Source organism: Meriones unguiculatus, chromosome 1, assembly GCF_030254825.1.
Source record: "Meriones unguiculatus strain TT.TT164.6M chromosome 1, Bangor_MerUng_6.1, whole genome shotgun sequence".
Classification (NCBI taxonomy): domain Eukaryota; kingdom Metazoa; phylum Chordata; class Mammalia; order Rodentia; family Muridae; genus Meriones; species Meriones unguiculatus.
The window spans coordinates 43,740,874-43,798,062 of NC_083349.1; the positions used below are offsets into that span (position 1 = coordinate 43,740,874).

Consider the following 57,189-nt stretch of genomic DNA (forward strand, 5'->3'; position numbering starts at 1 on the left):
AATGACTTGTTTTAGTTGCTGTTTTATTCTTGTAAGGAGATGCTATGATCAAGGCAACTTACAAAAGGAAGCATTTAATTGGGGCTTGGTTACATCTTAAAGGTTTAGCCCATAACCATCATGGCAGGAAGAAGATAGACATGGTGCTGAAGCAGAAGCTAGGAGCTTTTCATCCTGATCGTCAGGTAGCAATAAGAGAGAGAGAAACACTGGCCTGACATGGACTTCTAAAACCTCAAAGCCCACCCCGAATGACATACATCCTCTAACAAGGCCACACCTCCTAATCCTTTTAATCCTTCTTAAATAGTTTCACCCACTGGTGACTAAACATCCATCTATATGAGCCTATGGGGGCCATTCTCATTCAAACCATCACATTCCACTCCCAGGCTCCCATAGGTTTGTAGCCATATCATAACACAAAAATTAATTTAGTCCAACTTCAAGTCTCCATAGTCTTTTACAGTCTCAACACTGTTTAAAATTCCAAAATCCAAAGTCTCCTCTGAGACTCCAAGCAATCTCTTAACTGTAACCTCCCGTAAAATCAAAATCAATAAGCAGATCACATACTTCTAATACAAAATGGCACAGAATATATATTACCATTCCAAAAAAAAAAAAAAAGGAAAGTAAGCATAAGGAGTAAATGCTGGACCAAGGCAAGACCAAAACTCAGTAGGGTAGACTTCAAATACTATACCTTCATGTCTGATGTCAAAGCACTTAAGTAATATGACTCTTCCCTTCCAGATTTGCTGACTTCAACACACCTTTTCCTCTTGGGATGGTTCTACTTCTTGTTCTCAGCTCTCTTTGCCAGGTATCCCATGACTCTGGCATTCCCAACAAGTTGGGGTCTCCAGTGCAACCCAGGCTTCACTTTCACAGCTTCACACAATGGCCTCTTTAGAACTCTATGCAGGAAATCAATCCCCTGATACATGCCTGACCTCTGAGGCTTTCTTTAACAATGGGGGAAGATTTCACAAACCCTTTACACCTGTATAATTCTTGACTCTAAGGCCAGAACCACCTAGCCAAAGCTGCCAAGTTCTTCTGCTTGCTGGGACTGGAACCTTCCCTCCTTCTTGAATGACATTTCTATAAGCTTCCCATTATTGATGGTTTCTTTTTTACTTACACTTTCCTTTAATTCTTTCTCCAAGTTGGAAGCTCAGCTGGATGGGATAATGCCATTAGGGCACCACTTCCATTATTCCTTTCAACATCAGGCTTCTCTTTAAACTTTTCATCTCCTTGGGCACAAGACTTGGCTATAACATTACATTCTCTGATGCTCTTTTTCTTTTCTTTTCTTTTCTTTTTTTTGCAAATAAGAACATTTACTTATGATAAAATATACATAGTTTAAATTATGTATATATCCATATTAAATGCATTTCATGAGAGTTACATGATAGAACAATTTAAATAAATTTTGAAAATTAAGTATCTATTTCAACCTGTATCATGCTGGTTTAATATGAGCCCCTATATATATATATATATATATATATATATATATATATATATATATTTGCATTTCTCTTTTAATTTTATATTAGTTTATTTACTTTAATCCCATGGCTGTCCCCTACTCCCAGTCCTCCTACTTTCTCTCCTCCCCCTTTCCCTTCTCCCTTTCCCCTAGAAAAGGAGAGTTCCCCTCTCCCCCATATTAATCTTCCCCAGCACATCAAGTCACTTCAGGACTGCATATAACTTCATCCTATGAGGCCAGGCAAGGCAGCCCTGCCAGGGGGAAGTGATCCAAAAGCAGGCAATAAAGTTCATGTTTGAAACAGCAACCCCCTCCACTCACCAGGTGCCCCAAATGAAGATCAAGCTGCCTGTCAGCTTGTGTGCAGGGGGCCTAGGTCCAGACCATGCGTGCTCCTTGGTTGATTTCCCAGTCTCTGAAAGCCCCCATGGAACTGGATTAGCTGTCTCTGTTGGTCTTCTTATGAGGTTCCTGTCCCCTGCAGGTCTTTCCATCACTTTTTTTCTTTTCAAACTATATATTTTGCATTTTTCTTTACCCCACTTGCTCCTTTTCATTGTAGATCTGCAAGAATGATCACTGATAACATAACACAGTCAATACTAGATAGTCTTGAAATCTTCTTTGCCAGTGAAATTAGTCCCAAATTCTTTAATTTAGCCTAGGCTGGCAAGGCCATAGACCAGTGACATTCTTTGCCAAGTTAGCACAAGAATGGTCTCTAATATTTTTCCCCTCTGAAACCTGTCAATACGGCCCCCACAGTTACACAATGCTCTCAGTACTACTGTTTTCCATGTTCCTACTAGAATGGCCCCTTAAGCCCCACTTAAAACATTCCACCTCTTTTCTAGCTCCAAATTTCAAAGTCTTCCATATTCCTCCAAACAGCAGCATGATTAGTCCTGTCAGCAATACCCCACTTCTGGTACCAACTTCTGTCTTAGTTACTGTTTTATTCCTATGAGATGCCACCATGACAAAGGCAATTTATACAAGAAAGCATTTAATTGGGAGCTTATTTATGCTTTTAAAGGGTTAGTCCACGACTACCCTGGTGGGAAGCAGACAGGCATGGTGTTGGAGCAGTAGCTGTGAGCTTTATATTCTGATTTGCAGGCAGCAGGGAGAGAGACAGAGACAGAGAGAGATACAGAGGGCCTGGCATGGAGTTTTGAAACCCCAAAGCCCAACCCCAGCAACATACTTCTTGCCATAAGGCCACACCTACTCCAACAAGGCTGTACCTCCTTATCCTTCTTAAATAGTTCCACTCCCTGGTGACTAAACATTCAAATATATGAGCCTATCTGGGTCATTCTCATGCAAACCACCACATGACTGTTTAGTAAAGTTTCTGCTTGGGATCATGAAAAATAAAAATATAATATAAAAATATATATTTGGAAATATGTAATCATAGTATACATTATGAATATGGATGTCATTGAATTATATGCCTGAAATAGTTCAAATATTATATCTTATGTTACCCATATTTTAACACAAAGGGAAAAAACAACAACAACAAAAAAAACATCAAACTGCTACAAAATAAATAGTAATTACTACAGGTTCAGTATTCATAATTAGAAAAGTAGGAAATATGAGATTGTAAAATTTATAGTTTTTACATGCTGACACGATGTTACAAATAGAAAGTCCTGCACCATAAAACCTTGTTTCACGCATAAAATTAGTTTTTAAGTTATATAAATTTTCTTCAGACTATACGTGTCAAGCATAGGTGAAATATAAATGAATTTCATATCCGCCTTTAAATGTTAATGTTTACACATAGCTTCCACTCCTAAGCCCTCTCACTATGGATACGTAGTACTCTAAAATCTGATTCCAACCATTACATATAAGGATGAACATCCTGTAACTTGTTTTGAAATTCCTTTAACTTTTCCAAGTCTTGGTAATCCTACCTAAAATAAAATTAATGGCAGCAACCCTGGGCCACTGTGATAACTAAACTCTAACAGAGAGAAAAGAACCAGTTCAGTGTGAGGTCTACTGTGGTGCTCTGCTTGTGTTCATCTCTGTTTTTTAACCAACACTAATAGTCCCATTGGTTTACCCTTCAATACTTGGTGTTGATAAGGCAGGTATATGCATGGTCTGCTTGATTTTATTTCACATTTAGCCCATTTGTTTTCAAAGATGCCACTTTAAGGGCGGTTTTACCATCTCTAACAATTGGAGTTAATGGGAAATTGGTGTTTGGGGAACTGTCTTTAATAGGTACAAGAGGCAGATTCACTTGGCACAAGTTACTTAACTCTCAGTGAGTGGATACACACTGAAGAACCCAAAGCAGACATTAATTGGAGTCACCTATCATTTTTAAGGTTTCATGGAGTCAAAAGAAGAATGATCATTATGGGATGGCTTACCCTCTGGCAAGATGGCTCAGAGGTTTAGTGTGCTGTCATGGGTAATCAGTTCTTGTTGTATGTGTCAATTTGACACAAACTGGAGTCATTTGGGAAAAGGGAACCGTAACTGAGAAAACACCTTCTTTAAGACTGGCCTGTAGGCAAGCCTGAGGGACATCTCCTAATAAGTGGTCGATGTGGGGGGGGGCTGCCCTCTGTGAGTGGTACCACCTATGGGCAGGTGGTCTTGAAGTGTATACAGAAGCAGGCAGAGTAAGCGATGAGGAACAAGACTTCCCTAGATGAATGGACTACATTTGTAAGATGAAATAAACCCAGTTTTTCCCTAACTTGCCTTTGCTCACGGTGTTTAATGCAGTAATAGAAATCCAAGACAGGAACTTACCTGAAGACCTCAGTGTGGTCCCCATACCCACATACTGGAAGGAGAGAACAGAGTCTGTTTTCTGACCTCTCAGAATGTGTCATGGTGTGCGTGTATTTATGTGTGTGTGTGTGTGTGTGTGTGTGTGTGTGTGTGTGTGTGTGTGTGTGTGTAAAGCAATAATTAAAAAATAAGAGGCCATAAATTCATAGGTAGTAGGGGTTGGACAACATAGAAGGAGTCTCAGGAAGAGACAGAGAGATGGGAATGACATGTAAATACAGTATTCATGTATTAAATTCTCAAAAAATGTAATTTAAATTTTAAACCAAAACAAAAGGTCATTTTATTTTGTTAAAGAATGCTTATTAGAATTACACCATTAGAATCACTAGAATCCTATTAAAAACTAGACTGCTTTCAAATTCAGAGCTAGGAATATAAAGGTTAACGCCACAAATACACAGCTTCTAAAAGGGTACAGCAATTTCATTTCACATTTTGGCAAGTTAAATGTAGAGATGACGTTGGGGGGAGAAAGTAAACAATAATGAAATACGAGTGAGAGAAAGAAAAAGAGCAAAACAGTGCAGACCAGATACTATCAAGGAAAATATGACCAGTACAGATAGACATATGACACTGAGTAAATGAGGACCACATAATGATTGCCTGGGCCTGAGGAAATTCCAAGAGTCCATTGATTTCATCACATTCTGTGACCTTTTCTCCTGGGTTTTTGCATTGATGGCTGAGCAGTCCTGTTGTTGTCCTTGTTTTCCATCCTCCAGAGACAGGACAATCCATTCACACAGAGAAAGGTAAAGACACCCAAGCCCTTTCTGTCCCTGCTCACCACTGGCAGATTCTACTGAGGTTGTGTAACCCTGCCTACTTATTCCTGGCTCTCCGGTTTCACATCAAGCTCTTCTCACACCTACATACAAGAACTAGTGCCTTCTCTCAGGAAACAATAGCAAGAATTGACAAATGGGACTGAAAGAAACTTAAAGGCTCTGCACGGCAGAAGAAATGACGGAGTAAAGAGACTGCAGAGCATAATCTTTGCTAGCTATGCATTTGACCGGGGCTTAGTATCTAGAATATACATAAACAAACTAAAAAGATTAAACAGGATGCTCCAAATCATCTAATCAATCAACTAATTGGCAGATAAAGGAACAAACAGTTCTAATAAGAAGCACAAATGGATAACCGATGCATGAAAAAAAAAAATGCTCAGCAGGCTTATCCATCAGGAAAAATGCATACCAGACAATACTGAGACTCCATCTTGCCCGAGTTAAGAATGGCTACAGTCAAGCAAACAGTAACCACTGGTAAGCATGCAGGGGTGAGGAACGCTTACATGCTGGATATGTAAAGTAAATTAGTGAATCCACTATGAAAATCATTCTAGAAGTTTCATTTTTAAAAAAAGAAGGAGAACTATCAGACCAACCTATGGTATTTCTGCATGCATACACCTGAAGGGATCCAAGTCAGGATGCAACAGATACACAAATCCATGCCCACTTCTGTGTTAGTCACAGTGGCCAAGCAGTGGAATTGGTGGAGATGGCTATCAACAGATGAAGGGATAAAAAAATTGTACACGCCATTAATAGAATTTTAACTAGTCACAAAGAGGAATTAAATTATGTCCTTTGTTGGAAATACAGTAAATGGATGAGACTGGAGATCATCAACTTAGTCCAAGAACACTGAAAAGACACATATTTTGTCTCACCTTCAAAATGTGTATTTAAGGGGTGTGTGTGTAAAACATATAAGGAATTTATTTGGTGAGAAGAAAAAAATCAACAGAAGGAATTAAGAGAGAGCAATGGAGGTTGAATGAGAAAAATAAATGGTAGACATATAAAATTACAATGAAACCCACCAGTCTATGAATAAATAACAACATGATATGCTGCCTTCTAAATCACAACATCTCTGTTTCATTTCTCTTAGTGGGGTGGTGAGTTTTAACTGTGCAGTTGACATAACCTATAATTCCTTGGGAAGGGAGACTATATGAAGGATTTTCTAGATTAGGTTGGTCTTCATGTCTCTGTGGGATTTTCTTGATTATGTTAAATTAAGTGAGAAAACCTGCCCACTATGGTTGGCACCATTCCCTAGCCAGTGGCTTCTGGACTGTCTAAGAAAGGAGAGAGTATGCTGAGCAGTAACACGCACTCATTGATTCACTGCCCTTTGGTGTCGACTGTGGATGTGATGTGACCAGTTGCTTTGAGTTCTTGCCACCTTGAGTTCCCTGTGATGACATACCGGAACCTGGAATTGTAGGTAAAATAAACCGTTTCTTCTTTAAGTTCCTTTTGTTGGGGAATTTTGCCATAGCAGCAGGAAAGAGAAAAGGACATCCACTGACAGTAATTTCCAAGTGGCAATCCTCCTTGTCCTAAACCTCTGATTTTTTTTTAATAATTATTATCACGTGACAATGTTAGTTACTGTGCAAGTGCAGAGGTCAGAGGTCTACTTTGTATAGTCAGTTCCTTCCTTCCACATATTCTGGGATATGAGCTTAGGTCACCAGGCTCACACTGTTATTGCCTTTACCAGTTCTAACCTTCTTGTGTGTCAGTTAATAAAACACCATTCAAGCAGCATAAACCCCAATGTGGACTACCTCTCAGTAGACACAGTGTAAGTTGAAAATACCATAAAACGACAGTATTTTACACATCTTACATCATAACTTAATGACAGAGTACACCTTGACGTACTGGTGGTTCCACCTCAAGGTCATGTGGTTGACACAGAGCTGGGGCTGGCTCTCTGTTCCCAAGAGAGTAGCAGCCCATACTTTTGATGGAGACACTTGAAATACAAAATCCAGAGTAGAGTTCCAATGGAACACATGCTGCTTTTGCATGGTTGTATTCAGGGCATCGGAAGTTGAGCCTCTATCTCGGGACCATCTGTGATACAACAGTGTTTTTATTGTGAAAGAACTCAGATTCAATGAACCCTTACTAGGGAAGGAAGCAAAGCAATTTCCAGCACTGGGTCAGAGAAAGCAAAGATCACAAAGGACAGCGGTGAACACCAGAGCCAGGCTGGCGGCGGCTGGTGGGCTCTGGGGATTGTGCGAAGTGGAAGAGCTTCTGCGAAGCAGAGGAAACAGCCAACTGAAGAAACAGGCTACAGGGCACAAGGAAAATCTGCCATCTGCACATCTGACCAGAGGGTTGGTATTGAAAAAAATAAAGAACTCCAAACAGTCAAGTCTGAAAATCCCGCTCGACCCATAAAGCCAGAAAACTGACACATGAACTAAAGGACAGTTCACAAAAAAAGTCATTCTAACCGTCAAAGAGAATCCGGAAAAAGTTTCAACAGCCTTAACCCTCGGGGAAAATGGAAATCAGACTTCGCTAAGGTTCTCTCTCACCCCTGTCTGGACAGCTGTGATCAAAGAAACGACGAACACCCGTGAGGACGGAGCAGCCAGGAGTCCTTGTACATTGTTGGGAAGATAGCAGCAGCCTATGTGAGCGGTTCTAGGGGAATCACCGCTCCCCGAGTCTGGTCCAGATAGAAGACCTCCCCCATCTCAAAGAGCTATTGTGCCCCTTGGATGTGAGCCACTCAAATGGGGATTTCTAACACTCGCCTCACCAGATGTTGTAAGATGCTGTGAGAAAACGGGGACTGTGCCAGTGTTCCCTCCCAGCCACATCATTAAGAACAAACCCGGCCATGGTGAGGGAGGGGTCTGCTAGGCAGGAAAGAATGGCTATCCGCGGTGCAGCATGCTCAGTGCGCGCAAGAACCTTCAGGTTTCTTGGTTAACTTCCTGTAGGTGACCAGCAGTGACATTTGATGGTGCTGGTGGGGAACTCAAATAAAGATTAAATAACAGTGTTGCCTGGTGTTGTCTCTGTTAGGTGGCACAGTACTGATGGATCTACCTCACTAGAATCAAAGCATTTCCAAATTGCAGGGCCCCTGGGCTCACCACTCTCCTAAGACCATCAAAGCCCCACCTTCACTGCTTGCGTGGGCCATTTTCCTTGGGGAAGAGGCTGGGCCCAAGGTTCACTCATGACCCTGCCATTTAATTTAATAAAAAAATAGCTCTGCTTGTTCTTTACTCCCTAGTCAAAGGAGATCTCAAACACTGACCTCAGAGGGCTCTTGGAAGACACAAATGAGAACACAGCTTTGAGAAGCACTTTGAGAAGTTTGAGACCCCCCGGTACCTTTGTTGAAGTTTTGTACCCACCAAGGGCGCTGAGCCTGACTCTCTGTGTCCTATACCTACCTACTATCTGACCTCTCATTGTCAGCAAAGCATACACTGCTATTCTGATGCTCCTCCCCACAGGAATGTTGAATCTGGAACCCCCACTGGTTCTCAGCTCCTTTCAGATCATTTTCCTTCCAAAAATGACAAAAGAGTACATTTGCATATCTTCAGCCCCACACATGAAATAAGAGCAATTTGCAACTCTGTAGCTTAAACTAAACTAGCGGGGAATCCCTGACCACTAGAGTCCTATAGGGCAAGTGAGGCTCTATCAGATCAGTGGGATGCCCCCATGGGATGATACTGACATGTGGCCATTTGGACATGCACATTTCACCTTCGATTGCTGCTTTCTGTATTGTCGCATGGTACCTCATGGGGCCCTCTCCACTCACATGTAGCCTAAGCATCCCCGTCATGCAGTAACACTGACACACGTGAGCTCACCTGACTTGGCTGTCTTTGTGGACTGTCTAGTTTGCAGTAACCTCCATTTATACCCAGTACAAAGGTAACAGGTGGATCACCCCGGAAACACCTTTCAGTATGTACAGACACTCACAGCTTTAATCCTACCACAGTTTCAAAACAACCATGAAACTGAAGTGGTTAAATCCTTTTATCAGAAGAGCAAACTAAAGACAGAGAGCTAAGCAACCAGTACTTGGTCATGCAGCGTCAGGAAACAGAGCTCAAACTGACAGGTTTGGTAACACCCAAATAATTGCTAGAATAGAGTACACAAACAGTCTTTGTGTTTAGCCCTCAAAAAAACGTCAAAACAAAAACCCAAGTGCCAACTTTCTCCTTTGTTTTACAGGCTCCCCATTTTTATCAGATTCCAAGGGGCACCCAATATTCAACTGCAACTCTTTTCCCCTCCCACCTTCCTTGACACTGGACAAAGCACAAAGACGGCAGAGTAGATACTTGAGCATTGAGATTTTATTACAAGAAGGCATTACCCAACATTAATCACACAACTGCACCCACGGGCATGAGCTGAAGGAGGAATGCAAGACCTCACAGACCTTTCTCTGTTCTCATGAAACGGTTGCAAAGAACAGGAGAGACAACAGTGTTCCCCAGCTGCTGCTGTGACGATCAACAGTAGCTGCTGCTACTCTGCAAAGAGATTTTTCATGAAGAAGAAGAAGTAACAGATGGGGATGAACAGGACGAGGACAGAGGCATTCCACAAGCCTACTTTCCCTACCTGAAAACAGTTCACCACCAGCCTTTGAGCTGTGACAGAGCTGGGAGAGGGGACATCACAATATGTAGGTACTCAGGACCGGACCAGATCTGAGAGGGAGCATCGTCTCTGAGTACGAACAGAAGTGGGATTTGTTTGACATCCTCTTGTCATTAATTGACACAAATGCAATTTTTTTTCCCCCTCTGGGGACCAGTTGCCTTCAAAGACGTTGGCATGGGAGACAGTTTCCTACAACAGAATAGAATAGAAAGCTGCTCCAAACTTTAAATCCGCGTTCTCTGTGGGAGGTCTGGGGACAGTGTGACAGCGTGACCACCTCGGTCCACTTCAACCTCTCCATTGAGTCCCATGAGCCACGTGCTTGTTTTGACATATTTTCTGTGTAAGGAAGTGCTGGTGATTTTGTTCTGTGCTACATCATTTTGCATTCTGGAACACAAAGGATGAGGCACCCTACTGACAAGTCTATCACGTCCCTTAGGAGACATCACACAAAGGGTGATTGCAATCTCTGAGCTAGCTTCCTTCGAAGCATCTCTATTTCCAACCCTGTGTCACAGCGGAAATTCAAACCCGGACAACAAGCAAAAATCAGCCACGAAGGGGCATGAAACCATGTACTTCCTTTCCTATCCCCAGAGCTGAATGAGCACGGGGGCCTGGCTGGCTCCTCTCCGTCGAACCGGATGCAGAGGCACCTTTGCCTAGCATGTCAGCTTCCAAGCCACTTTCCCTGTCCTTATTCCTTGACCCAACCATCAGAGTAGCCCACAATAGAAGTGACTGCTTCCTCTGCGTAGCCTAAGAGGGATGAGGCTCAAACAGGTTGAACGACCTACCCAAGTCTCACAACTAAGAAAAAACAAAACAAAATCAGCAGAATTCAGAGGTAGGTTTTCTGATTTTAAGTCCTCTCAACACAACTGGCCAGCCTTCCTAAAGATCTAATAAACACTGTTGAAGGGGTAAATACAATGATAGATAGATTATCCACTTTGAAATAAACACAGTACCAAACCCATAAATTAACTTTAATATTTGATACAGCCAAGGAAGATATGAATGGATACCTAAATTAAAACTCATTAAAAATGGACTTCAAATCAGAAACACCAAATGTGAATTTGCTAGTTGCTTTTTCCTATGGTTGGCACTTGACAGGAACCACGTTCTGAGTTGTCAAAGAGGGCATGGCGATTATGACTCTGGAAATGGACTAGGGAGATGACTCAACCCGTAAAATGCTCGCCCTGCAAGCAGGAGGACCTGGGCTTGTAAGGTCCTTGCCTTGTAATCGTAACAGCCTCAGTTTGATCCCAGAAGAGACACTGAAAAGCAGCTGAGCATTGCGGCGCATGCCCACAACCCCAGCTCCCAGGAGGCGAAGAGAACCCTGGGGCTGGCTAGCCAGTCAGGCTAGACCGCTGCTGCGAGCAAAGCAGGAAGGTCCTTATACCCACAGGTCTCCGGAGAAACAAGGAATGTTAAGTACACAGGACTTTCTTTCCAATGGGAAAGATGAAAAACCCGTTCTTCCACCCAGAAAGCAGAGAAATAGACGTGATTAATAGCCCGGTGATCTGGGTTATCTGTTGGGCCAGGCCAGATCAAGCTCCCACAACCAGGACTGACATACCTGGTGATCTAAATGACTCTCAGAGCCTCCCGACAAGGGCGTCACTGCAGACTACTTGGTGAATTTCACATCAAGTGAGAGATACAAAAAAAAGAAGCAGACAATACTCACACACACACACACATCACCACCACCACCACTCTGGAAGTATATAGCCTGACTTTCAGTCCTACACTGACCACTTACTAGCTATGTCTCCAAGTGGAAAGTATTTATTTATGCCTTGGTTTCTTCGTCAACAAAAGGAATTAAAGGAATTGTGTACAACTGTTGCAGTCAGTTAAACATGTGAAATATTAACTCTATATTGTGTAATTAAAGTTGTGCCTGCGGTTGGGTATCCGACATTACTCGGTGATGTAGTAGTTCAGGAACCTGCGTGAAGCTCCGAATTCCATCACCAGCCACTGTAAGACTAAATAAAGAAAACTGAACCTGGGCGTGCTACTGCAGACTTGTGACCCCAACACTTGGGATTCTGAGCCAGCCTAGCTACAACGCAAGATGCCTCCTGAAGTGAGTAAGCAAACAAGTAAGTAAAGAAATAATGCTGCTCCTGTCTACGCTTTTCCCTTGCCTGATATCTACTTTCAGATCATTTCTTGTTCAATGTGGATGTGAATATGATCCTTACTAAATCTGAGAAATAAGTACATGTCACCCCACTGCAAATCAGACACTGTTACACGCTAGCTACTGTGGGTGGGCAAAATGGATCAACTGCTGGCAAAGCCACTAGCAAACCAATGTTTTCATTTAGCAACAATTGTGCATTAGTGCCACAGCATGCAAAGGAACAGCAATGACCTTTGAGAAGGTGGCTGTGGTGACTAATTGTGACTCTTGCTAGAGAGCAAACACCAAAGAGCTATTGGTTATAAAAGGATGGTGAGTCTTGTCAGTCTGCCAGGGTTTAGCATCATCTAGGAGGTGCACCTCTGAGCACATCTTGTGAGAATGTTTCCAGAGAAGATAAAGTGAGGGGAAATACCTGATTTCAAAGTGGGATGCATCGTCCAACAGCTGACACAAATACAAAAATGTCTCAAGGAGCAGCAGCATGCATATACCTGCCTTTGAGTTTTTGTTTGTTTGTTGTTGTTTTTCCTGGTTTTGGTTTGTTTGTTTTTAGTGTATCCGGCTCATTGCTATTGCCATGCTCCACCCACATTGGCTGAAGACCTCCCAGGCCTTCCAAAGTAGGCTGAGCACTAATGAATCTCCAAGGATCTAGCTTTTCAAAGACAGGTTAGGACTGCAGAGGAATCCAGCTTTGTGGATGGAGCAGTTACCGTGTTCATTGGCCCTCTGGCATGCTGATGGTCATGGTTGGACTACCTAGCCCTCACTATGCAAACAAACCTAATAAATTGCCTTTTATATACACTGTATGTGCCTTCTATCTGTTCTGTATATCTAGAAGACCCTACCACTCAGGCCAGAAGACCAGAGAGGAAACACAAACCAAGGGGAGAAATGTCCAAAAACCATCCATCTAACAGATAAACTCATAAAACAGCACCTGAACCTATAATAACCCCCAAACCCAGATGACAAGAGGCCAGCCTAAGAACACAGTCAACAACAACTAGGGTAACATGGCACCACCAGAGCCCAGATATCCTAGCACAAGCTCTTAATATGCCAACACAGCTGAAGCACAGGAGGATAGGTTTAAGTCTAATCTTACAAAGATGATAGAGGCCTTTAAAGAGGAAATAAATCCCTTAAAGAAATATAGGAAAGCCAGGCATGCTGGCACATGCCTGTAATCCTAGTACTTGGAGAGGCAGGGGTAGGCAGATCTCTGTAAATTCAAGGCCAGCCTGGTTTTCATTAAGAGTATAGGACAACCAGGGCTACACAGAGAAATCCTGTCTCAAAACAACAACAACAACAAAAAAAAAAAAAACGAACAAAATGAATAAAAATTTTTAAGATCTAAAAATAAAAATAGAAGCAATTAAGGAAGTACAAACTGAGGCAATCCTGGAGATGAAAAAACTATGTAAGTGAATAGGAACTACAGAAGCAAGCATCACCAACAGAAAACAAAAGATGGAAGGGAGAATCATAGGCATAGAAGACACAATAGAAGAAATTGATATATTGGGCAAAGAAAATATTAAATCTAAAAAGTTTCTAAAACAAAACATCCAGTAGATCTTGGACAGTATAAAAAGACAAAATCTAAGAATAATAGGAATAGAAGAAGAAGAAGATTCCCAGCTCAAAGGCCCAGAAAATATTTCCAGCAAAATTAAGAAGAAAATTTCCTTAGCCTAAAAAAAGAAATTCCTACAAATGTACAAGACACTTACAGAACACCAAATAGATTGAACCAAAAAAGAAAAAAAGAAAATCCTCTCTTCCCATAATAATCAAAACACTAAATGTAAAGAACAAAGAAAGAATATTACAAGCTACAAGGGGAAAAGGCCAAATAACATATGAAGGGAAACTTCTTAAACACCCAGCTTCTCAACAGAGACTCTAAAAGCCAGAAGGGTCTGGGAAGACATTTTACAGACTCTAAGAGACCACAGATGTTAGCCCAGACTAATATACCCTGCAAAACTTTCAACTACCATAAATAAAGAAAACAAGATATTCCTTGACAAAACCAAATTTAAACAATATCTATCCTCAAATCCAGCCATACAGAAGATACTAGAAGGAAAACTCCAACCCAGGGAGATTAACTACACCCAAGAAAACACAGAAAATAAATAATTTCACACCAGCAAAACCACAAGAAGGGAAGTGTGTAGACACCACATGCATGCACGCACACTCATGCAAAAACAGCTACCACCAACATCAAAAGAACAGGAATTAATAATCATTAGTCATTGATGTTTCTCAACATCAATGGACTCAGTTCCCCAATAAAAGACACAGGCTAACAGAATATATTCAAAAACAGAATTCATCATTCTGCTGCTTACAAGAAACACATCTCAACACCAAAGATAGATAGACATTGCCGCAGAATAAAAGGCTGGAAAAAGATTTTTCCAAGAAAATGGATCCAAGAAGCAAACCAGTGTAGCCATTTTAATATTTACCAAAATAGACTTTCAACAAAAATTAATTAAAAGAGATGGGGAAGGACATTTCATACTCATCAGAGGAAAAAGCCACAGTGATGACACCTCATTTCTGAATATCTGTGCCCCAAATGCAAGGGCATCACTTTTGTAAAAGAAACATTACTTAAGTTTAAATCACAGATCAAACCCTACTTCAGCATCCCATTCTCATCAATGGACAGATAATCCATACTGAAATTAAACAGAGAAATTGTGAAATTAATAAATGTTATGACCCCAATGGACTTAACACGTATCTACAGAGCATTTCACCCAAACACAAAAGAAGATACATTATCCTTTGCACATCATGGAACCTTCTCCAAAATTGATCATCTACTTGTTCACAAGTATATGACCAAAGCAAGTCTCAACAGATACAAGAAAATTGAAATGACCTCCTGTGTCTTATCAGACCACAATAGATTAAAGCTGGACTTCAATAACAACAAAAAGCCTACAAACTCATGGAGACTGAATAACTCTCCTCTCAATGACCACTGGGTCAGGGAAGAAAGAAATTAAAGACTTTGTAGAATTCAATGAAAATGAAGGCCCAACATACTCAGACATACGGGACACAGTGAAAGCAGTGCTAAGAGGAAAGTTCAAAGCTCTGAGTGCCTTCATAAAGAAGTAAGCGAGATTTCATGTGAGTGACTTGACAGCAAACTGGAAAGCTCTAGAAAAAAGAAAAAGAATCAAACACACCTAAGAGGAGTACATGGCAGGAAATAAACAAATTCAGGGATGAAATCAATAAGCTAGAAACAAAGAAAACAAACCAAAGAATCAACAACAACAATGACAAAAACAAGTTTGTTCTTTGTGGCAAACAACAAGATGGACAAACCCTTAGCCAAACTAACTAAATGGTAGAGAGAAACTATCCAAATTTACAAAATCAAAAATGAAAAGGGGGACATTAACTGTTGACACTGCAAAAATCCAAAGAATCATTAGGCCTTACTTCAAAACCCTGTACTCCACAAATTGGAAAATCTAAAAGTGATGGACACTATTCTCAATAGATACTATTTACCAAAGTTAAATCAAGATCAGATGAACAAGCTAAGTAGACTTATATCCCCTAAGAAAATAGAAGCAGTCATTAAAAATCCACCCCACCCAAAAGCCCAGGGCCAGATGGTTTTAGTACAGATTTCTAAAAGACTTTCAGAGTCAAAGAAGACCTAATATCAGTACTCTTCAACTATTCTACAAAATAGAAACATAAGGAGCATTGCCAGGTCTTGACAACCAAACCACACAAAGACAACAAAGGTGAATTACAGACCAGTCTCCGTTATGAACATTGATACAAAAATACTCAATAAAATACTTGTAAACCAAATCTAAGAAAACATCAAAAACATCATCCACCATGGTCAAATAGGCTTCATCCCAGAGGTTCAGAGATCGTTCAACACATGAAGCTCTATCAATGTAATCCATCATAAAAACAAAATGGGGGGAAAAAACATATGATCATCTTATTAGATGCTGGAAAGGTCTTTGACAAAATCTAACATCCCTTCATGATAAAAGTCCTGGAAAGCTCAGGGATACAAGGCACATACTTAAACATATTAAAAACAATATACAAGCCAATAGACAACATCAAATTAAATGGAGAGAAATTAAAAATAATTCCAGTAAAATGGAGGATAAGACAAGCCTGTCCACTCTCTCCACATCTATTCAATATAGTACTTGAAGTTTTAGCTAAAGCAACTAAAGGAGATCAAGGCAATACAAACTGAAAAGGTAGAAGTCAAAGTATTGTTATTTGCAGATGATAGTACACATAAGTCACCTCAAAAATTCTACCAGGGAACTCCTACAGTTAATAAACACCTTCGGCAATATGGCTGGAAGCAAAATTAACTAAAAAAAAAAAAATCAGTAGCCTCCTATATACAAACAATAAATAGGCTGAGGAAGAATTTTGGGAAACAACACCCTTCACAAAGCCACAAATAATATAAAATATTTTGGTGTAACTCTAGTCAAACAAGAGAGAAACCTATTATGATAGAAACTTCAAGTCTTTGAAGAAAGTAATTGAAGAAGCTATCAGAAGATAGAAAGATCTCTCATGCTTATGGATTGGTAAAATTAACATGGTAAAAATCTCACCAAGAGCAATCTAGAGATTCAATTCAGTTCTCATTAAAATTCCAACACAATTCTTTACAGACCTTGAAAGAACGATACTCAACTCTATATAGAAAAGCAGAAAACACAGGATATCTAAAACAATTCTGTTCAATAAAAGAACTTCTGGAAGTATCTCCATCCCTGATTTCAAGCTGTACTACAGAGCAATAGTAATGAACACACATACACAAGGTATTGGCATAAAAACAAATAGGTCGATCGATGGAATATAATTTAAGACCCAGAAGTAAATCCACACACCTATGGACACCTGATTTTTGACAAAGAAGCTAAAATTATACAGTGGGGAAAAAAAAAGAAAGAAAGAAATTCTCCTTAACAAATGGTGCTCATCTAACTGGATGCCTGCATATATAAGAATGCAAAAAAATCTATATCTATCACCCTGCCAAAACTCAAGTCCAGTTGGGTCGAAGACCTCAATATAAAACCAGATGCACTAAACCTGATAGAAGAGAAAGTGAGGAATAGCCTTGAATGCATTGACATAGAAGACAACTTCCTGAACAGAACACCAATAGCTCAAGCACTAAGCTCAACAATTAAAAAAATGTGACCTCCTGAAACTGAAAAGGCAGAGGACACCATTAAAAAAAAAAAAAAAAAGTCAGTCTACAGAATGAGAAAAGATCCTCACCAAACCCATATCCAATAGAAGGCTGATATCCAAAATATATTAAGAACTCAAGAAACTAGACAACTAGACATCAACAATCCAAATAACATAATTTTAAAGTAGCATACAGAGCCAAACAGAGAATTCTCAATATAAGAATCTCTAATGTCCAAAGAAATTTTCAACCCCCACTGGGCTGCCTTAATAGAAGGTGTGCCTAGTCTTATTGCAACTTGATATGCCAAGGCTGGTTGATACCCTTTCCGGCTTCCCCTTTTCTAAAGAGAAAGGGCAGAGGAGTGGAATGGGGGGAGGGGAGCAAGTGGGGAAGGACTGAGAGGAGAGGAGGGAGGGGAAAGTACAGTCAGAATATAAAGTAAATAAATCAACTAATTAGAAAAAATACATGCTATGTAAATATGTAGGATAAATGTGAAATTTTAAGATACATAAACAAACATACAAAAGAAAAAAAATAAAAATATTTTCATATGTTTCTCAATTGTTAATATTTAAAGATCACTCATCTTGATATCAAATAAAGCAATGACATTTAGAAGATAAATTTCCCTGGATAACTTCGGATACCAAAAGAATGAACAAGTTGAAACAAAAGTATATCAGAACATGAATCTACAAACCACAATACAGCTTCCTTGTTAAAATTGTGTGTGTGTGTGTGTGTGTGTGTGTGTGTGTGTTGTGTGGTAGAAGCACCTGCAGAGAAAGCTCAGCAGTTGAGAGAGCTTGAGGAGCCAGCAAAGGAACCAGGATCATCCATACTGATCAGGCTTCCTCAAGCACCTGCCTGCATGTGGTACGCATAAACAGAAGGACATGTGCATATACGCATTTAATAATATATAAATCTTTGTGGGGAATGAGGGGCAGAAAGATGATTCCGTGCTCAAAGTGCTTACTGAACTGTCAACCTCAGTCCAGTTCCTAGAACCCACTGTAGAAGATGAGAACCAGTTCCAAAATGTTGTCCTGTGACCTCCACATGCATGTCCTGGCACACAAATGTCCACATTCATACACTCAGACACATGCATACATACATACATACATACATACATACATACATACATATATACATACACACACACACACATACACACACTCATAATTTTTTTTTTAAAGCATGAAGGAAAATGAATGTTTAGTGCCAAGTAATTCACCTTTCTAAATTTTAACAGCAATTTGGGTATAGTACATGCATCTATCACAGTCGTACCAGTAATTCAAAATTCATACACAGGGTGATAGACAGTCTAAGATGGAATGTCAATGCTCAGCCCCAAATATAGAGAGTGCCAATCACATCATAAAATTTGAAACTCTATTGTCTCAGTCCCAGCCCCCAAAAAAAGCAGCAAAGGGAAATGTCTGTAAGGGCTTTTGTTGTTTGCTTGTTTTTGTTCAAAATATCACTGTAAAGGGTTCCCTGTTGCTTTCACCTCTTTTCTCAGTCTCTCCCTTTTCCAGTGGCCTAGAGTATGGACTCAGTAATCTTGTGGTCATAGGCCAGAAGCCATGACCTTGGTTAGAGCAAAGTAGGACGAGCAAGGGCTCCTCGGTGGCAGCCTTAGAGGTGTCCCTCGGTTCGCGGTGTCCCTCGCCTCACACGCCAATGGGTGTGTATCCCACCGCAGGAGGAAATGACGATGGAAGCATCCTCCAGCTTCACACACCACGTGGGCCCCTCAAGAGTAAGTGTGGTGCAAGTTCTTTTTTAAATTGACCTGACTCGGTCACAGTTTGGATGTTCTTACAGAAGCAGGCAGCAAAACGAACTTTTGCCAAGTCAATTTTAAAAGAAATCGAAGGTAAAAACTGTAAGGGCAAGGAAAATTATGACCTTTCTCAAAAGAATGATTCTTATTAATCATCCACCTTTCAGGGGCACCCGGCCCAGAGTTGCACACTCGGAGTTGCTATGTCAACTGTAATCTTTTCTCTGTCGTGAACCCTTTGTTGACAATGTGCTAACCCAGGCTTTCTTTGATCTTCAGTCCCATATACTGGCTCTCCCCGTAGTTATCTGACATCAGCTGAGCCCTCTAAAAATGTAAGCCGCATCCAGCTAAGAACAATAGAACCATAAATACATTTGTTTAAGCTGTTATTTTTGCTTTTTCAATGTGTGCGTCTCCCACACAGAAATTCATCCACTCAGGACCAGCTTTTCCATTCTAATTCCATGAACAGTCCTTGAAGTTTAAAAAAAAAAAAAAAAAAAAAACATCTTTCAGAGCAGGAAAAATCAACACCACATGCTTTTGCCGTGACTGACCACTGGTGATCCGTATAAAAAAATTTCATTATAGAGTGAAATTACGTAGCAAAGTTGCATAATACAATCTAGTCATTAATCTTTTGTCCTCTTTTCCCTTCTCTGAATTTAGTAATCCTTGAAAGGTTTTCAGAGAACCGTTTTATTCCAATGTTCTGCACGTACCATCTGTTCCAGCACATTCCTTATATCCTTACTAGGTTTCACAGATGCCACTTTTTAACTCGGCAAATCTCCTTGGGAGCATCATCTGGCTTCCATCACCCTACTCTAGGGAGCCCCCGTCACCACGGTAATGCCTGCATCAGAGCAGATGTTCCTCATTCTCTTCCATATTTCCCTGCCTCAGTAGAATTTTGAATGCAAATTTTGAGATAGAAAAAAAAATACCCATAGGCAAAAGAATTTTCTGCAACTCCTTTCTGTTTTTCCGAAGTCTGGGTCAGAGAGCATCTTTTTGTTCTGAGTAGAGGCCACCAACTAAAGTCAACAGGGAGGGGCTATTCCTCAATAGGAAATAATCAATGCTTGGATTATGGAGAAGAAACCCCATTTTTAAATGTATATGACACCACGTTATGACTACATATGTGACAGCAAATGGAGGTCAGAACTATTCTCGGGAATTAGATCAGTGAAGGTAATTAACTTCATCAACCAGTCCTCATTGTTTTAGTGCTGGGGTCTGACATTTCAGTTGCTCTGAACCACTGCCCTTTGTCCATGTCCCATGAAGGTATAAGTTCTCAGTAAAAAAGAAACACTGAGGTAGAATCAGTCCATTAGATGGCAGGTGCACTGTCCTGGAGTGAGAGAGGATTCTAGAAAGATTTAAGTGCTAACTGACTAATCTGTGGGACCTTGAGCAAGTCTTCACACCTATGTGACACCTAGCCTCCTTAGCTATAGAGTAAGCAGTGGGACTCCATGGCCTCAGCATCACTCCCAGCTAAAAGGTAGCATGGTGTCCCATATGCAGAAGGTGTCCTCCCTTTGTGCTGAAGTGGCTTGCAGCCACTCTGTCAATGGCAGAATGGATAGTGAGACCTGCTTCTCTTGGGGATAAAACACTGTCTCTGTTAGGGTCTTATTGGTGTGAAGAGAGACCACAACCACAGTAACTCTTACAAAAGAAAACTTTTAACTGGGGCTGGCTTACAGTTCAGAGGCTTGGCCCATTGTTGTTATAAAGGGAAGCATGGCAGCATGCAGGCAGACACTGCATGCTGGAGAAAGAGCTGAGAGTTCCACTACTAGATCTTCAGGCAGCAGGAAGAGACTGAGGCACACTTCCTCCAACAAGGCCACACCCACTCCAACAAGGCCACACCTCCTAATAGTACCACTCCCTAGGGCCTACAGGGACCATTGTTATTCAAACTATCACATTCCACTCCCTGGCCACCAACAGCTTATAGCTATACCAGAATGCAACATAAGTTCCCATAGTCTCAACCCTGTGAAAGTCCAAAGTCTCCTCTGAGACCCATGCAATCTCTTAACTGTAATCCCCTGTAAAATTAAAATCAAAAAAGCAGCTCACATACTTCCAACATACAATGGCACAGGATATACATTACCATTCCAAAAGGGAGCATAATGAGGAAATACTGGACCAAAGCAACACTGAAAACCAGCTGGGCAAACTCCAAATTCTGCATCTCTGTCTGACCTCAAAGTGCTCTTCCTACTCCTTTCAGCTGTGTTGACTGTAACAGGCTTTTCTCTCTTGGGCTGGTTCCACTCCCTGTTAGTAGCTCTTCTCCACAGGTATCCCATGACTCTGGCATCTCCAGCATCTTGTGCTCTCCAAGGCAACCCAGGCTTCAGCTTCACAGCTTTACACTGGTCTCTCTAGGCCTCCACACAGGGACACCCCTGACACATCCCCTACTTCAGCTTCTGTCCTAAGTCATGGAGGGAGATTCCATAACCCCTCTCTTTTATCCTTGACTCTAACGTTAAAATCACATGGCCAAAGCTGCTGCTTCCTGGGACTGGAACATGGATTCTTCATTCATAAAATGAAATATTTATATGGAAAAAATTCACCAAAGGATAAATTTAGAAACAATGTTTGCAGTCCAGAATGCAGGTTAACAATCTACGTTCATGATACATTTAACTCTTCTTAAATTAATCACAAAATTATCAACAATTCAATGGGGGGGGGAGCAAAATGCAGGAACAGATAATTCTCCAGAAAAGAAGTACAATATCTCTTAATCAAAGAAATAAATGTTCAATTATGTCTGTAAACAAACAAACAAGATTTGCAATGGGCTGTGGCAAGATACCTAACTTGTCAAAAACTCTCAGTAATGGAACACATATCCAATATTGTAAGGACTTGGGTTCAGTACCTTCAACTACAAAAGCAGAATGAAATCAAAACAAATTAAAACTAGCACATATATTATCATTTGTACCTGTAAAACTTGAAGTTCCAAAAGTGATGATAAATTTTATTCACTAATAGAGGGTTATAATCTCAGAAAACTTTGATAGAGGAAAAATTTGGCAGTCAATCAAAGTTACAAGTGTGTAGTTTTTATCTTAATAATTCCACCTCCAACAGTCTGTCCCTCATCTATCCTTAATATCTAAAAAGTAATATGTATATACAAAGTTATTCATGGCTTTCCTGTTGTTTGTTTCTAAGAGCAAAGTAAGAAAACAGCCAAATGGTCTATTATCATGTCCTGTGTTCACGTTTCTGTTTTGTTGCTGTGATAAAAAAACAAAAACAAAAACAAAAAAAAAAAAACCTGATCAAAAGAATTGTGGGAAGGAAAAGGCATATTTGGCTTATACTTCCAGGTCACAGTCCATCACCGATGGAAGTCAAAGCAGACACCTGAAAGCAAGCCAACTTGCTATTTCACACAGCATTGTCTCTAATCAAGGAACTCACGTCACTGACAAATAAGTACAGCAAGAACTATGGAGGATGCTGGTAGCTACCTGGCTTCTAGGCTCATGCTTAGCTAGTTTTTTGTTTTTGTTTTTGTTTTTGTTGTTGTTTTTAATAAGGCCCAAGAAATGGTGCTACCCACAGTGGGCTGGGTCCTCCTACATCAATTAATAATCAAGATATCCCCCCCCCACATACAGACATATCCATAGGTCAATGTGATCTGAGAAATATTCCAATTGAGACTCCCATCTCAGGTAACTCTATGTTGTGTCAGGGTATTTTCAAAATGCATTAATTATGTTAATGTACTGAAACACCTCAAGATGCACAGCTACCTGGAAAAACAACAGTGTCTCATGCCCCATGATTTGCGTTAACAGTGAGCTGATCCTATGATAAAGAAAGGCTGGTTCTTTGGTTGGTTGGTTGGTTGGTTGGTTGGTTGGTTTTATTGTATGTTCAAGATATTCCTGGAAGGATGGCCAGAAAAGAGTAACAGTGGTTGCTTCTTTGCAGGTAACCTGACAGCTAGAAGATGTGGGGGGAGAATGGACTATTTCTGCTATAATGAACCTTTGTAGCTCCTGAAGTTTTAACATGACTATGTATTAGCTTCAGAACAAATTGAATTGCAAAGTCAACTCCCTGACAACGGAAGGTCAATCATTCTTTTTGGAGGATGTAGCCACTGATGCATTTCCCACGATCTCTTGGATTGTCCCTACCCATACACTACTCATAGGCAGTGTTAACTGTACTTAGTGGGTGTGATGGTTTTAATGGCAAATACCCCCGCTTAGGCTCAAACTTGAACATTTGGTCACCAGTTGGTGGCACTGTTTCGGGAGATTGAGGAGGTACAGCCTTTTTGAAAGAAGTGTGTGCAGAGGGTGCTGGCTTTGAGAGTCTGTAGCCCCCTCTAACTTTCAATTTGCTCTGTCTCTCCTTCGTGCTTAAGGGTTGAAGAAGTGATCACTCACCTTCCTCCTCTGCCCACCCATACCTTCACTCCTCCTCCCATTATCTACTCTCCCCCTGGAACCATAAGCCCAAATAAATGCTTTCTTCTGTTTAGTTGCCATGGGACAGTAAAAACTATAATAAGTAATAATATATCAGAAGACAAAAATAATAATATATCAGAAGACATAATATATCAGGGGTCATGTTGGGAGAACAAAAAGAGGTAAAATGGGGAGTAGATATGATCATGTTCCTTTGCATATTTCTATACAAGTCTCAAAAATAAGGGAAAGGGTGTAATAGTGGCACAAAGCTTGTGGGAATAACTTGTGATTCCAGTTAAGGCCACTCCATGAAATGGAGCCCACATCCAACACCGCCTGAGTGGCTAAAAACCTGAGGCTACTTCGACCAGGGGTCGAGAGGAAGACCAACTACTACTGTTCTGCTGAAGGAATGGAGCAATAGAATGACTCCTAACAACACTCAGCTGTGCTCATAGATCTGTGCCGTCCTCAGCTCTCATCAGAGAAGCTCCTCCTACTGCAAATGGGAACAAATACAGAGACCCACATGCAGCCAGTACGCAGAAAACGAGAGCCCTTGGAACATTCAGCCCTAAAAGGGCTCCTTTTCCATCAATTCCCTTCCCTCAGGGAACTCTGCAGCAGAGGAAGCAGAAAGACAGTAAGAGCCAGAGGGGACGGTGGACACCAAAGAATCAAGGTCTTCTAGACACAGGAAGACTGGAGCATATATCAACGAACAAAGACTATGGCAGAGCAGGCATGGGGTCCTAGAGCTGAAAGGGCACATGGGCACATGCCCTCCTAACATGGAAGCTCTCTCCAGTTCATAGCCACTTGCAAATGAAAAATTAGTCTCACCAAGGGAGACTCAGTGGGCAAACAACCCACTCTTGGGGTTAGGCCCCGTGCCCAGGAGATGGCTAACACAAGACTAACTCCATGATATATTTGGAGGTTCTTTGGCTCATAACGTTAAAACGGGGCATTTTTTTTTTCTACCTTACAGGTCCTTTGTGTGTGTATGTATCATGGCTTCCACTTTTGAAGTTTTTTGGAGTTTCTGTGTGTGTGAATGTGTGTGTGTGTCTGAGTCTCTACGCATTTCTTGGGCTTTTTTTCTTTGGCTCTTTTTCTTTTTGGTTGTTTTGTCACATTCTGATTTGTTTGGGTTTTATTTATTTTATTTTACTTTTTGTTATCATTCCTTAGATGCCTGTTTGTTTTCTAAGAAGAGTCAGAAAGGGTGTTCATTCGGACAGGAGGGGAAGAGGGGAGGAGCTGTGAGGGGGAGGAGAACCATAATAAGAATATATTATATGAAAAAAAATCCATTTTTCAATATAAGAAAAGAAATTCTAGAGGATGTAACTCTAAATAAAGAGTCATAAACCCACTAGTAACAAGGTCAGCTTTCTGCTGTCATTACTTCTCACGGTTGGTTTTCCGAGGGCAGAGGCTTCAGTCTCAAACTTTAGGGGTGAAGACAGGGGCATCCATAGTCCCTAGCTAATTCAGTTGATTTGATTTCACTCAACACACATACCCTAAGCACTTCCCCAGGGCAAGGCTGACTGACATTTTTATTAGCAATAATCTCTGCCTTCTTCTGATTATCTGGAGATTTAAGGCCACATAATCACCCTCCACCTCAGACAGGGGAAGTAGGGGGCGGGGACAGAACTGGCTAAGAGGCCCCAAATCCCTTCTAACACTTGCCTCTTCCCTATCAGCAAGATTAGAGCACTCAAGTCTCTCTGCCGCTGGTGTTCCGATCTGGCCCGCTAGCCTGGGCTTTTTCAGGCCAGGAGGAAGAACAGCTTTGAGGGAAATGCCCAGGGCCCCAGTATGCTGGCTTCTCTGAGACAGAGCAGGGCGCCCTATCTGTCCTCCCAGCGGCAGTGAGCAGACCAGGTGCTCCAGACAGCCAGGAGAGCCAGCCAAGTGGTCTGACTCCCTCAGCCATGTTGAAACAGAGCAACGAGAGGAGATGGTCGGTGAGCTACAAGCCCTGGAGTCCTCCAGAGACGGACGAGGGGCCCAACGCCAGGAGCAACCAGCAGCGCAGGAGCATCTGCTCCCTGGGAGGCCGCACCGGCTCTCAGGCCAGCATCCTACCACAGTGGACCGAGGGCAACTACAATTACTACATTGAGGACGACGAGGACGGCGGGGAGGAGGCGGAGGACTGGCAGGATGAGCTCGCGGAGGAGAACCAGCCGCCGGAGTGCCCCACAGCCCCTCAGGACGTGCACACGGACACTCCAGCCCAGCTGTCCACGCTGAAGGTGAATGTAGGAGGTCACAGCTATCAGCTGGAATACTGCGAGCTGGCCAGCTACCCCAAAACTCGCCTGGGCCGCCTGGCCACCTCCACCAGCCGCAGCCGCCAGCTGGGCCTGTGCGACGACTACGAGGCGCAGACAGACGAGTACTTCTTCGACCGAGACCCCGCGGTCTTCCAGCTCATCTACAACTTCTACACGTCGGGGGTGTTGCTGGTGCAAGACGAGCTGTGCCCACGCTGCTACCTGGAGGAGCTGGGCTACTGGGGGGTGAGGCTGAAGTACACACCGCGCTGCTGTCGCATCTGCTTCGAGGAGCGGAGGGACGAGCTGAGCGAGCAGCTCAAGATCCAGCGGGAGCTGCGCGCCCAGGCGCAGGCCGAGGAGGCGGAGGAGCTCTTCCAGGACATGAGCTTCTATGGACCGCAGCGCCGATGCCTCTGGAACCTCATGGAGAAGCCCTTTTCCTCGGTGGCAGCCAAGGCCATGGGGGTGGCCTCCAACCTCTTCGTGCTCATCTCCGTGGTGGCCCTGGCGCTCAACACGGTGGAGGAGATGCAGCACCAGGCGGAGGAGGACACGGGCGGTGGGGACCCGGGGCCCATCCTGGAGCACGTGGAGATGTTGTGCGTGGCTTTCTTCACCCTGGAGTTCCTGCTGCGCCTCGCCTCCACCCCCAACCTGCGGCGCTTCGCTCGCAGCGCCCTCAATCTGGTGGACCTGGTGGCCATTCTGCCCTTCTACCTGCAGCTGCTGCTCGAGTGCTTCACGAGCGAGGACCAGAGGCAGGGCAAGGGCTCCCCGCGGGAACACGACCTGGAGACCGTGGGCCGTGTGGGAAAGGTGGGCCAGGTGCTGCGCATCATGCGGCTCATGCGCATCTTTCGCATCCTCAAGCTGGCGCGCCACTCCACGGGGCTGCGAGCCTTCGGCTTCACGCTGCGCCAGTGCTACCAGCAGGTGGGCTGCCTGATGCTCTTCATCGCTATGGGCATCTTCTCCTTCTCCGCGGCTGTCTACTCGGTGGAGCATGACGTGCCTGGCACCAACTTCACCAGCATTCTCCATGCCTGGTGGTGGGCTGCGGTGAGTAGCAAGGCGCTTGGGCTGCTGCATCCTTTCTGACCCCACCCCACCCTCACCACCCCACCCCTGCGCGCCCTCCCAGTCTTTATTCATCGGTCTTGGCAGGCTCATCTCTTGATCTTACCTGATCTTGCTAAAGGATAGATGGCCTCTTCACCGCACGGTTGCCTCCAACAAAACCTAAACGGATATTATAAATCTGGAACAACATCAAGATTGCAGTTCACAAACTGAATTTTACGTGGTCCTAAACGTTTTCAAATCCCGATTTGATCTTAAAATCCTTAACACACCTAGGTGTTGAATGAATCCTGTAATCCCTGCACTGGGGAGAGAGGAGGATCAGAAATTCAAGGCCGGCTTTGGCCAGATAGGATGCATGTGAGTTAGAGGCCAGCTTGGTTACTCGAGATCCCATAAGAAAGAAAGAAAGAAAGAAAGAAAGAAAGAAAGAAAGAAAGAAAGAAAGAAAGAAAGAAAGAAAGAAAGAAAGAAAGAAAGAAAGAAAGAAAGAAAGAAAGAAAGAAAGAAAGAAAGAAAGAAAGAAAGAAAGAAAGAAAGAAAGAAAGAAAGAAAGAAAGAAAGAAAGAAAGAAAGAAAGAAAGAAAGAAAGAAAGAAAGAAAGAAAGAAAGAAAGAAAGAAAGAAAGGAAGGAAGGAAGGAAGGAAGGAAGGAAAGGAAAGACAAAGAAAGAAAGAAAAAATGAAAAGGAAAGACAGAAAGGAAGAAAGACAGAAAAGAAAGATAATTAACAACCCCAAAAAAGACATTTTTGACAGGCAGAATTTTTAAAAAGTGAAAAATGATCATGTTTTGTAGATTCAGCAAGCCTCTTCATTGTTCAAGCACCCCTTAATGCACACTTATGTCCTAAATGGTAAAAAACTGACTTCACTTAAACATCACAAAGAAACAGCTTGTTGTCACCATGTCTTTTAAAAGGACAAGAAGTAGCTTCATTTTCTGAAGGACACTGTAGATACGTTACTAGGAAGATTTGGCTGAGCAATGTTGAGCCTAACTAAAACCTTCCCGCTATTTGTTCTAGTTAAGGCTGAGTGGAGAGATACGTCTAAAACTGAAACTACTTCTAACAGCACTACAGTTCTTTCAGGATAGAGTATAATTGTCCCATTTTATAACCAGAGGCACTGGGGTCCACACAGCTAGAGGTGGTAAATCCAGGGATAAGGTACGTGTCTGCCCCACGCCAGCATCCATGCCCTTACCTCGCTCTACCACTGTGTCTTGCAAGCTTTAGGTCTTTGTCACACCCTGCCTAATGTGACTGTTAATATCCTAGTTGTTCTTGAGTACTTGAGTCTTTATAGTAATCCTCTTTATATAATTTTATAGTAATTTTAAAGCATTTCTTTAAAATCCCTATTTCTGGTATACTAGGTGAACCCTTGAAAGATGCTAACCAACTCATCTCAGGTCAGTGAGCGAACTTGCAGGTATGAGAAAGAACTAAATAGATCCTTTGTTTGTCTTCTTAAAGCAGATAGCAATGCCTTGAAAGGTATTAAGCAAAAAGCAAAAGAGCAGATACTTAAAATGGCAACATAAACTAATCACAAGGCTACTGACAGAGCAGTGTGTCATGATGGGTGACTGAGAAGGGGCTAGCCTCCAATATTCCAGCAATTAACCATGATGCTGGGTAATCAGTTGTGAGATTTCATCCCATCACTCACATCCCTATTCCCACATCTCTAAAAGAGGAAGTTCTACTCGAAGTTCCCTGTCCTTTAGTGAGTCTTCCTTCCCTTCCCAGCTTAGAGTAAGTTGAATTTTCCTCATCGACAGAGTGATAGCAGGCTCTTCTGAGCATGCTCCTCAAAGGCTGCTGCTCTGATCATTCCATCTGATATTCCAAGTGACGAAAGGTCATCTCCATAGTAGATAAACCATGTCTACAGATGGAGGATGATTTGTCCCCAGCAAATGACATTTACTTTGGAGGTGATGAAAGTGGGGAGGCAAAAAAACAAATCTATATGCTGATGATTAAATAGAAAGTTTTAAAGTCAAATTTTCATTCATCCGAAGATGAATGAAAAGGCTATCATGTATAGGCAGCAGTACTATAGGACTTTCAATTACTTTTAATCCACAATATTTATGTTACATTAACTATACTAATATAAATATTTTATTACACCTATTAATTTTTACCTTAAAATGAGTTTTTACCTTTACAAATATTTCTGATGTTAAGGTCCATTGATCACTTAATTTCCTGTACTGAAGATTTTCCTCCTTTTGTTAATGAACCCATTTTATTCAAAACCAGTGCTTTTTTAAAAATAAATTTTACAACAAAAGTTAAATGACCATTTGTTTTTTTAATCTGTGAAATCATTTACCTATTTTAGTTTTTGACCAATGTGAGGGGTTTGAGGGTTGAGGGTGGAGGGCTCTTATCTTTACCAAACACCATTTTTACAAACCAAGCCCACATTTTCTGACTTTCCCACTTACCAACCTTACTCCATACCAATGACCTCTATCTATTTTATTCCTAGATTTGTACAGTACAAATTATTATGAAGTATGCAAGTGATTGCTGTCTTGTGTTTTCTTGCTGGGCAAACCTAAGAGCACAGTAAGAACAATTTCCTTGATTTTTTTAGGACTGTGTCGTTCCTCGTAGCTGATGCTATGGACTCAGCTCTTCTTGGTACTTTGATTATCCTGCATACTGTGTCCTGAGACATTTTATTATCAGGAAGCAAGGAGGAAAGAACAGCATGAATGATAGATATACAAAGTGTCTTAGCTCTTAAATGTAGTTGTAAAGTGAGAGGATGGTAAATATTAGGATCGATATTTTGCAAAACCCACGAAGGTTTATCTTCTTCACTGATGATTTGCAGTGTGCCAGGTCATACCCTAAACACTTAGCATTGAATGATGGGGGGAGGAGACCTTTTCACTATGGTGTTTACACTTTAGTGTAGACAGAAATACAATAATTTCTGTACCGGCATCGAAAAACATATGGGATAGCGGGATGAGAGCAGTTGGGGTGGGTAGAATCTCTTTCTGACGGTATAGCAGAAATGTCATGTTGGAGATGAGATGATACTGAGCTCAGGTTTGAACTATGAGAAGAAATTCACTTAAACCCACATGACTGAACAGACACAAGAATCTGAGGAGTGGAATTTTGACAATAATTCACATGCTAATTAAAATTTAAATAAAAATAAAGAAGTAGCATCTTAAAGGTAACTGGCCCACAAGCACTTAACTGATCATATATAATTTTTAACTAAAAAACTGAACACTACTGCAAAATACATACGCATTTGTTTATTTATAAATGATGTATGTTACAAGTTATCTTCTGCCATAGCAATGGTGCCAATACCCAGTGACTTCAAACATCAAACATTCATTTAGTGCATGAGTATAAAAGTGAGCAACTTGATATAGGTGTGGCAGTACACGCTTTTAATCTTAGCCCTTAGGAGGCAAATCCAGGCTGATTTCCGTGAGATCGAAGCCAGCCTGGTCTACATGGCAAGTTCCAGGCCAGCCAGGACTGCACGGTGAGATCTTGTCTCAAAATAAATAAGTGCTTGTGATCAACTCGTGAGTTCTGTTTGAACTAGAAGTTCTTTTCATCTGGTGACACCCATCCTTACGTCTGTTGGTCTAGCTGGATGAAAGATGGTATACAATGAGGAAACTGGGCTACATGTCCCTCTTACTTCAACAGGCCTGTCTCTCTGGCTGTGGCAAAGGTCAGGGGAGAGAGCACAAACCCAGCTATGCAAGCACTGTATCATATCACTTCTGTTCATATTTGCTCAACTTGTTGGGTTGTAGATAGCAGCTCAACCCAAAGCAAGTCACATGCCCATACTCAGGCAAGGGTCAGGGCAGGTCAGCCCAGGAGAGCAAAGCTCTGTGAAATTAATAGACAGTACCTTAAAGGCAGGGAGATGCAATAAGTTAGTAATTACTGTATTATTATCACACACTCTCACATTAAAATGTTAAGAGGAAGTAAAAACAAAACACACACACACACCAAAAACAAAAGATATGATAGCTATTTTCTTTTTCTTTCTTTTTTTTTTTTTTGTCTTTGACATAGGGTCTCACAGTGTAACTCTGGCTAATCTGGAGCTCACTATGTAGACTAGGATAGCCTTGAACTCACAGAGATCCACTTGCCTCTGCCTCCTGAGTGCTAGGGTTGAAGGTATGCGCTCCCACACCTGGCCATGATTGATAGCCTCTTACGCCACTCCAGAACTGTATTCTTTGTACCACACATGAGACACAGATTCTCCAATGCATTCTCTATTTATTGTTTGTTCCTTATCACAACTTACAGAACAACTCCCAAGCTGATCTGCTTTTACTATCTTCCCTCTCGCTAACACCAAGCCTCTTTCAACCCTCTGTAATCCAACTCAGTGTTTTAAGAGGAATAAGTCACTTTTTGTTATTGAGAATAATTTTCATTCTTGTGAAGATATCTACAAGAACAAATCCCCCATGAAGCCTTACATCTGCAATTGCTCATGTAGATAGACCCTTCTCATCTGTCAAATGCTGGTTATTTGTGAGCACTCATGTAATAAGAAACACATGTAACATACTAACCTGTAGTAAGTCTATAACAAACAAAAGCTACCACGTCTAATTAGCAGATAGTCTATCACATGGAAGCAATAACCTTTGATTCCAGATCCATTTTACGGGAAATTAATATGGGAGTGATACCTTTCTGTACCAGGGGGAAAGAAATATTGTGAGACACACAGTAGGGCAAGTTTCTGATTCTGCAGATCAACAGGCCATGCTTGGAGCAGTGCCAGCCAAGTGGGGGTTTTCAGAACTGCCCAAGAGTAACAAATACATCCTATGGGCCAACAAGAGCTCTGTGATGAAGCTGTAACCATCAGCCCCCTGAGTGAATTTGTGTTCAAGTAAAAAGGCCAGTTGGATCTTCAACAAACCATTTGCTTTGGACTCTTCCAGAACAAGTTAAAGTTGTAGGAGTCAAAGAGGAAACTATGGCATAAACTCATCACTTCGAAAATGCTCTGAAAAGGAAATTTATCTTAGGCTGAGGCACCAGATAATTGTGTCCCATCAAGCTGGCTCCCATCTTCATTTTCCTAAATGATAGTATCATTTCCTGGAAAATAGTTGGTCTTTCCAAGATCACTGAAATGTATTTTAATTGATTGCTTGGGGGGAAAATGCATATGTAAAGTGAGTTAGGTTACAGTTAGGAAAACAGAAATGGAAATGGGTGCTTTGCTAGAAGGAAAGAGATGCACAGTTATAAGGAGGGAAGAAGAGAAAATATAGTAATGGAGATAATAACTGGAAGAACAAATGGGAGATGATAGTGTTACCAGACTTGGGCCTGCAGAGGTGGCCACTGAGCATTTTTATAAGGTGGCACCATGAGGCTTATGCTTAGAGTACTGAGAGTTGCAAACTGTCTGAGCCTGATGCTTATGATGATGATTGTGGTGGTGGTGGCAGGGTGGAAACCAGAGTCAACAACAGAGACCTTCATGTCTCCTTCCTCTCCCCCAGTCTCCCAAACATGCCTCTGCTCTGCAAAACAGCCATCAAGGGGAGATGTAGCCTGTAGAATCCCAGTTGCAGAATCACAGAAAAGGGTACTGGGCTTGGGACTGAACTCGAAAGCCTGTACTATCTGGCATAGAAAGTGTTGAAATTCTAGCTTCTTCAGGAACAGTTATAGGTGAAGCAACAGCTCAAAGACACTGGTTTTTTTTTTGGGGGGGTTGTTTTTTATTTTTGTCCTAAGGGCCCCTGATTTGGGAGTGCATCTCTTTTTCTGTCTCAAGTCTTTTGTGTCTTCTTGTTCAAGATGACTTCAGTGGTGCATGCCTGAGTATCAAGGGGAGGTGTTAAATAAGCTGAAGTTGCAGAGGACATCCTTATTGTCTTCCTTTTCATGGGTAGGTTGAGAGACCCCTGACTTGCATCACTGGTTTTGCTCTAGCTTGGGCCAATCTACTTCTTAATGTACCGCCTGCACTCATCGTAAAACTGTGACACGCTGTAACATCCAGACAAGAATTACCGTTCAGTGTTCGTCTCATTCTTACTTTTTTGAGGAATTGCCCCAGAGTGGTTGCATTCAGTACTTTGTGGTGGGCAACTAACAGCAAGATTAATTATCAGATAAGGCACAGCCACTTGTACCCATCTGAATTGTTTCTTTAGGTTATAATCCTAAGGAGGAATGTTTGCAAAAAAATAAAAAATAAACAAATATCTATTGCAACAGGAACATGAATAAGTAGCCTTTGAAGGACAGCATGCCCTGTTGAGTAGTCTTAGGAGGAAAAACAGTCAGCCTTTACAGCCTCTGCTTCTTTGGGAAGACAAGGAAGGGGACTAATGATTTTCTTAATTAGTTGTATTTTCTGGAATACATTTTATCTATACCCCATTCTTCAGGAAGAAAACAAACATTGCTTGTTGAAGAAGAAATTCAAGTGTGTTGTTCCTGTTGCACAGGAGATCCTGATACTTTTCTGAATGGTGTTTGTCAGGTCGGGATTTGTTGATCAGTGAGCAAGCTGTCAGGAGAAGGTCAAGCTCTGGAGTCTTGAAACTGAGAACTAGGGGAAATCTGTGAGTTTTCAGGAGAATGGTCAGCTTCCAGAATAAGACTGGCTATACTGCCAGTTTGGGTAGATTTTTAGATGAATTGCAGACCCTTTGGTCACATTTCCAAACTCATCTCCTGCTGATGTAAAAATTCACTCTCTGAGGTCATTTGGGTCAGCCTGGGGCCTTTAGTGTCAATACCATCTATGAAGATGTGATATATCCCATGTAATCTATGGAAAATTTCCTAAACCAGAAAATCCTAAGCCCTACCCCAGAAGCAAGGGACAAAAACAAGGATAGAACCGGGCATAGTGTTACACACCTTTAATCCCAGTACTCAGGAGGCAGAGGAAAGCAGATCTCTGTGAGATCAAGGCCAACCTGGTCCACTTAGTGAGTTTCAAAGCAGCCAGAGCTACATAGTGAAAACCTGTCTAAGAAAGAAAGAAAGAAAGAAAGAAAGAAAGAAAGAAAGAAAGAAAGAAAGAAAGAAAGAAAGAAGGGAGGGAGGGAGGGAAGGAAGGAAGGAAGGAAGGAAGGAAGGAAGGAAGGAAGGAAGGAGAGAAGAGAAAAGAAAAGAAAAGAAAAGAGAAAAGAAAAGAAAGAGAACAAGGTTACTATTGAATCAAATTATCTATAAAACAGACAGCAAAACAACTATATTCTGAACATACTTTTGGAGACCAGGCACCCATAGCCTCTTAGCAGGAGAGTTCCCCTCTCTAAAATTAGAGATCCAAGATACTCAAGATTTCTCAGATCTGATTATGCATATCAGCTATTCATTCTTGTTAAAGATAAAGCAACTTGCTTTTTTTTTTTTTTTCACTCAAAGTTCAGCCAAAAAATAAAAATAAAATAGGTGCAATTACACTATCATCTCAGAAAAAAAAGGAAGAAATAAAATGAAAAGGTCTTGATGATTTATGGGAAAGAAAACTTAAAAAAGGCGTAAGGTTGGGGGAGAAGGCAAGCCATTATGGACATTAATCAAAAGCTTAATAATGGCACTTTGTCTTAATCGTCTCTTTTCCTCTATGTCTTCCCAGCTCCCACCCCCATACACTGCTGGACCCTTCTGTGTCTGGCTAACTGCAAGGCCATCTCCTTTGGAGCTGAAAGCATGTTCTAAAACTACTCCTTCCTGTCACTTGTCTCAGGAACCAAACTCTCTTCAGTAGCCTCTATTGAAAATCAGTTGCCTGGTCATCCTGGGGTGTAAGTGACAGTCTTAGTGACAGATTAGAACTACGGGGCCAGCTATAAGACAAGTGTCCCTCTGGTTTCCATCAGCCATGTGCTCCCACAGCCTGTAGCTAGACACACCTTCAATCCCTATTACAACCCTGCAAGGTAGGTACTGTTATTATCTCCGGATGTCAAAAATAGGAACTGAGGCAGAGAGAATTTAGCTGCGCTGCCCGAAACTCACACAACTGTTTGTGAAGTGAACCCAGGTAGCTTAGGGTGGTCCTTATTTCTTTAACCCTATCTATGCCGTCCTGCTTCTGTCATGCTTGCTGGTGTTCTACCATGGGAAAAGTCATTCTCTTGTCAAAAGTCATTCTCTTGTCAGAGATGGAGCAGCGAGCCTTGGAGCCTGACCTTCCTTGGAGGCACACCTCTCCCTTTCTGAGGGCTAGGTGGGTCTGTGGCTCGCTCTTATCAGTGCCACTGGCTTTGCCCAGCTGGTTCATTTCTCCGTTCTGTTCTAATCAATCAACCGCATTTGAAAGTTCAAACGAACCCTTGCATCATCAGCAAGGTGCTCGCATTTCTGAGCCAAGGCCCATCTCGGTGTGGCAAGGGAGTGACTTTGTATAATCACTGCCATCTGTTGGAAGATCAGGACAACCATGGCACAAACCGATGGCGCAGCGAGAGCCCCCGGAGTTGGGCAACAGGAAGGTTTTACCACTGAGAGCAACAGCCCTGCTCCAGAGCCTGCCAGTAACTTAGTCTGGGGACCAACAGAAGCATGTGAGGCATGAAAAAAACAGTCCCCAGGGTTTTTTTCTGGCTATGCTGAGTGATAGCTAGTCCCACGGGAATCTACGTTTTAAACCGGAAGCTTGTTAACCTAAATAAATCTCTAATTAGTGGGATTTAAAACAGTGTGACAGGAATGATGAAAGGAATTTCACGAAGGGTGAACACGTCTTTGTCCGATGAGGTCTTCCGAAGGTCCCTTCACAGACTAATGAGTGTGTTTCTCTAGATGAGTACAATGAAAGCGTCTCCATTCAAAAGCCAGTGGAACTACACAACAGCTCTGAGCAGTGCCATAACTGTCTCCTTTTAAAAAGGAGGGGAACGCAATGGAGCTGTTTGATGCCCTGGGTGCCTGATACTGTGCCCACTGCTTTATATTCAGTTTTGCATTTCATCTTTGCTAGAACTCTGAGAGATGGTCCCAATGTCTGAATGTATATCCCAAGATCTGACAGCTGGCAAGGGGCAGTCTGGACTTGAACACTGATTGCTTCAAAGCTTGAGCTTTTTCTCAGAGAATCCAGAGAATCCCCTTGTCCTAACATAGGCCCCTGCTGGGAGAGTTGTGGAAAGAAAGACAATTACTGGACATGTTCTATGATGGGAATTGAACATATGTTACATTAATGCTTGTTCCTACAGCTCTTTAAAGTCCATCTTGTTTTCCTGGGCTGCGTCTGAAAACATTGATGTGCCACAGTCAGGATTTAAACCAGTCTTTCAGCTTCACAGCTTTGCATTCTTCCCAAGGCACAGTCCTGCCAGCAGTTCTGAAAGCCGCCTCCCTGGGGACAGCTTAGCGGTTTCTCTGTGCATCTACAGGGTGTCAGAGCTCTGTACTGCAGCATTTTCTCCCTTCCTCTTCCTTCTCAGGGCTGACAGTTCCATTCTGGTTTCCTTTTCAGGTAAGCATCTCCACTGTGGGCTATGGAGACATGTACCCAGAGACCCACCTGGGCAGGCTTTTTGCCTTCCTCTGCATCGCTTTCGGGATTATTCTCAATGGGATGCCCATTTCCATCCTCTACAACAAGTTCTCCGACTACTACAGCAAGCTCAAAGCCTACGAGTACACCGCCATCCGCAGGGAACGCGGAAAGGTGAACTTCATGCAGAGGGCCACGAAGAAGATGGCCGAATGCTTATCTAGAAGTCACACACAGCCCACCATAAGGCAAGAGAGTTAATGGTTCGTTAGGATGCGAGGCTGGTAGAACCCACGAAGTTCAAAGCTTCTTTTAAAATTATGGTCCCTTCTGGCAGCCAAGGGGATGGGAAGCCAGCACACACAAAGCATTCAGTTCAGAGTTCCAACTTTAGGAATGCTCGTTTGGACCCAAACTCAAGCCTCACACTGCTCTTTAACTGGATTGTGTTTAACTGGATTGTATTGTGCTAGAAATGGCTCCAAGGCAGCAACATCTTAGATATCTCTTTTAGCTTCTCATGGCATCTAGGGCAATACACATTTTTAGACTTGAATTGACTGGAGATGAATTTTCCTAGTTCAAAGCAAGAGGAGGGGCTCTTAATTTTCCAGAGAATGGAGTGTTACAGCAGGAGCTGTATATGCTTTGGAGTCAGACCAGCCTCTCAGAATCCCAGATCTACCCAGCCGGGCTGGTTGCGGGAACTTACTTCAATCCTCTAAGCCTCAATGTCTTCCACTGTGAGATGCACAAAGCCACACCTACCTTTTAAGATGAGTGTTGAGATTGGAGGTAATATTTATAAGTGCTGGACACCTGATCCTGGAGAGCTATTCAAAGTGTCTGAGTAGGTATTGCCCAGGATATTCTCAGTGGTTCACAGCCAAAGGCAGTCCTATTCCCCAGGTCATACCTGGAGATGTTCTTGGTGGTCACTATAGTGAAAGAGGACAGGACAGGTTCCCTGCATCTGGTAGATTGGAGAAGCATGGAGAGGCATCCCATGCCTCTCCAATCCACCAGATGCAGGCAACACCGCCCTGCAGATCACAGGACAGCCCCGAGCCCCTACAAATTATTCCATATCAGTGATGCCAGCATTGAGAACCTCTGTCCGTGATTACTATGGAAACCCAGACTTGGTCCAGGAAATGTGCCTGTATGTGTGAGTTCATCCCTCCCTTGAAAGGAGCCCCCACTGTCCTCACTCAGACTCCCATTCTTTCTGTTCCCCAGAAAAGGGGCGGGAGAGCAAAACTGCCTTTTCAACAATTGCTGTGTGGCAGGCACTGAAAGAAACACCTCTCTAGACTGAGAGTTGGAAACCAGTGCCCTCGGGTCATTTCTCTCCTCGAGACCTTTCTTTTTAATTCCTTTCTGGGTCCACAGGGCCACTGTAAATCGAAGTCTTAAAATTGAAGGCTCATTTGAACAGAGCACACAGAGATTTGCCCCTGTAACTGGAGCCTGTGACACTATTGAATTCCTCTTAGGGTATGATTGTCCCATCTGGATCATAAATAATCGTAATTTGTGCTGCTGACAGTGGCAAATGCTAGGGCCTATACATACAGTATGTAACTTCATTTAACCCTCAATCCATCCCTAACTTAGATGCTGTGGTTTTTCTATTTAATGGGAAAAGGAAGTTTAGCAAGGTTGAATGATCTAGCTACCTTCACCTAGCCACTGAAATGGAGGGATTGGGCTTTAAGCCTAGGTTCATCTGAAGCACGAGGCTCTGTTGGAAGTCTAAACGTGTGGTTCGCGTACATTATGACAAAGCGTCTAAAGGGTGGAGAGCAGTGTACCGTTCTAAGATCACTAAATCTAGGAGGTCAAGACATCTGTGCTGACCTCTAGAGTCACCTGGGAAGTGGGAACCTCAACTGAGAGATTGCTCTGATTAGAGTCGTGTGTGACCATGGCTGTGTCTGTGAGGTTATCTTGACTGGTGACTGCAGAGTATCTTGACTCTGTAAGTAAGCGCTGGTGCTAACAGATGATTATTGCTTGAGCGCTTAGCCCACCGTGGGCATCATCATCTGTAGCAGGGGGGCCTAGGCTGTATGAGAAAGCTAGATGAATGTGAGCCAGGGAACAAGCCAGAGAAGAAGGCAGCGAGCACCATTCCTCCATGGTTTCTGCTTCAAGCTTTTGCCCTGACTTCCCTCAATGATGAATTTCAACCCAAGCTGCTTTCTGTTGTGGTGTTTTACAGCAACAGCATGTTAGAAGAGTGTCTTACTCTGTTTTGTGGGGCTGTAACAGAACACTGTGGACTGAGCAATATATGTTTATTTCCCTCAGCTCTGGAGGGTAGAAGTTCAAGATGAAGACATGGTCAGGTTAGGTTGTGGGTTCAAGCTGCGCTCTGCAGTCAAGATGGTGCCTTATTGGTGCACTTTACATGGAAGAGTATGTCCCAACAAGGCGAAAGGCAAGCTCACGGAACACCGCTTTGAAGTATCTTTTTAAGGGCCTTGATTCCATCACTCATGAAGAAGCAGCCTCACGGCTTAATTGGCCCTGAACACCACAGCTCTTAATATGCCACACGGACAAGGCATGGGGTAAAGTGGAATCTTAGATGAGCAACAATTTTTAACAGAAACATACCCCAAATCTTGCATAGTTACATACTCCTAAAATTCAAATATAACTCCAAGTCTGGCATCTTTCTTTTGCTAAATCTGACAATTCTGTACTATTTTTCAGAGGCAAAGTTTTCCTATGTAATTACCCCAAAAGCCCTAAAGCCACACCCAGACAGCACACCCCTCAGCCTTCTCTTCCCTCTTGCCAACTAAAAAGAAGAGGAATTTTGAATGAGTCTCCTTGCCAGAAATAATCATGTGAGCTGAGTTGGCTCACATATCCACCTAACACACTTCCATCCATGCCCAGCCCTCCTGCTCTTCGACTCCAGGGATGGATTTGCTGATGAAGTGAGACTTCTGGGTTATCAAGGGGCACAGGGACCAGGGGAGACCTCCCTCTCCACTAGAAAAGAGAGACTGACCCAGAACCGAAAAGCAGAAGAAACTCCCTGAGAGACAGGAGTAGGGGTGTATTGCGCAGGGGCGGGGACACTGATAGCAAGGTTGGAACTCTCCAGGGCTCTGGGATGGGGTCTAGTCAACAGCAGCTGGCCTCCTCCCAGTCTCACTGGCCACATCTGTTCAGACAGCTGTGCACGGCTTCCCCCAGAGAGTAAGAATGGCAGGCAGAATGAAATTAACACACACACACACACACACACACACACACACGGAACATTTTGTGAGCTTCACTGTACAGTAGTCACAGGAACATTACTTAATTTAATACTTCGGTTGCTTCATGAAGGTTTCATCGGTCACTGACAACGACTTAGTCACCATGATCTTGCTCTTGATATGAAAGCTCATTCTGCAATCTACAACACCAAGTTGAAACACAGTTGACATTTTCATCAAACACGACCAAATCTTGGCAGTTTCATCTGGTCTGACCTAATAGTTATGTGCTTACAATTCTCTCAACTTGTTCCACATTGTTAACATGGAAATAATAGTGGTGTTTTCTTCAAGATTTTGATGGCTATTAAAGGACATTGTGTATATTTAAAACTGTAGCACCCTGGCACATGTTATACATTGAATAAAGGTGGATGCTTCTCTTTCTCCTCCTCTTCCTCCTCCTCCTCATCATCATCAACATCATTTCTGTTGTGTTGCTGTTCAGGAAAAGTGCACAAACTCAGACAATGGCCTCTGTTATCAAGAAGAGGTACTGCTCTGCAGGGCTCACTGATTGACCTAACTCAGATGGCAGGAAATGAAGACAGGACACAAGCAGACACACATGCACAGAAAGCTGGGGTTGGGTGGGTCAAGCACTCTGATGGAAACACAACAGCCAGAAACTCAACACGTGTCTTTTACACATCTGAATTGAGGTGACAGGTTTCTCATACACAGCTGAAGGAGGAGGCAGGTTTAGTCTTGGTAGAAGATTTATGAGAGAGGAGCCTCAAGCTCTAAACATCCAGAAGGGAGCTGCAGTTGAAACTTTCCATATGTGCTGTCAACATTCACACAAAGACCAGGGAAAGGCTTTGCCGTTCTGGTGGATCTGATATATTGGGGCTCTTGATAACTCCATGCTCGTGCTAGCATCAAACAATACAAATTCACTCAGGATCTCCTCTACCCCCCACAGAGAGGGCTCTCAGCAGTAGTTCTCAACCTTCCTAAATGCTTCGACCCTTTAACACAGTTCCCCATGTTGTGATGACTCCCAACAATATAATTCCCTCACTGCCACTTCATAACCATAATTTTCCTACTGTTACAAACCTGGCTTTCTGATATGCTGGATATCTAAAATTGACCATGACCCACAGGCTGAGAATAGCTCTAGAAGGCAGGTTTTGAATCTTCACCACCCAGGGCTGTGCACAAGATCCCTGGCCAATGTTCAAAAGAACTTTCTGTAGTAATGAAGACAATGAGCCATTTTCATACAATGACCATTAGCTAGATCATGGCTGCTGTTCCTGCTTTGCCTCAAGGAGAAAAGCAACATGTTTGCAATAAAAGTTTCTTAAAATTAAAGGAAACTTTAGTTAATCACCAAACAAACAACAAAACAGTGCTATTCCAAAAATTTCAGATCAAGGAAAATAGATTTAAATACCATTGACCTCTAAATGCTGGTGACTTGTGCAATCTGGAACAAGATAACTATGATTCCTGAGCCCATGCTCCTCCTTCTCCCTGCCCTCAGGTGATATTTCTAATAAATTTACTCTTCCCCACTTAGCTGTACAGCCACAGCAGTCTGTGGCCAGGTCTGGATAGCCAGATGCTGAGCCCTCTGCCAGGATACCAGAACAGGAAGGAGAATTCCCACAGCAATGGCTCAGCTCACCATCTCTTTTCTTTGGTGAAAGCATTCACAGGTCCCCTGAAGAACCTTTCCCTCCTGCTGTCCTTCAAGTGCAAGTGTTCCCACACTGCTGCTTGTCCCCTAGTGTCTCATTCATCTGGCTTGGTCCTATTCATCCTCTGTAAAGAGATTGTTTATTAAAATTGTTTCAATGGTCTCATTTCCCAGCTAAAATTCTGATTGATGCACCCAGTGTATTTTAAGCAAATTATAGTTTATATTCCCCAAATTGTCAGCAAAACAATAACATATGAGGGGTTGGTTTGTTGTTGTTTTGGCTTGTTTATTTGACAGTCATTCCTCCCCAGATTATCACCCCAGGTAATGAAACCCAGACCTCAACTTTGGAGACCAAGAGGCACATGTAGTTCACAGATGATCAGTAGAACAGGGATGATCAGCACCTCAGAATGATAAAATGATTTAGCCCTCCTATCAAAGGCCTCCTTTTCCCTCTGAAGAGCATTTTTTTTTCAATTAGTCAATCTGTTGGGTCTGTTTAGTCAATCCATTCCATTCATACAAATAGAGTTTCATGAATACGTGATATGCATATGACCAGCTGGAATGTTTGCCACTAGGAACAGAAGCTCTAGTCCTCTTGGGAGACATCTGGAAATCATTTTAGTCGGGCTCCTGCCTGTATTTGTATTGTTTTGCAGGTTGTGCCACTGCAGACAAAAGCCAGAAGAGTTCCACATGCTGCCTTTCCCTATGTCCAGATCAGGCACTGTTACCCAGAGGCTTTACTCTTTCAGAAAGGCTTTGTGAGCTGTCCTAGCAACCTGGGTCAGGATGTGTTTGCTGTCTGACATGGTCTCTGATTTCAAAAATTAGGAAAACAGGCTAGAAAGAAGCTTGTCGACTCTTGGTGCCCTGCTCTTTTATTTTTTTTTTCCAGAGTGTTCTTACTAATTCAGAAAAACTGAATGGATTATGTTCATGATATCTATCCTTCATTCTTGTAAGTTTTAGAAAAAAAAATGATCATTAGTTTCCATCACAATAGGGAGATTATAGCCTTCCTTTCTGGGAAGGGGGCTAATTGAAATGTGAATGACAGTACCTGGCACAATATCTTGCCTATCCTAGCTGGATATGGTGGCACACGCCTGTAATCCCAGCACTCAGGAGGTTGACAGAGAAGACTCACGAGTTTTAAGTTAGTCTGAGCTACTTAGAAAGACATGTATGTGGGGGAATGGGGCATGTGTGTACACATACATGGATACACACACACATATAATATATATCGCCCAGTTTATCATAGCCCTTGCTGTTTGTTTTTTACAAACAAAACCTCATCGAGGCCCTCTACCCAGAATGTACCTTTCTGTGGCCACCAGGATTCACAGTCTCTAGACCATTACATGATTTACCTTCAAGGACACAATATTAATACCCTTACCTATTTGCTATTTTTCCCTCTCCCTGTTACAAAGCCAGGGACCCATCCTGCTCAGCGCAGAGCTTTTCAAGGAAACAAGGGAGGGCTTTCTTTGTTTCAAGAGTCTGCTTTCAACAAGCTACAGCACATGTCAACTTACCGATATAATTTACGTTAAAGGATGAAGCCCAGGGCTTTGGGCAAACCACATCGCCAACCCCTTATCTAGGTTTTGTGAGCTCAAGAAGAGGAGTCATAATGGAACAGCTGTCAGGAGAGGGCCCGAGGAACTAGGAGCGGAACCCCAGGCTGACATCCATTAGGCATGCGGTATAAATGAGAAACCCACCAGGCTTGGAAAGCACTACAGCTCAGAAGTCATTTCTTTCTTCAGGAAGAGCCCAAGCTATATTAATGGGGCCTCTGTTCTGCATCTTGATACACCTTGAGGCTGTCTTTGCACATTCAGAGTAGCTGAAAGTTCTCTGTCTCACGATGGAGAAACAACCTGAAATGTTTGTGTGTTCCACATGTTCGTACTCTCCAATTCTTAGTGTCCTACATAGTGCTAGATGATAACACTGCTTACAAGGTTGTCCTCTAGATGTGGTGGGGATGCTGCACACACGAGATCTAAACAATATGGTTGCCTAAGCAAGATCTGCATACTGGCCACACTGATCAGCATGGCAATGGCAAGGGGAGAAATTTCACAAGGCTCCACCCTTAAACAAAGAACTCCAGGCATTCAGTGGCTTCCAAGGGAGGAAGTATCTGAATTGTCTAGAAGTGAGGCCCCTGAGAGTTTATCCAGTCTCAGCGTTTGGCTCTAACCACGTCAACATATAAGCGGCACTAAATGGTAAGGTTCCAATGCCCATCATATAACAAGCCTTTGTCCATGTTGCCCGCCAGTGAGTGCATTTAACAACACATGCAGGATACAGTAAGCATCCAGATTTATGGTCACCATCAATCTCATGCACCATTGTCATCGCCATGACACAGTTCTTAGGAAGGCTGAGTGAGAAAGATACTGTTATCTCAACTTGGCAAAAATGGAAACTAAGGCACAAAGAAGCTATGTCATATACCCAATGTCCCAGAGACAAAAATAATGCATCAAGGATGAACTTAATGTGACCTGAACCCAAGTCATGTGCTTTTCACACTGCTTTTACAGCTGCTTGACAAATGCTGCCAGAATCTGGTGGTTCAACATGAAATGGAAATGGTCCATTGTTCCACCATCTGCAGTTGTTTTAGATCAATTTGTTGAGAAGGGAGAGAAAACCGGGTTTCCGTAGCATAGGCCAACACCTCTTGAAAATTAAACTTGGCATTCAAGAAGAGAGTTATATTTTTGTACTAGCTTCATGATTCAGTATTGAGGAGTCTCTCCCCCCTTCCTCCATTGTCTCCAAGGTCTCTGAGCTCACCTGTCAATTATTTCTGTTTCCTAAGTAGCATGGGACAAGGGGCTAGTGCCAAGTTTCCCGGCGTGACTCATCCCCTAGAGATGCAGAGCCCAAACAGAGGGAGGGAGAGAACCCAGACACGATGGACCCATCACCTGACCTCCACACACCCCAGTTTCCTCCAGGCCATTTATTTCATTAAAGTGCAGATGCTCAAGGGAAACTCGGAGAGGGGACAAATTCGTTTTTCCTGTGCCTTGGAAATTAAAATTTCTCCTAAAACATAATTTGCTTTGTTCTTTGAAAGAGCTAAGGAGAGGAAGAAAAGGGGTCAGAGGAGTAGGAATAATAAAATGAGAAGCAAGGAGGCTGAGAGGGTGGGTAGAATAAAGGGAAGATTCATAGAAGTGAGAGATGAAGACGGGGGAAGGAAGAAAAGGAACAGACTAGCCCTGAAATGGACCTTGTGTCTTCATTTCATCAGTACTACTTGAAAATGTCATCTGCTTTTAAAAGTTCAATTGGTCCATATTGTGAATCAGCAATACACTGTCAAAGGTATTCTGTGTAATTTCTTCTTTGTGGCCCAATAGTACTCACTAGAAGAGCCCTGAACTCAGTGTATTCAAATGTAATTTATATCTGTGGTACATCTTGAGATGACAGAGTGGTGAGCCGTCCACCTGACGTGTGTTCAAAATGCAATCTTAGAACTTGGCTTTCACACAACCAATTCTTATTGATAACCACAACAGAGCCAAGCCTTGCTCTGGCACTGGCTTATGGTGAATAAAATTCCCTGCCTTCACAGTTTCCATTATAAAGGAATAAATAAATAAAAGAAAATCCCCTGCCTTCACAGAGTTTCCATTATAAAGGAATAAATAAATAAAGGGAAATGGAAATGTGGAGCATCTTAGTGAAAAGCACAAGAGCCAAAAAAGCAGTAACATATTAGGTGGATCACAGGTTTAAATGAGATAATCAGGGTGGACTTTTCTGAGAAGAGTGGGTGATCTGAAGAAGAGGAACTAAAGCTGCAGATGTACAAGAAACCACCAAGCATTTCCCACAAATACCCCTGTGGGAGAGCATGAGCCACGCCCAGCCAGAGAGCAGCCCCCTAGAATGGATGATTTGTAGCCAGATCTGCTTCATGAGTCATAAGCCCAGCACGTCTGTGGCTACCACAGGAGAGCCACAAGTTCCAGGCCAGTCAGTTACATAACAAAGCCCCACCCCCACCTCCCCAAAGAGATTTATCCCATCCAGGAGTGAACTCATGGCCTCAATATATGCAGGAGCAACGCAAGGGTATAGGAAAGTTAAAAAAAAAATCCTCTGAATTATTGAAGTTCAGAGGTTGAAGGGAATGAACCGAAAGAAACAAATGGACTGGTGAAAAACTAGGACAATTGAAACTAACTTGATTGGTCATTGTCCCTGAATGATAAAATCTAGAGTCATATTGAGAGTGAGTGTCGATGGTGCATGCTTGTGATCCCAGCACTCAGGGAGGCAGAGGTAGGAAGATCTCTGTGAGTTCAAGGCCAGCCAGGTCTATAAAGTGAGTGCCAAGGCTACACAGAAAAATCTGTCTCAAAGATACAAAAAACAAAACAAAACCAAAAAAAAAAAAAAAGGAAAAAAGAGAAAGAATCAATCTAAAATAGGGTAACCAACAAAACCCTCAAAGGTGAGGATAGAGATAAAGGGGATTACAACTCCATCTTGGTAGACATGCTAATCCTCAAGTATTACAGAGAAACAGTGTTTGCAAGGGTCCCAAAGAGCCAGCTCATACTCTCCAAGGAATTACAGAGATGATGTGGGGAGCAGCAAATGATTGGGATTGGGAGGAAAAATATGCTAACTTGCCTTTCAGCGTGGCTTCACCTGTTAGGAAGGAAGGGCACAGAATGATCTAGAAGCACTAATAAGGAGTTAGGAGGATATCTACCTTACTCCAGGCTGAGTAGGCAGAAGCCTCTGAACAGAATATCACCATTGCCAGAGAGGACTACAAGATACAAGAGAGGAAGGCTCAAAGGGAGAAGCCGGGAAGAGTTAGGACTATTGGCATGGCGCTAGGAAACACATCTGGTATTCACTGGACAGGTGGTCTGAAGATACTATATGTCCTATGAGGCAAAGAATCGCTCCACAAAATGAAGGTTTGTCCCATCCAATAGCGCCTTCTTTTAGAACATTAATCCAGCTGGGTGGTGGTGGTGCACACCTCTAATTCCAGCACTTGGGAGGCAGAGGCAGACGAAACTTCTGAGTCGGCTAACCTAGACTACAGAGAAAGTTTTAGGCCATCCAGGGCTACACAGAGAAACCCTGGTGTGTCTGTGTGTGTGTGTGTGTGTGTGTATGTGTGTGTGTGTGTTGTAGAACAAGTACTGAGAACATACAGCATGAACAGGCAAGGTAAGGAATGCAGGTGAACTCATAGGTGACTTACATTGTATTCCAAGGAACACAGCAGAAGCTCTATAGGAGGTGGAAAGTGTTAGGAGCTGTTGTTAAGGGTGACGCAGGAATGAGAGTCCAGGGGCTGAGCAATTGCACAGTGGTCCAGGCTATTTATGATCCTGAAGAAGAGCTGATGAGATGGTCCCGCTGGCCTCAGGTCAGATGGCGGTGACAAAGCTGTGAGTAGAAGTTCTCTGGAGTACCGAATGCCTGCTGTTCCTTCTCTGCCCTGCAGGAGGCTGGATGATGCAAAGCTCTCTCCATGGACCTTCCAAACTCCTGAATCCTGCCACATCCTGCTGATGGCCTAAGGCATAACACTTAACCTTGCTGAGCCTGCTTGTCAACTCCTACGGTGACCCAATGAGACTCATTTCTCAGGATTAGACCTTGTCTGCCTTTCATGGAAAAGTTAGTCCAGGATGCTAGCTGCTTGATGCTATGAGAGCCACAGCCTATGGCTTAGGTTCCACATAAAAGGTGAAATTCTGTCTCTGCTTCTTGCCATGGGACCTATGCTGCCTATTTAACCCTGTGGCATGTCCATGTCCTCATAAACATGATGGGAGAGCCATATCAGGTAATGGGGCTCTTGAAAGGAATCATTGGGAAGAAAATATAACAAGCTGTAAGATTTACTTTTTCCTTGTTGGAAGAGACTCAAAAAATGAGTTTTCTCTCTAGAGTGATTTCCACATCAACCATCGGGCCCTTGTGCTCTGGCCCCACATTCTTTTTGTTCTAGTGGAAATCAGGAGTTTCTTTAGGAAGGGTCACAGCTGCTCCCCAGGCCTCGAGGGACTGGAGGACTCAGCCTCAGAGTGAGATCTTGCCCAGCAGAAAGGCAGAGGATCTGAAGTTTACAGTGACGCTGGACTGTATGTAGCCCAAGTCTGAGGAAAGGGATTGAATAGCATGAAAAGAAGAGAAAGGAGGCCTGGGTCCACAAAGACACATCGACATAGTACTCTGAGGCAGAGTAGGCCAAATGCAGCACTGAGTTGGGTATGGCACACGCATGTGACTCCAGCTTTTGGGAGGTCAAGGCAGGAGGACTGCAAGTCTGGGCTACATGTCAAGAAAAGGGACAGAGGGGTGGGCAGAGGCAGATAGAGGTGGGTGTTACTGGAGAGTACGAGTCTTGATTTCTACCTCGGTCTAATCAGGTTAGTGGCTGTTACTGTAGCTGGGAGTCAATGCCACCATTTCACGTATACACAGCAAGAGTTTTTACACTTTTTCTCTCTCTTGTGTTTGGTTCAGCATAGCAGGCCACCTGTTCCCAGACATGGTGAGCTAGCTACAGAGTCAACATTGTTCTCAACCTGGGTTTCTGTGGAGGTCAGTTAATCTTTCAGTTCCGTGTGGTGACAGTTGCCAGCAGTGAAGCTGCCTTTGCCACTGTGGGGAGCTGGCTTGAGGCCATCTGTCACTTGGTGCCTTCTGCATGTCTTGCTTCTGTTTACCAGCAGCTCCCTCATTCCCTAGCTCCCAAATTTCAAGCCCTTGCTGTCCCTTCGGTGACTTGTAATTTAGGGCCAGTCATTCAGGCCTGCTCTTGGTTTCAGCCTGCTCCCCTTTCTAGTCTGTGACAACATGAACACCCACCACTACACAGAGAGAGACGTTCCATCTGCTCTCACTGCCCAGATGGACTCAAATCCCTCTGAAACTATGAACATGAAGAAGTTGCTTCTGTCTAGTATTAAGGCACAGCCAGCAATGCAAAATTAATGCAATCCATATCAAATATTGGGTGACTTTAAACAGGTCAGTTCGTCTACCTACAAAACGGAAGGAAATGACTCTCTTAGCAAAGGTCATCTGAAAAAATGCTTTACATACTGCAAAGCACGGTGCAAGCATAAAATTCTGACAATGAAAATGATGCATGGATTGATATATAAAATCCTCAGTGGAATTACAGCCTGCCTGGCCGTAGAGAGGGAATAAATGATAGAGTGTATCCCTATTAATAGGCCCTCCTCCAGGAAGGTTAAGCAATGTCATTAATATTTCCTGACTTCTGACCTGAGTCCAGATTCCATTTTCCTCCTAGAAAGCCTCATTTACCCTGAAGCTATCTCCCCTGGCCCAGTGATAACCAGAGACCACTCTGCCTTCAGCTGTGCATGGCAGAGTACTGAAACCACAAAGCCAGTCAGGGTGACCTCTCAGGAGCACTTGACAACTTTCTTTCTGTAGGATCTGAAGAGGCCAGGACAGCCTATGGGCATAGGATAGAATGATAAGAAATGGGATGATTGAACAGCCAAGAGAAGAAAACTGGGGTTCCCTTTCATCCTTCTCCAGGGGCTTGCATGTTGGTACCAATCTCCAAGTCAGGGATTAATGGAGCAAGGCTGCAAAGAGCTGTGTATCTCTTGCCTTTACATAAGAATCACAGTTTGAGGTTCATGATGGGCTGTAATATGTCCTCTTCAAACACACTGAGTCCTTACTCCCTGGGTCTGTAAATACAACTCAACTGGGAAAATGGTCTTGGAAGGCGATCCAGTTAAAATGAGGTCATTAGTATGAGCGCTATTCCCATATATCTGTGCTCATAAAGGCATAAGAAATTTTTCCCTAGGGTATACAGGCATACATAGAAAGAATGATATGTGGAAATGAAGCCAGGAGATCAAGTGACATATCTATGGACCAAGTAACAGCAATGATTATCAGCAAGTTCCAAGAAGCCAGAGAGAATCAGAGAAACACCCTGATCTGTCCCCAGAAACATTTGACACCAGTGAACATGATCTAGGACTTGCTACTCCAGAAATGGAAGGCAACTTTCTGTTGTTTAAGCCACTCAGTCTGTGGTACTTGTGATAACATCCCCACTGATAAACACAAGAACATTAGATACCAGTAGCACAATGCCGTGGGGGGTCGCACAGTTGATTTGAACCTCTGCACCACCATTTGCTGCCATTTGCTTGCCTTTTTAGGTCACCATTTCTTCATCTGTTAAATAAGGAAACCCTCCATAGCTTAATGCCTCTGAGAATCAAAACCAAGTAACAGAGGCAAGCGTCTAGTTACAGCGACAGTGTTAGGTTTCACACCTGGGAACAAATGGCTGAGGTGTCTATTTAACATGTCAAAGCAAACCTGGCAGTCAGGTTCTCCCTGCCGGTTACTGGGCCCTCCTAGCTGGCACATACAGGAGCCCCAAACCTTAAACTATTGCAGCCCCAAGGGCTGGGCTGCCATTTCTCCGACTGCTCTTCCCTATGTAATCCAACCATTTTGGTTACCTGGTCTTTTCATCTACTTTCTTTTGGGCCTCCTGGCTGCTGCACCTTCTCTCTCCATCTCCCTTCTCCTCCCCACTTTCCTCACGTGGTTCAGGGTCCTGGCCACTTTCCCTGCCTCTGGCTATGCTCTACCTTTTAACTCTAATAAACTTTTCCCTCCACCATACCTAAGAGCAGTCACGTTCCCTTCCTTTTTTTCTCTTTTTTTCATTCAGCCTGCCTCCTGGCACCCACTCAGCAGTGCAAGTGTGGTTATGAATGCCAGAGCTGAGTGCTTATCTCAAATTCCTTCACCCCTCTAAACCACTCGACCCCTCCCAAAGCAAGCAAAGGATCTGCTTCCTGCCAGGCTGTGGGGATACCTAATCTAACACTGTGTACGAAGAGACTCTAACAAACTTGACAGCTTTAAACACTATGCTTACCTCACAGCTGCATAGAAGAGTCACCTGAGAGGTGTGTCTAGATTAGCTAGGTCTTACCTGGAGGATTTATGTGGAGCAGCTCCTTCCTCCAGAGCTCTGTTTCCTGGGAAAATCCAGTTCCTTCCAGTCATTGCAGTGAAGGTTCTTTGTTCTTTCTACTCTCGGGTCCCACAGTGGAGAAGTGCTGTGTGTCAAGCTTCCTCATACCTTGGGACCTTCTGGATTTCTGCCACTGGCTGCTCTTATAGGGCTCTTTAGATTTAGCCTGCCTGCATAATCTTCTTAGGCCACGTGTTAAAGGAACAGTTATTTGAAACGCTTGTTCAAAGGCAGGCAAGAATGGGGCATGGTGACTCAAGTATAATCTCAGCACTCAAGAGGCTGAGACAGGAGGATTGCCATGAGTTCCCAGCCAACCTACACAGTCAAGTCCCAGGACAGCCTAGGTTACCCTGTGAGACAGTCAACAACAAACAATAACAAATCACAGAAGACGTCAGAGTGCAGATTATAGTGGAGAGGACATTGCACTGTGGGGATGGGCATTAGTGTGTTACAGTGGAGTGTGGCAGTCCAGAAGAGGAACAGGGCTCAATTCCAAATAAAGGAGATCAGAAATTTATAGTAAGAAACAGTAGGTGGAGAGTCACGGAGACAGTCATCAGAGATGAGGAGCGTTTCTGGCTGAACTGACCTAGTGGGATTCTTGCTCTGACATCTTCTGGTGGTAGTAGAGGAAGAAGAATTTGGTCAGATATGTAAAGTGATCAGGTATCAAAGGTTGCAAGACCAAAATGGCTAACCTCATTTGGCAGGGTTTTGCTTGGTTGGGCTCTTGGTGGCCAGAGGTGAGGCTTGATTAAGCTGCGACTATGTCACATGGGACATAGTTATCGAGAAGTGACAGTCACAGGACAAACTTAAAGTTGGCTTGCCACCTGGGTTCTATTCCTGGCTCTGCTGAGTGAGAAGCCCTGTACAAATCCTATCACCTTTCTGAGTCACGAATTGCTTTTAATTAAAAAACCATATCTTTACTCTCAGATGATCTATCTATCTCCTCTTTGTGTATTACCAACCAAAAAAAAATTTTTTTTAAAGAAATGAACTTTGCAACTAAATGAAGGGTTATTGGCCCTCAATGCAAAATAGACTGGCTGGGAGCTTTAAAAATCTCCAGATGGTGGCCCTGGGTGGGCTCCTCCTGGAGATTCTGATTCCAGAGAACTCCAAGAAAAAGAGAGGAGAGGATAAGAATGTGCCCTTCCTGAATGGAACATTCAGAGAAGGAAGTAGAAGCCTTATGGTTGCATTGAAAGCCTTTCAAGAGTGGGACAGGGCTAAGAGAGTGCACCCCAGGCCGAGATTGCCCCCCCCAGCCACATAATTTCAGTTCTGTATGTTTGCCTCCTAAAGAGGAAATGGAGGACACAAGTTGTTAGATGTATTTCTACAGAACCAGAAACACTGGTTTCCAGGGGCATGGCTTTCTTGGCTATGCCTGTCTGGCACCAAGTGTAGGCCCTCTGTCTCCAAGAGCAACATATAGAATGCATATTCTTTGTCTAAGTACCCCATGTATGTATGTAGGAGTCGGCATATATTAATACAGTGTGTTATTAGAATGAATGTACATGTAAAATATTAGGAAACATGAAATTTATTTCATTCCATAGTGTACAATTAATTCCATTCTCTGTCATAACCTTAGTGTACAAATTTCTCCTTGCAGATTTCAAATCCATGCACTTAAAATACGCTGAGAAGAAATGTAAAAAAAAAAAAAGTAAACTTTCAAATAAGCAAAAATATTTTGAACATCCTTTTTAATTTTATTAATATTATGGGAGCATAAGTTTTCATAAGTGTATAGGATGTATGTCTGAAGGCACACATGTACCACACCATGCATGGGGAGGTCAGAGGAACAGCACTGTGGAACTTGTTTTCTCCTTCAAGTTTGCGTGGGTTCTGTGCACCAAAATCAGGTCATCAAGCTTGTATGATAAGCGTCGTTAGCCCCTGAACCATCTCCCTGGCCCTGAGCTTCCTTTAAACACAATGCAAGTACCTTTCACCGCCGGTGACTTACATTCAACCACACAGGGACTCTGCGATGGGGTCGCAATTCACAATAGAAGCCCAATATTTTGCCTGAGGAAGGCCTAGTGGATTATTAAAGCCATGCAGGTGCTGCAGCTTTGTGCTCGCCAGCAGGTATTTGTAAAGTTTCTCTCACAAAACCTTTTAATGACAAGGAAGCAAAGGCAGCCTTCCTATTCTTTGGAGGGAAAATAATTTTTTGAATTTCCCTTCAAAGAAAGTAAAGGGAGTCTGGGATGCAGAGGCACATGGACAGAGAAAGGGCATAGCTATTGCGGAAGGTGGTCTGTTTCAACCGTGTGAATAAGAGCATTTCCAGAGAGCCTTTGCCAGGAACACAGGGCTAAAACGAAATTCCATCCGTAATACTGAACAGCAATGCAAAGTCGGAAGGGAAAACATTTTCTTGAATGTTTCATTGCTTTGGCAGCATCTAGCTCTGTAACCCAGGCCAGGCTTGAACTCTCCGTTCCATGTCTCAGCTTGCCAAATACTGGGATTATCAGTGTGCTTGACCATGGCCAGACCTTTCTTATTTTAAAACTCCAATAAACTCAGTCTTCTAACCTACCCCAGCTAGAACATCATGATAAAAACTAATCATTAAGCATGTGTAAGTGGGTGAGGGGTAAAAGATCTAGACATTTAAAGCCTGAAGCATGTATGATTGAATGTCCACAGGGATAAGCAGTGGTAAAAGCAGCATCCACTCAAGAGAGGCTTTGGTGTGTGTTGATGCAGGCTTCGCTTTTCTCTTTCGTATTTCCCATTGTTCTCTAGCCGTTTGGACCTTTCCATCCCCATGCACAATGGGTCTTCCCCATCCAGTTCATTGACTCAGATGACGATCTTCCCCGAGAGCACACTCACAATCACACTCAGAAGCGCACTTTACCAATTCTCTAGGCATTTCTCAATGCAACGAGTTAACAACAAAGATTACTCATCATGGCAACATTTCTCTGCCAGGCTGGACATCCTGTCACAGGAACTGAGCCTGAAGTATTAATTAGTGCTAGCTTTTACAGCACGTGACTCGTCACAAGCCAAATAGGCATACTTGTAAGTTTGTCCAATTTCGAATGAATTGATCTTCGATATTGCATTTAGCATGATATTTACCACAGCAATTGACACCGTAATTTAAGACACTTGGATCTTAGATTTCTCACCTTTAGAGCTGTGAAAAAATTGATTTCTGTAGTTTAAGCCCGGAAACTGTAGTGTTTTGTTACAGCACCGTCAGTAGCCCAACATAACTAAAAGCCACCACTGCTTTTACTCTGCAGGCCTGAAACATACATAGATTTTCTTGAGGAAATGGCTCTCAAAGGAGAGGAGATATGACACAGTGCTATAAAGACTTAACGGGGAATAGTAGAACAGAAAGGGTTAAATTGTGGTGGGGGATAGGAGAGTAGTATAGAGGAAGAAATAGGGGGAGAGATAAATTAAAAAATAAACAAAAAAACCACAAAAAATCTTAAAAAGTTACATGGAAACCTGCCTATTACATATATATGTATGTATATATAATACAGATGTGTATAGATGTGTATATACACACACACACACACATACACACAAAGAGTTAAAATGAACATACTCTCTAATAGGACAACAATGCTCTTACTAGACTCCACAAGCTGAAAATAAAAAGCCCAGTGCCAGGAACAGATTACCGTTTTGAAATTGTTGGTCAGCCAGGTCAATGTTGTCAATGCTACTGGTTATTGTAGGACACTGCCTGGCCCCAGTACACGGCCCCCAGGGGGTGGTACTCCCGGTCTCCACAGGCCCTGCTGGACACAGCAGCTGCTTTGCAGGGGCCCAGGCCCTGCCCATGGCAGCTGTCAAAGCGGCCCTCCCCAAAGCTGTGTTGCCTTGCCCCCTGCTGTGAGGGCCCACTGAAACCCATTCTAAGAGCTGTGTTTAACCCTTAAGGAGTAGGCTGCTAAAATTTCAAGTGGCTTGCTGTCAGTCCCCCTTTCTGCCTTAGAGCAAATCAGCCCCTCTTCTGCCCTGGGGCTGTGGAGACAGGTGGCAAAGTGGCCTCTCCTGGCTCAGTGAGAACTGTCCATGGTGACTGTTCCTGCCTCAGCCTACTGCTGTGGGAACCGACACCATTCCTGCCTCAGAATACCTACTACTGCTGCCATGGGAGCTGTCCATGATGACAATTACCTTTTCCGCTCCAGCCCACGCTTTCACAGTGAGCTTTTTGTAAAGTTTGGACACTTCCCTCAAGGCAGAATTTTCTAATGGCCAGGCCCCTGCCTGAGGAAGCTCCAGCAGCCCAGCTCCCCACCAGACCTCTGTAATTGTCATCTCTAGCCCTTTGGTAGGACTCATCCCAGATTATGCTAATTTGAGATGAAAAGTCTAGACAAAACCCCACCAATTCCTGAACAGGAAAACTGACCGATCCCTGAGCTTCCCACTAAAACCCACTAATCCCTGAATAGAAGAACCATCCAATCCCTGAACAGGAAAGCCCACCAACCCCTGAGCTCCTCAAGCTCAGTACTTGAAATCCCACCAACCCACACTCTGGAAATCCCTGCCCTAGAAAGCTCTACCCCCTAAGAAAGCCTATATAACATCTGTGTCTGTGCAGTTCCCTGCTGCTTTCTTCCAGGAGCAGAGGCAGCCACTCCCTAATTTGTCTCTCCACTCCTGGATTTGTCCCTCCAATAAATCTCTTTTAGGAGATTTACTGCCTACTGTGACTTTCTCATCAGAAGAAGAGAAGAAAGAAGAAATGAAGGAACAGAGCTCAGGTTCTAAAGTTCCTCAGCTCATCAGGGGTTGGGCCAACCCTCCTCTGGGGCTACAATGACTGGAGAAATGGAGCTCAGACTTCTAGGCTCCTCAGCTCATCAGCAGTTGAGGCAACTTTCCACTGGGAGCTTCAGTGTCTCTTCTGAGGAGGCCTCCTCTCAGAGCTGTGTGGTTCCTGGGCTTCTGTACCTCAGGATACCCTTGGAACACTGTCCTACCCCAGAACTGTGAAATTCCTGGCCTTCCATGTCTCAGAAGACTCTTGGCAGGCTGTCCCACCTCAGAGCTGGGATACCTTCCAGTCCTCAAAGTTGTGAGTTTCCTGGACACCTTCCCACCCAGTAAGAAAGGCAGGCCACCAGCAGCAAACAAACAAGAACAACAACAGTTATCCTCCAGAACTTAATAAAACTATATTGCTGAAGATAAGATAAACTTACATCATAGAATATGGAGAGATCGAGCTGCTACTGATTAAAAAGTTTTATCCCTACTGGATAGTATTCATACTGCTTAAGTGTGTTACGTATACTACTGGATAATAAAAAAATAATCATCAACTTTATCCAGCTGTAAACACAGGAAACCACAAAAACAACTGGCCCAATAAGGCATGCTCACTGCTTACAATAGTGGTATAAACATTATAGAAGTATCCAACCATTTTCTCACTGTATTTAACTCATGTTCTACAAGATAAAAACATACCTGGCACCATTGTTAGGGCAATAACTTGTGACTAGACAGGTCATAGGCTCTAGAAGAGATCCTACTAGTGTTATTCTGCTAAATGAACACAGAATTAAACTATGGCATATCATATACCCACAGATTAATTCATGTCTTGACCCCCATGAGGGAAGCTCCTATTTGCCGTAGATGGTGATTAACAAGGAGAGCCACATCTGGCCAAAGTGCAGAGAATAAGAGATTGTGGAATTAAGAATAGGATACCTCATCCATGAAAGGCCCAGTGATCAAGGCAGCGAGAGCGTGAGAGCCAGATGACTATACAGAAACAGTGGCTTTCAGACTCAACAGGGTAACTGTACCCATGAACTCATAGGGGTTATGACGGCATGTGCAGGACTTGTGAGAGCTCAAGCCAGACAAAATCCCAACATGGAGGGGGGATGTGGGCATGAAGTCCCACCCACCCCTGAGGAGCTGCTGGCAACTGTTAGCTGCTGGAAGAGGAAAAGGCAGTCTTCTTTCTGGGTGTAGCCCCTGGTAAGTCAAGCTTGTCCCAGTGAAAGGTCACACATCCAAGAATATACGGGCAGCACCAAGCAGACTAGTGTGTGTGTGTGTGTGTGTGTGTGTGTGTGTGTGTGTGTGGTATGTTTAAACAGAATACAAAATTGAGAGGAAAAGAAAGAAGGGTGGATCTGGGAGAATTTGGGGAGAGATGTGAACATGATTGAAACACATTATTCAAAATTCTCAAAAAAAGAGCAATTTAAGAGACCCACAAGTTCTCTCTGCAATCATGACATGTCCTCTCTAAGTACTACAGCACACATATGCTAAAAGTAGGGATGTCACTATGTGAAATTATGACATATATTATCACAAGTACAAAATCTGATGGCTTTATATAATAATTCCAGTAAGGCATCAATATCCTGGACATCTTAAAACGTCTCCAATTATTTTGCTTGTTTTGTCTCTTTAGTATCTTTTTGCCTACAGCAGCTCCTTCCCATTGGATTTTTTTTTAAGTGACACATTTGATTTGACAGCTGTCTTGTGATGTCATTTAGCTTGCTGTATGGTTACTGTTTCTATTTCTGTGACAGAATGGACACATGATGGGAGCAATGTAAGAGAGGAGAGATTTATTACTGCTCCCAATTTTTGTCTATTACAGCCAGGGAAAGCATGAGCAGGTGGAGATTGTAACACAGCTTGTTCACGTCTTAATGGATCAGGAAGCAGAGGCACATCCAGAAGCAGTGATGAGCTATAACCATCAGGGC

General features: G+C 42.9%; 1 protein-coding gene across 1 annotated transcript; it reads left to right on the forward strand.

Moving 5' to 3' along the window:
• Window positions 1-25,468: 25,468 nt before the first annotated feature.
• On the forward strand, window positions 25,469-40,099 carry Kcnv2 (potassium voltage-gated channel modifier subfamily V member 2). Its single transcript, XM_021654830.2, has 2 exons — window positions 25,469-26,875; window positions 36,397-40,099. Exons 1-2 carry the CDS (start codon window positions 25,469-25,471, stop codon window positions 36,676-36,678), a joined length of 1,689 nt encoding a protein of 562 aa, XP_021510505.1. The 3' UTR covers window positions 36,679-40,099.
• Window positions 40,100-57,189: the final 17,090 nt, after the last annotated feature.

Bases quoted from the DNA above. Each gene is read 5' to 3' on its own strand.
- Kcnv2 (XM_021654830.2), top strand. From the start codon at position 25,469: ATGTTGAAACAGAGCAACGAGAGGAGATGGTCGGTGAGCTACAAGCCC. The intron at 26,876-36,396 runs GTGAGTAGCAAG...TTTCCTTTTCAG, and splicing joins ATGCCTGGTGGTGGGCTGCG to GTAAGCATCTCCACTGTGGG.